At 39.6% G+C, this 72089-nt stretch overlaps 2 protein-coding genes and 1 long non-coding RNA gene across 3 annotated transcripts; 1 reads left to right on the top strand and 2 right to left on the bottom strand.

Moving 5' to 3' along the window:
- Positions 1 to 9403: 9403 nt before the first annotated feature.
- Positions 9404 to 24292, bottom strand: LOC127451775 (5-hydroxytryptamine receptor 3C-like). Its single transcript, XM_051716710.1, has 5 exons — positions 24281 to 24292; positions 14201 to 14352; positions 13810 to 14020; positions 11841 to 11981; positions 9404 to 9984 (listed from the first exon to the last, which is right to left on the bottom strand). Exons 1-5 carry the CDS (start codon positions 24288 to 24290, stop codon positions 9785 to 9787), a joined length of 714 nt encoding a protein of 237 aa, XP_051572670.1. The 5' UTR covers positions 24291 to 24292; the 3' UTR covers positions 9404 to 9784.
- A 9702-nt stretch (positions 24293 to 33994) lies between these two features.
- On the top strand, positions 33995 to 69282 carry LOC127452241 (5-hydroxytryptamine receptor 3A-like). Its single transcript, XM_051717592.1, has 9 exons — positions 33995 to 34085; positions 34723 to 34904; positions 35003 to 35047; positions 35180 to 35289; positions 46462 to 46634; positions 47206 to 47366; positions 54061 to 54271; positions 59982 to 60122; positions 68681 to 69282. The coding sequence occupies exons 1-9, from the start codon at positions 34046 to 34048 to the stop codon at positions 68899 to 68901; spliced, it is 1284 nt and encodes a 427-aa protein (XP_051573552.1). The 5' UTR covers positions 33995 to 34045; the 3' UTR covers positions 68902 to 69282.
- On the bottom strand, positions 61176 to 68090 carry LOC127452243 (uncharacterized). The gene is made up of 2 exons (XR_007899226.1): positions 67627 to 68090; positions 61176 to 62067 (listed from the first exon to the last, which is right to left on the bottom strand). It is a non-coding gene; the product is annotated as an uncharacterized LOC127452243 (long non-coding RNA).
- Positions 69283 to 72089: the final 2807 nt, after the last annotated feature.

The following is a 72089-nucleotide window of genomic DNA, read 5'->3' as shown; positions in this document are numbered from 1 at the left end:
TAGACAATATTTTTTTCAGATTTCTTAACTGATCCTTGACATAATCCTACAGACATTTATTTGTTGCCTCCTACTTGTTACACCTGCGGCGCTTGCTACCTCTCCTGTACGCCAGAGGTCGCCATCCCCTGAGTATTAACATCTCACGAACTACATTTCCCATAATCCTCTGTTTAGACTGATTACTCACACACCTGTTCCACATTTACTCTGGTTATTTAAGTTCCCTGTTTTCTGGCATTCAGTGCGAAGTCTTTTTTTTTTTTTTTTTTTTTTTGTGCCTAGTCAACATTTCTGAGTGTTATTTACCCATCATGGTTTCCCTGTGTTTTGACTCCTGCCTGTTCCTCGTATTTCCCAGCCTGCTTTTGAGTTTTGTGGATGTTTTGCCTGTTTATTGGATTACCCCTCTGCCTATCGGATTTACTTGGTTTGCCTTTCTAGACTGTATGCCTGTGTACCAAACCCTTGCCTGCCTTTTTGTTTACCATTGCCTGCCTTTTTGTTTTCCTTTTATTTTACTACTTTGTTTTACTATTTATACTGTTAATAAAACTGCACATGGATCTGCACACACCTGTCTCGGAGTCTTCGCTACAGAAGACTTTGCCAAACTTGGATCCATGAGCTTTCCAACAGTTACACAAGCTTGTTTCAGCGCAAGCAGCCATGCTTACCAGTCACCATCAGCAGCTGTGCAAGCTCACCTCAATCACGGAAGAACTCTTGAAATCCATGCAGCAAAACCCGCAAGTATCTCTGAAGTGGGTCTCCACTAACAACTCAGCATGCAGCACAATGCAGTTAATCCTCGACTCTTGCTTCCAGAGAAGTTTGACAGATCACCCAGAAAGTGTTGAGGATTTCTATTACAATGTGACCTTTTTCTGTCTCCGCTACCTCTAATGTATCCCAATGATGAAGCTCGTGTTTCCTTCATTGTATCACTGCTGTCAGGAAAAGCACTAGACTGGGCTACGGCAGTTTGGAGTCATGAGAACATATTAAGGGGTTCTTTGTCTCACTTTCTAGCTCGTTTACGGGAGGTTTTTGAGCACTCTGAGGGTGGGAAGGACCCAGGGGAACTTCTATTGAGTTTAAAACAGGGTAAGAAGTCTGCTGCTGAATTCATCTTATCCTCATGCTAGCAGCGCAAACTGTATGGGTGGAGGACACTTTGAAGCTGTTGTTCCATCAAAGGTTAAATCCTGACCTTCAAACTGAACAAGCATTTCGTGATGAGGGGAGATCTCTAAACCAGGACCTTGGTAAATTCCTCTGGGTCTACTGTCAAGTCAACCAGCACAACTGGAGCCGTTTCCTGCCCTGGGCTAAATATGCTCAAAACTCACTGTTCAAACCAACTACCGGAACCATGCCTTTCAAGTGCATTCTAGGTTTTCAACTCCCACTCTTTCCCTGGTCCGGGGAGCTGTCCGATGTACCTGCAGTCGACGACTGGATGCAGCACAACAAGGCTATCTGGGATCAAGCTCACGTCCACTTACAGCATGCCATTCGCCGACAGAGTGAACAGGCCAATCTCCATCGGCGCCCTGGCCCCAACTATGCTCCTGGACAATGGGTTTGTCTATCCACCCAAGATCTTCGTCTGCGACTCCCATGCAAGAAACTAAGTCCCAGGTTTGAGCTTACCTGGAGAAAACCTGTGTGTGATCATGACTGGAAATATTCAGATCCGGAGTCATAATCCATAGCGGTTTTAACCACCACGCAATTGCATGGGGCCCCCACCCCGGTAGGAAAGCTCTGCAAAAAAATGCTTGAGGGGTGACTTGATGTTCTGGGTACATACGCAAATACGCTGTTGTCAGCGCTCTTAGAGCAGCTCGCATTAGAAGCCGCCGGGGTCGGGACCGGTTAGTTTTTTAAGTAGGGTCCAGGTTTGTAATTTATGAAAAAAAAAATAATAAAAAAAAATAGACCATCCGAACTTGTTTTGTGCACGCACTCTCACTCAGATATGCGCAAATGGATGAGTTAAAGGCCGTACAAACTGAAAGGTGTGTTTTTTTTTTTTTTTTTAGCACAGGTGTCACAAAGATTTAACGTTCTGAACATTGTTATTCCAGATTGTTCTACAACAAGCTGTAACATCTGAGGTTGTTACCCCTCCTACCAACCACCAGAGGGAGCCCTCTCCCGAATACACTGTACCGTTTCTTCTTTGATGACTTCCTGTTTAAACTATATAAATACCATGCTGTTCCATTTTGACTTTGAAGTATTGCCAGTTTACCCTGCCTTACCAAGCATTTTTCCATTGCCATTGCTGATTGATCTCTTGTTATGACCATTGCCTGTTTTCCCAGATTTACTGCCTTTGGATACCCCTTTGTTTTGTTTGCCTTGTTGGACTGTCTTTTTGGTTTAATGGATTATACCGCCTGCTTAACAACTACCTCTATTTGCCTGCCGATTTGGATTGTTTGCTTGTGTACTTTAATAAACTTCCTGCACATGAATCCTAACACCGTCTCCATGGCCAGTTCTTTACAGAATATTTCACCAAACATGGATCCAGCGGAAGTTTCACAGCTCCAGTGCGAGGTATTAAGGGGTTACCAAGACCAGCTGAACAACCTACAAGCTGCCAACGAATGTTTGACACAATACACTCACTCACTGCCAGCTCCCCATGCTAAACCGGTAAGCTTTGCTCTACCTGATAAGTTTTGTTCTGCTGAAAAATGCCGGGGTTTATGACAATGCAAGGTATTTTTCTGAAATCAGCCTGAATCATTTGATCAAGACACCAGGAAATGTTGTGTTTTTTTTTCACTGCTTGCCAGCAAAGCTCTCGATTGGGCTGCCGCTGTTTGGGATAAAGATACTCAAATCCAGGTTTCATTTGATTACTTAGTTCAACAAATCCACAAAGTCATCGAGAATCCAGCGAGCGGCCAAGATATCTCTGTTCAGCTACTTCATCTATGCCAGGGTCATCGATCAGCAGCAGATTATGCAGTTCTGTTCAGGACACTAGTGGCTTAGATTGGGTGGAATGATGTCACTCTGAAGACTGTTTTCTGTGAAGGGCTTTACCTGAAACTCAGGACGGAACTGACCTGCATGGGTGAAGGTACAAATCATACGAATACATAACTATGGCCATCAAGATTGATAACCTGCTTCAGAATGCTTCACGGCCTCCGTTTCACTTCACCTCAAATTCTACAGTCTAAGTACAGGCCCAGGCATCCACTGTATCACCCGAACCCATGAAAGTTGTATACAATCGTGTTTCCATGGAGGAACGCCAACATCGACGCAATGAAAACCTTTGCTTTTACTGTGGTTCACCAAGTCATTTCAATGCTGCGTGTCCACAAGAAATCAAGTTCCCCTGAGTCAAGGCAGCACGTGTGTACCATGAACATATCACCCATCTCACAATTTTCTGTTGCCTGTAGAGATCTCCATTGGTGATCATGTAAGATGTGTTACAGCATTTGTGGATTCTGGGGCTGCTGTTAATATCATTAATCAGGAGATTGTTCAATGACTCAACATACCCACCACTGAATGCTTTCCTAAGATTAACATCACCACTGTTGACAATGCACCTATTGGTACTGGCATAACACAACAGACTGTTCCTATAACCATCAAGATTGGACTTTCTCTACATGAAAATGTCATCAACTCACCCAAGCACGATCTTATCCTGGGTCATCCCTGGCTGGCCATCCACGACCCATCGATATCCTGGAACCAAGGTGAGCTCACACATTGGTCAAGTTTCTGTCATAAACATTGTCTCCATGTTGCTGTTTCCAGGCCTTGCCTTTATCACCAGTATTGAGAGTCCTCAATCACAGGAGAAGACCACGATTCCCAAGGAGTATGCAGAGTTCAGTGAAGTGTTTAGTAAGATTAAAGCTACACAACTTCCTCATCGTCCATGGGATTATGCTATTCTGTCCAATACAGCTCCACCGAGAAGCAAGGCCTATGCATTGGCACGCCCCGAAACTCTCACCATGGAGAATTACATTGAGGAAGCCCTTGCCTCCGGTTACATACGTCCCTCCACCTCCCCAGCTGCTGCAGGTTTCTTTTTCGTAGAGAAGAGGGATGGAGGTCTATGTCGCTGTATCGACTATCGAGGCCTGAACTCTGTCACCATAAAATATCGTTACCCATTATCACTTATCCCCTCAGCCCGTGAACAACTCCGTGAAGCCAAGATCTATACCAAACTTGATCTAAGGAGTGCTTATAACCTCGTCAGGATTCGAGAAGGGGATGAGTGGAAGACTGCTTTGATCACCACCAGGGGGCACTATGAATATTTGGTCATGCTGTATGGACTTGCTAATGTCCCCTTAGTTTTCCAGTCCTTTATCAATAAAATATTCAGAGACTTACTGAATCATTGTGTGGTGGCCTACATTGACGACATCTTCATTTACTCAAACATGGAACAACATATCCAGCAGGTCAAGACAGTCTTATCACATCTCCAGGAACACCAACTATTTGTCAAGGCAGAAAAGTGAGTTCCATACCTCTCATACCACTTTCTTGGTTTACAATATCAGCCATCAAGGTGTGGAGATGGATGTCTCAAAGGTAACAGCAGTCACCGAATGGCCTCGACCTTCTAAAATCAAGGAACTACAGCAGTTCCTGGGCTTTGCCAACTTCTATCGCCGTTTCATTAGGAATTACAGTACCACTGAAGCACCACTCACCTTGTTACTCAAGGGAAAGCCAAGCAAGTTGCCATGGAACGATGCCACATACCAAGCCTTCATCTTCCTCAAGTCAAGCTTCAAGACCGCTCTGATACTGAAACATCCTGACTCCAATCTTCCCTTCGTCTTTGAAGTAGACTCTTCAGATTGTGGGATTGGAGCGGTCCTATCACAACGTCACGGAACACCAGGCAAGCTTTACCCTTGTGCCTTTTTCTCCAGGAAGTTGAACTCAGCTGAACATAACTATGATGTGGGAAATAAAGAATTACTTTCCATGAAAGCGGCACTTGAGGAATGGTGTCACTGGTTAGAGGGGGCAGTCCACCCATTTATCACCGATCACAAGAATCTTTAATATATCAAGGCAGCCAAGAGATTGAACCCACGTCAAACACGATGGTAATTGTTTTTCACCAGGTTCAATTTTACAGTCACTTACCGTCCTGGGAGCAAGAACAGCAAGGCATATGCGCTATCACGCAGACATGATCCACCTCACCTCCAACCTCACCCTGGGTCCATCCTGCCACCATCTGTCATCATTGCACTGATTAGCTGGGACATCATGGAGGAGATACAATGAGCACAACAGCATGAACTGTCACCACCTAACTGCCCCCCTACCAAGCACTACGTACCCCAAGCTCCATGTCAGAGGACTATCCAATGAGTCCACACTTCCCTGAGCACAGGACACCCTGGTATCCAAAGAACTGTTACCCTGGTGCGTAATTCTTTCTGGTGGCCATCGTTGATTCATGATGTGATTAAGTATGTGAAGTCTTGTCAGGTGTGTGCCCAATCCAGACCCCCAGAGAACTGTCCACGGGGTTGCTTCAACCACTGCCCATACCAAAAAGACCATGGTCTCACCTTTCCATCGACTTCGTCACAGACCTGCCAAACTCCCATGGATATACTACCATTCTGGTAATAATTGATCTATTTTCTAAGTTGTGTAGACTTGTCCCTCTCAAGGGTTTACCCGCTGCCATGGAAACCGCTAGTGCTTTGTTCTACAAAGTGTTTAGGATCTATGGATTACCAGAGGACATCGTGTCCGATCGAGGTCCACAGTTCATGTCCTGAGTTTGGCAGGCATTCTGCAAACAACTGGACATTAATGTGAGTCTCGCCTCTGGTTACCTCTTCAGGTTTAACCCCCTTCCAATGCGTGCTGGGCTACCAACCCCCAATGTTCCCTTGGTTAGGAGAACCTTCTATGGTGCCAGTAGTGGACGATTGGATTAGGTGAAGCGAGAGGGTGTGGGACCGCACATATCCGGCTACAGCAAGCGGTCCGAGCACACCGCTTCCAGGCTGACCGACGGAGGTGCCCCCATCCCAACTATCGGCCAGGACAGAGGGTCTGGTTGTTCACAAGGGATCTCAAGTTGCAGCTACCCTGCAGAAAGCTCAGTCCAAGGTATGTGGGTCCTTTCAGAATTATCCGTCAAATAAACCCAGTTACTTACCATTTTAGAGCTTCCTGCTAATTACCGCATTTCTCCTTCCTACGATGTGTCCGTGCTGAAACCCGTCCACCAGGTATCTGGCTCTGGAACCACGGATTCTGAGCCTCCACCTCCATTGTAGGTAGATGGAGCCCCAGCGTATATGGTCAGAGATCATGGACTCAAGATGACGAGGGAGCCAGATGCAATACTTGGTTGACTGGGAGGGCTACGGCCAGAGGAGAGATCATGGGTAGCCACCAAGGTCATGTTGGACCGGTCCCTGATCCAATAATTTCATCATGCCCATTCTAATTGTCCAGCACCACGACCAAGGGGACATCCCAGTAGAAGAACACCATCTGAGGTTGTTACCCCTCCTACCAACCACCAGAGGGAGCCCTCTTCCGAATACTAACTCTGTACTGTTTCTTCTTTGGTGACTTCCTGTTTAAACTATATAAATACCATGCTGTTCCATTTTGACTTTGCGAAGTATTGCCAGTTTACCCTGCCTTACCAAGCGTTTTTCCATTGCTGATTGTTCTCTTATGACCATTGCCTGTTTTCCTGGATTTACTGCCTTTTGGATACCCCTTGTTGAACTCTTTGGTTTATTGGATTATAACGCCTGCTTAACAACGACTTCTATTTGCCTGCCAATTTGGATTGTTTGCTTGTGTACTTTAATAAACTTCCTGCACATGGATCCTAACACCGTCTCCATGGCCAGTTCGTTACACAAGCAAAGTTTCAGCGCTTGCTAAATGGCAATGGTTTTTTTTCCCCCTTCTGCTCTAGTGTGCTGAGGGGCCGCTGTGCCTTGTATGTTTATCGTTACAATACGAACGTTGCCAACGATGCGTACATAAAATACAGCCTCAGCGTCAGAATATAAACTCCAGGTGAAAGTAAAGTAAATAAGACGGGAATATATTACTATTGTATACAACAAATCCTCAAAGTATCATGTTACTGTTTCCTACTGACAAACTGGACAGCAATAAATAATTGTTGGGTTATAATATTAATAAATACCAACTGAATTCCAAGATGTTACTGGGTGAAGTAGTAGATTTTGCACACGCACAGAAAAAAGAAAATTGTTTTGTAAAAATGTATGTAGGTGAAATAGTTTATTACAGTATTGTGGAAAAACTGGAAAACACGCATTAATTATATTTAAATAGATTTGTATTTCATTAAACATTTTTAATGTACTTGGCTACAACAGCTTATAGGATGAATTTAAATTTATGATTTAAAATACATTGTCATTTAAGCAAAAATTTTCGAAATGGGGCCCTGGCTTGGTCGGTTGCTTGGGGCCTCAGAAATCGTAAACCCACCCCTGGTCACAATGTGCTATTCATATTGATATGTTATGCAATTAAACATAAAACTAAAGAATTACTTGCTTTTGATGAAGATGAAAACACTCCTATTTACATATTTTGAATGAATGAAAGGACACTCGAATCGCTTTTACATAGAGAACAGGGGACTCAATCTCAATCACCAACAGTATATTTTAATATGATTATTTAAGTTTTTTTTTTATTTTTTTTTTTTTTTTACTATTAATGTTTGTATTGTACTGACCATGGGGAGAACCGGGACTTTTCCCGGTGGGCCGGCCGCGAAACGGGGCCGAACGGGCAGCGATAAGCTGAAACGGGCTGACACGTTATGCCGAATGTGTCGCGACTGGCTGAAGAGGGCCGCAAAACTGCACCGCAATATGCAGAAAAGGACACAGACCCCGCCCCCCCCCCCCCCCCACACACACACACACACACATGATTAATGTTCTATTAACAGTACATAATGATTTACAAATATTTACTGCTCAAATAATTCACTTCAACAGAACAATTCATGTTAATAATTTTATAAAATTATACCTATAAAATAACTGATGTAGTTGATCACATTAACAATGTGTTAGAGTTTCACTAAGTTTGACAAAGTGTTCAAATACTTTTTGTCTTAATTTTGAACAATGTTAATTTATTTTTTTGGAGACTAACAAACATATGTTTGTGAATTGTTTGGCTTGATAAGTGTTTTTGTTCCATATTTCTTAAAATGTTTATATAATCTTATATTTCTTATTCACCTTATTCAGCCCTGCCCAGTTTTCAGTGCTCTGTGCCTCCGTGTTTTTTCTTTTCTTGTATTAAAGCTACTGAAATGAGTCATCAGAATGGATTCTGTTTTAAGAACAGAAAAACATAATGACAAATAAAATTCAGCACCAAGGGTATTAAACAAAAGTTCCAAAATAATTAATATAGGCTACAGATAAAATAGACATAAGAGAAAAGGGATATGGAGGGAGTAATTAACTTATATGAATAATAATAAAAAAAACATTTAATGTAATGTTTTAATGTAAATTCCAAAACATCTCTTTGAAAAAACGAATACAGATAAAGCTGGCTGTTGTGTATGGACAAAGAAGTGTTTCTCAAGCTTTTCATACTATCTAGTTATTATGTACCCATGTAAAAGGGAAAGAAGTGAGCATGATTTCTTTTGGTTGGAAAAATGAGAAAAGTAGCCTACGCAAGCACACAACTGTGTGATTTGAGCAGAGTTTAGTGTAAGGTTTTTGTGTCGTTCGGACATCCACATCACTCAAATTCCTGTATGGAATCGGCTAAAGAGACGTTTTTTTTTTTTAACCTAAACCCAAACATATGCGACAAAGAGTTTTTATTTATTTATTTATTTATTTATTTTTTAAGAATGACACACGTACACAATTTTATCATTAAAAAGCCATTTTTTTAATGCATTTCAACTTTGTCGATAAACGAACAGCACAAAAAGTGGATGGAAACTTGGTTTATGACACACTGCACCTTTTCATGGTAGAAGCGTTTAACTGTTATATGTGTAATTTGGTTTAATTTTGTAGTTTTTAATTTGTTAAAATGTGTAGTTGACATGAAATTTCAAAAAGTGACAGCTCATATTATTTCACATGAAATTACATTTATACTTTTTAAAATACAAATTTCACTCCAATTTTTAAAAAATGATTAATTGTGATTAAAATTGTTGTAAATGGAGTACAAAATAAAACGTACACTTTCACATGTATGTGTATGTGTTTGTGTATGAATATAGTAGCACCCCTGATGGTCAGAAGTGTCATACAGAGATTTTTTTAATGACTGTTTTGTCTCTTGGAGTTTCATGAGCATGGAGCCATTTCAGTCCGTCCACAGTGTAAAGGTAAGATCTTGTGGATTTATGAATGAAGTACTCTTGTTTTAAAATCTTCCTGCTCTGCTTTCAGTTGTTAAGACATCCACTGAACACTTTAAAATACTCATGATAACTTTTGGCAACTCTATAACATGTAAATCCATTTCGCTAGCTGATTACACTTTGACATCAACACCATAGACATCTATATAGAAAATGTTAACCCGGAAGTTCAAAGACAAAAATTTCAAGATGGCTGTGTGCTTGTTTCTCATGGTGAATAAATAAATGCTATTTGGATTGACATTTCGTTGCATAAAGCAAATACAGTCATACGTTTTTTTAATTGTCATTCAAGTGTCCAAACACTTTTTGTGGGCACTGTGAAGATTACTCAATATACCAAACCTTGCCAAGTATGGACAGAAACACAATAATGGTGATTATGTAAAGAACAAAGAAGGTCACTTCTATGATTCTTGCCACTCTAGTCCAGCTCAGGGGTGTCTTCAGAGAGTTGAGGGTATGAGACTGCTCTTCATTTTCATTTCTAACTGTTTCTGGAGGCCTCTGCAAGTCCCTTACACCATCTGTGATAGGAAATGTAATTTTGGTTTCACAGGCATAAATCTCAAGCGTTGCATTTTATTTTTATGAAATCACAGGCTAAATGTAACATGCTCACAGATTTGCACATGTGATTAACATGTTTACGTGAAAAGTTTTTTTCTGCAAGGGCTCACTTGTTTAAAGAGCAAGTTAATCTCAATTGACAGCATTTGTGGTATAATGTTGAGTACCAATATACATATATAGCACTGTGCAAAAGTTTTAGGCACTTGGGAAAAATGTTGCATAGTGAGGATGTCTTCAAAAATAATGCCATAAATAGATTTCATTTATCAATTAATGTCATACAAAGTCTAGTAAACATAAAAAAAGCTAAATCAATATTTGGTGTGACCACCTTTGCCTTCAAAACAGCACCAATTCTCCTAGGTACACCTGGACACAGTTTTTCATGGTTGTTGGCAGATAGGATGTACCAAGCTTCTTGGAGAATTCACCACAGTTCTTCTATCCATTTTGGCTGTCTCAATTGCTTCTGTCACTTCTTGTAATCCCAGACTGACTCAATATTCAGTGGTTGACTCTGTGGAGACCATGACATCTGTTGCAGGGCTCCCTGTTCTTCTATTCTAATCTTTTCTATTTGCAAAAGGAATGTTTGGGAGTCTAACATTTATATTTCCTATTGACACACTGAAGATGAAAATATAAATAACCATCTTAAGACAAATGTTTTTGTGAAGCATCTTATGTGCCTAAGACTTTTGCACAATACTATATATATATATATATATATATATGGAAGCGAATGGGGCAATTTTTGGAGGGTTTAAAGCCAGAAATGTGAAGCTTATAATTTTTTTAAAGGATTTACATTAATTGTTCCGTTAAAACTTGTGAATTAGGCCCGCTCTGCATTTTTATGGCAGCGTTAATGAAGCTCTATTCACATTATATTTGCCTCATCATCCGCAAATTCTGTTGAATTTAACTTTGAATTGAACCCAGAATATTCCTTTAGATTCCTTTTTTTGGCATATCGTTGATTGGTCTACCAAACTGACAAAGCATTAAAAATAATTCTTAAACTTAAAGATGTTGTAAACAATTTTAGCCATTCTGGAAATGGAAACGGAACTGGTAGTTCTAGCAGGAAGACTCTGGATCTTTACGCTTTCATTCAGTCAGGCATGTCATCCAATCACAATCCAGCCTCTGCATTATAAGCTTGCTCAGCTGCCTTTCATTGCTTGAAATGCCTCATTGTTTTCACCACCCACCACCCCATCACCACCAGTTTAGGTACAATCTTGCCGTAGGGGTAACCTTCTGGCAGGATCTGATGGTTAGAGCAAGTATTTGAGCGCTGAACCGTAAGACGGGGCTTAAGCCAAATGATCTAAATATCTCTACATTTGTATTCATTTCAATCATCCCGAGTTGTGCCATTGTATTAGCCAACCCCCCATCTTTCCAAAATCCGGTACTCCAAAGATACTGTTGAGACTGAAGTGGTTGTCAAACACAACAGTAGCACAATATTGCCCTCAACTGACATGCTTTATGTTTCTGAAAATGGCATTAAGCCCCAATGGCCTGATTAAACTACAACACTGAGAACGCGCAAAATGATTGACAGGCAGAAAGTGCCAAAGGCCGTGGCCCTGGGATGCATTTTTGTTTCCTGTTTGCAGAGTTTAGCAGTGTCACAGAGACCAGTAAAATACAGTATATAAGGACACTTATTTTAGAGATATCTTTCAGGGAGTAGGACAATTTTCTGCACACCATTCCATAAATTTATTTATTTATTTATTTATTTTTAAACTTGCAGCACCTTTAATTAACCTAAAAAGCAGGTATGGTAGACACTTACCATCTTGGCAAGTAATGGCAGCTGTGGTTTCCACTGGTGCTGCTAAACTGGTCTCAGCTCCTCTAGTCATCAGAAAACTCACAAGAATGGTCTCCAGAATGCTTACGCCAATGAGAATGAAAATCACAATGCCGTAAACCCCTGTGAAAACACCAAACAGTGACTTCAAAAGCCTTCCTGGGCTAAAACCATTTTGAAAGACCTTTTTAAAAAAATATAACATCCAGAAGTGAACAGTGTATGTATTCCACAGTTTATTTTTAATTATTGAACAGTGACATGCATGAGTAAGATAATTCAATTGGATCCATGTGCCATTTTTATTTAAAGGTGATGTGTGTTCATTTAAAATGTCTCCTATCCCAACTGTATGTGCAGAGACAAATGTAAGTCAGTCAATCATAGTTTGATTCTTTTGAAAGTGTAAACACTGTGACTCTGTGGTGCAATACAAAATTGCTTTTTGTTTGAGCATCCTGACCTGGGAACAACCTCGTATAAGAAAATAATGTTACTAAAGTATACCTACATTTTTACTACAGTGCAAGACTTGTAACGCAGTACATTTTTTACAACAACGTTTCCATTACATAACTAACCACATTTACAAGATTGTTCGAGAGTGATCAAATTGTGTAGTAGCTGAGCTGATAGAACGTTGCACTTGTCATTGAAAGGACCAGGGTACGATTCCTGAAGAGCATGCGAGTCAATGTGTGAATTGAAAGTGTCATAGAAGCACCACAAAATGACGTGGTTGCTTCCGGAATTGTGTTTTTTATCTCACATTTGCTTTCTGTGACCCTACTGGTTAGGTTTTTAGGTTTTTGTGGTGTTTGATAATATATAAATCTATAGAAGTTGCGAAATTATTGATTCATGTTCCATACATTTCATTAATACATGGAGCACAAAAAAAGGAATGAATCACTGTAATTTCTTACATTAAAATAAAACTGTATTCAGTATTTTACTGTAAAATCCACGCAGGCTTGGAAATTTTCTGTTATAACACAACAAATTACTGTAAAGTAAGATATTACAATAGCGCACTGCATTGTAGGATAATAGTGTTTCATCTGAAGTCACCATTATGGTGTTTAGTGTTCCCTTTGGATGGTAACTTTGACTTGTTTACTCTTAATTAATCTTCTTCCAACAAGTATAAATGTGTTAGAACACATTTTATTGCACTGTATTACATGGAGAAAATGTTATAATTGTCGCTCAAGTTTGATTATAATATACTATTAACTCTGAAATGTAATTCTGTATGGTAAAGACATTTATTTAGATATAATACTAAATAAAAAATTATAGATGCTATAATTGTTATCACTCATAATTCTTTAGTTGAATTTTATTTAAAAAGATGTCAACCAGGTATGCACAGACATCAACAGTCAGCATACAAAACTTAACAATGTGACAATAACAAACACTGTAGATTAAAAAAATGCAGATGATTATTGGGATTCTACAACTCAGCACTGCTACATTACAGTCATGACTCCATTCACTCTGAAGTCACAGTATACAGTTGTCTTTTAATTATAATATATTTATTATTATTATTATATATTATTATTATAGTTATTACTTTTTTATGTATTTTATGAGTGTTATTAGAAAATGACTGGACACATTTTCTGAATATTAGCTGGCTAGCTTGAATGATGTTTACACAGTGTTTTATTTTGTTTTTGAAACTATCTATGCATCAGTGGGGTACATTAAATGTGCATACTGTATATTATGCCGTCATACATGGCTGAGCCCCCATAAGACTGAAATGCTAGAATTGTCCCTGGTATTGCCCCAGAACTGCCCCGATACGTAGTATTATTTTCTGAAAATTTGCCACAGTCAAAACATTTTCATGAGATCAGACTGCCATGGGATCAAGGTTTGGCTGGTGGTCTACAATGGTAATGTACTGTATATATAATCATGTCTAGGTTAGACTTACCAATCAGTGGGATTTTATCTCCAGTAGAGGGAAGTGTGTCATTGAGAATCTGCAGAAACACAGAAACTGTCAGGAGTAAAGTCACTTTAAAGCTCAACTTCTCTGCTCCACTTGCATCTATGAAGTAGGAGGCCACATCCAGCAGAAGGAAGCAAAACACTGGTAGTATGAAGTTGATGACATCCAGTAGAGGTCTCCTTTTTATGGTGATCTGCATAAAGTACCAGAAACGGCCTTAACCGTCAGACAGACTGACCAACAGACAGGTAGTAGGAAGATCTTGGATGTTTCACAAATATGGTTCCCTTTGCTCAAACAAAGCTATGTTTTCCCAACAAAGTTAACAGCAGACTTCATAAATAAATAAATGTAAAAATCCTCTACTCTGTACCTGATATATCAGCTGACTGTATGTGTCACCTAGAACAATGTTGGTGGCTGAATATTTATCTACAGAGAGCAGTTCCCACAGACCCTGGGTATTAATTTCATCTACATACCAGATAAGTACGTCAGAGAGTGAATTAATTGTGAGCTCTTCAACTGTGGGAAACAGAAACAAATGATCAACAGAGATTAGAATCATATTATTTTGTATTGATATAAAGTCAAAAAATTCATAAGAGGAACTCTTACTGTTATTAGGGGTTCAAGCACGAAGTGCTGTAACCCTATTGTAATTGTAGGGTTTCACTTTTATTTATTTTTTTACATCATCATCATCATTATTATTAGGGGCCACGTACCAAAGGAGCTGTGGCATCTATTATATCCATTAGTTGTTTTTTTCTTTTTATTCTTCTGGATGGGAGTCTATGGCAGCCCAGACAACCATTCATAGGGAAATGCTGAGATTAGTCCCTATAGCAAATTTGGGATCTCTAGGGCAAACTCTATAGTGCCACCACCAGTTCAAAAATTCACTTTTCTTTTGTGCATATCTTTTGAACCGTTTGTCTTAAAGAAACAATATTTTTTGTCTGATTACTCTCCTCCATATGGTTCAGATGGACCCCTTACATTAAAGCTCTCTTTACCGCTACCTTGGTTTATGATGTTTAGAGTTTAAATGTTTTACGACCTTCAAACTTAGTCTGAATTTGCCCAAACAATGGCTCTCAAAATCTCCAGACAAAGCCACACAGAAATGATAGTATTGAATTTTCATTTTTGCCTTTGTTTAAAAGTTACGGCAATGCAAAGTTAGAGAGTGGTGGTGGTGTAGTGGACTAAAGCACTGAACTGGTAAGCAGAAGGTTGTTGGTTGAATCCCCACAGCCACCACCATTGTGTCCTTGAACAAGGCACTTAACTCCAGGTTGCTCCAGGGGGATTGTCCCTGTAATCAGGGCACTGTAAGTCGCTTTGGATAAAAAGCGTCTGCCAAATGCATAAATGTAAAATGTATTGTATTTCTCACCAGATCTTCAAAGACACCTCTCTGGAGGATCACCATGCAACTCAAATAGTGATTCATAACTCTGCTGAACCACTCTGAATCTTCATTCTGTCATTGATGTTCTTCTGAGACAGCAATGGCTTTTACCACATTTTCTAGACACAAATCCTGCGTTAGATAACCTTCTGGTTATTGATCTTTTCGAAAGAGTCTTGTTTTCTGAGGTCTTGAATTCTGCTGACAGTTTTGTAGCCATTTTTTCCTTTCTCTAAGAACTGTAAATTCAGCAGGTGGTCATCCCTGCATGAAGAGGCTTTGGGCCTTCCAGATCCTTTTTTCTGGCAACAAAACCTGTTGTTTCAACGCCTATTCTCTTAATAGTTGACAGAGAAATAGGGATCTTCTCTGCATTTAGGGTCTTGTAAACTTCAGAATAGCTAGTTGGCCTGACGCAGACCAGCTATGTGGTTTCTGACAGCAACCCTAGCATGATATTTAGGGGTTTTTTTAAGCAGATTTTCTCACTCCTTTATGCAGTGTCTCACAACACTGCATATTGTAGATCTCTCCCTGATCTATCACTCCTGGTTCCATTTATGAGCTTGTTATCAGGCCTTTGATGGGGTGCATCAGGTATGGCAGATCACCAAGTAATGACTAATCTTTTAAGAAAAAATAAATAAAAATCCCAGAAGATATTTTTGGAAAATGGTGTACACCCAGACATGTGTTAGTTTGAATTTGATGTCAAACATTTTAATCATTATCATAACTTTACCTTTGCATACAAGAAGACTATATAAGTTTCCAGCTTTGTCCTGAACAGTTAACTGCAGCAAAAGTTAATGAGCAAATGGTGGCACAGAAGTGCACCATGAGTGCATTTGTTTAATTCTTGCAAATTTTCTGACCAATGATTTGTTGTGGAGCACATTAAAAGCGTAATGCTTTGCCATTTTGGGCTTGGCCCAATTTTTTTAATGTTTTTTATCTTTTGCACAGGAGTGTACATACTGGATAGGGCTGCTCGATTATGGCAAAATCATAATAATCACAATTATTTTGGTCAAAATTGAGATCACAATTATTTAACATGATTACTCATTGACTTTGGAAACATCATGCATTTTGTAACAAAGAGGTAGGCTGAGAGGATTCCATTTGCGGATATTTATTAGAGGATTTGAACAAACATTCCAAACAGTAGTCATAAAACGTAGTCAGGTCACAGGCTTGGGTCAAAACACAGATAAATCGGTCCACAGGCAAATAAATCCAAAACAGTAATCCAGAGACGTGAATCCAGCAAACGTAAGCAATGGTCATTACAGGAGTCAAACAATGGCAGAGACTAAACACTTGGTAAGGCAGATAACTGGCAATACTTCACAAAGTGAGAGTGTGAACGCATGGCTTATATACATGGTGAACAGGAAGTGATATGACAGGATCTGATGTGGCATGAAACAGGAAGTGGCAGAGTTCAGAATTCAGGTGAGGGCTCCCTCTGGCGGACGGGAGACTGCTCAAACGTTACACATTTATTGAACTTGTCAGTACATTTTCTTTTTAACAGTGGATTTCCTCGAACTTGAAATGTAAACTGCACTGGGTAGGGGAGGAGGCTATTGTCATATGATAATTATTTTATGTTACGTATGGTAGTCAAATAAAGGAAAGCCTCCATCGCAATCATTTACAGAAGGGGTGCTCGCACTTCTATAGAATGAGATCTACTTTTTCATCATGTTATTACAGCAAGATCTACCATGTAGGGCTGCAACAGCTAATCGATAAAATCGATAATTACCAATAATGAAAATCATCGACAACGAATCATCATTTCGATTAGTTGGATACATGCGGCGAGCACGGAGAAGCTCCGTCAGTGACGTCACTTTACAGCCCAGTGAAAATGTGTTGCATGAAGAAACTCATTTGAAAAATTACAAAGACAAACTTAAGTGGTAAAAACACGACCCAAGATATCCAGTGCACAAGAGCACTTTATAAACACTTCAAGGAAGATCATAATATGCATAGAGTTTAATGTGGAGCGGTTGCTGCGTCAGGTGCGTTGACAAATTGCTTGTGCTGTTTGATGCGCTTAATGCTGCTTTCCAGACGAAGTCAGAGGTGGGAATATCAGAGTTTAAATTTCCCACATCCAACCTCAGTGTGCTCCAGTCAATCACACGTCAAGGTCACATGAACGCATGCCAAATCTCTGTTAAAGTTCACTGAGCAAACGAGTGCGCGCATCCCCGTCAATCAAACTGATCGCAGTGGAGAAGGGGAGTGCAATCATTTTGATTAAACTCATCCAACATCATACCATGATTTCAGTTTCAATGTAATTAATCGTGCAGCTTTCATGGATATTAAACTGATGTCTCAGTGGTCAAAGTGTGTCAGTTTTTGAAGTGTTTCTCATGTAACCACATGTAATAAATACAGTGAGCACCAAGATTAGACTTTTCAGCACGAGAGTGAATCTAGATTTGCAGATTATTGTACTATGTTAAACTGTATATAATCCTGAATATAATGTAGAATAATGCTAAGGGTCCTGATATTTGATAGTCCTGATAGTGCCAAATGTCATGTCTGATTTCACCAGTAAATGTAATCTATGGCAAACATTATTTTACTGGATAAACATATACTACCGTTAAAAAAATTTATGTTTTTGAAAAGAATACTTTAGAATAGAGGTCTTCGCGGATCCAAAAATTTGTGCCCGAACCCAAAGAGACCCGGAAATGTACTACCCGCACCTGAACCGGACCCGTCTATTATTTGAAAGTTTGGATCCGTCCTCATGCAGAACCAAGAAATGCCGGACCCGAACTGGACCCATCTGTTATTTGAAAGCTGGGACCTGGACCAGGCCAGGAGACACAGACCTGATCGACACCGATTTCACAGCTGATTGCTATTAACAAGTTAATTTACAAGCTGTGAAAACAAAACTTTGTGTCTTACCTAATGTAACGTTAGTAGCCTTCTCCCCATGCCTGGTCGTGATGCGTATTATCCATCCTCCTTGCCAAAAAAGTTGGTAAAATATATCCAGGTTTTCAGTAATTCCTCTCTTGTTGATTGAAACAGCATAGCTAATCCACTCATTATTTCAGCTTCAAAAGTCATCTTGCTGTCACGGTGACGGATGACAAATGCGACTTGTTTATAATCAGCTTTGCAGTTTTTTTGTATCTCGCATAAGATAACTTTGCCTGTTTGCCCTTTTGAACTATCTAAAAACGATTGCTCGTTCATTGCCACGGTTGCTAACTTTAGCATTGCTAATTTGCCCGCAGCAATAGAATGGGACCCGGCCTGGACCTAGCTGACCGTAGAAAGTGTGGATCCGAACCTGTACGGGTCCCAGGTCAGGTCTTGGGTCCTCGGGTTAGGGTGGACCCGTGAAGACCTCTACTTTAGAAACATGTAATAGTGATGTCCAGTTCGTGAACGAATCGTTCTTTTGAACCGGTTCTTTTTAGTGAAAGAGTTGAACTAGTTCACCAAATCAGACTGAATCTTTTGAAATAGTTCATGTCATGAGTTAACACTGATCCACAAGTTACTCTATCTTAACCTGTCTCTCGGATGTGCCTGACACTCTGAATCGAAAATGAGCCGATATCCGGGAGTAATATGATCCTAGAACTGGTGATATCTGCTTTTGCCAACTCTTCTTTGCAATGAAACGCTCCAACCAGTTCACAAATCGAACGCTCAGGTCGCAACAGCTCTCGAGTCAATAGTACAATGAGTTGCTCAGAACAGTTCTCGAGTCATCAGTACACTCACTGAACTGATAATCGCCTCTTTCAGAGGTGTCCGACATATTGAGAACCGATGAGCTGCTGACATTGAGCACGTGTGTGATTAAGGGGCGAAATGTATGTTTCAGGCGTATTTTGATGAACAACAGTGTAATGAATAAAACATACTGGAAATATGTTTATGACTTGATTGTATTACCATTTTATTAATGTATGAAGATGATCCAGTCTACAGCTCTCGAGTCAACGGTACATTGAGTCATTCACAGCAGTTCTCGAGTCAACAGTACACTGATCCGAGGACAGCAGCTCTCGTGTCAACAGTACATTGAGTCGTTCGCAGCAGTTCTCGAGTCAGCAGTACACTGATCCGAGGACAGCAGCTCTTGAGTCAACAGTACATTGAGTTGATCACAGCAGTTCTCGAGTCAACAATACACTGATCCGAGGACAGCAGCTTGAGTCAACAGTACATTGAGTCGATCACAGCAGTTTGCGAGTCACCAGTACACTGAACTGAGAATTGCCTCTTTCGGACATAATACTGAGAACTGCTGATCAGTGAGCAGCTGATGAGCATGCGTGAATCGAGGACTTGAATGAGGGAGCGAAACGTTTCAGTCAAGAGGTGTAAATTTGACTATTGAGTATTGTGCATGCAGATTACATCTGAAGTTGTGATGAGCTGGATCATGGTTTCTGTGAAAAAGGGTGAGTTGATTAAGACTAGTTTAATCACTTTTAATGCTTTAAACGTGTAGAACATCCACGTTTGTATATCAGTGTCAGTATTGGGTGCTTTAGGTGCAAAACCTTAATGTAGGATGTATTGAAAGGTCACTGAATGAAACACTGATGACAATAAACACCCTTTTTATTATAACTTAATTAAATAAAATGTTATAATCAGCAATATGCCCTTACATATGGCTTTACTGAATGTGTTTGTGCGTGTATTCTACGACGCCAGTGTATTAGCATTATATATAGTGACGTCATTACATGATGACTTAAATGAACTGGTGAATCCGTATTTTTAACCAGTTCATTGAAACGAACCATCTGAAAGAACTGGTTCGCAGAAAAGAGTTTTATAATTGCAACATAAAACTACTACTGGTCTTCACTGTATGATTATAATACATTACTACTTTTTAAAGCTACTAACTCAGTCAAGAGCAGTGAGCATTTTCTTGTTCTGGTTACAAGTCTGACATTTTAATACAAATCCACCTTTTTCTCCACTGTTTACGTTCACTTTAGACATCACTATCTGTGTTTACGTGAATACCTCACCAAGCATTTTGGTGGAATTTTGAAATGTATTTGACCGTTCAGGTGCACATTAGCGCAAGCATTTTTGGAAAACACGTGCATGTTCAGCAGTCAGCACACACACATACGCTGCCTGTCAATCAAACAGGGCGCAGCTGTTACTAGATCACTAGCGAATTATAAAATTACGTGTTCTTCATTACTTTCAACAGCAGAATAAGAATATTAACTTTCTAATAAGTGACACAGGCCTAGGCTATCACAAATATAGCTGATTATTTCTTTGTTATTGACATTTTAATCAGTCTGCTTGTCCGGTCAAGCAAGTAAAATTCTCTTTCACCTTCCCCTTCAAAAATCCACTTGTCCCGGACAAGCGTTAATGTTGAGCCCTGATTAAATATTGTATTCAACATTCTCCGATAACAATTTTTTCTTCTGCAGTATAGCTCCTAAAGAATGTGCATTGTTTTAAAGGAGTTTTAGATATTATTTTGGAAAACAAGCCAAAACAGACTAATCAAAAACGTATTTTGTTGCAGTGTATAATGAGCTAAGACTACACTCTCTCACCTTTATGTTCACTTCGATCCATCTTTAACTCACAACAAACAAATTTTCTCTTCTTATTAGAGCTGTGTATCACAAATTTTCTTCATGATAAGATACACAGTGAACATGACATATATTCTACTTCACTACGTCGTGAGTCATCCCGTTATAATCTAGCTGCAGCAAACACGTGCGAGTGTATCTGCGCCAGAGTGCACATCAGCCGGGAGAAAATTCAATCTCTTCCCCGGTCACTTCACGTAATTCATAAACGCGGCGCTGCCCACACAGAGAAATGGCAGTTTCGGAGTTTATTTTCATAACCCGCTTCCTTATTATTTGAACTTTAATAAAGGATGCTTTAAAGATATATAACGCTAGGGTGTTTCATTGCGAAACGGAAAGCGGCACAATAATAGTTTTTTCTCGATTATCTTGTTTTCATAATCGTTGGAAGCCAAAATTGTAATTTAAAATAAAATTTAATTAATTGCCCAACCCTAATACTGGATCAGTAAGGCTTTTCAAGTGGCAATGTTATATTTCGGTGCGCGCCAACCTACTTGTATGGTTTGACAAAGTGTGTGAGTTTTTCCTGCATGGCGGCCATGTCACGTGGGTGATCCTCTTCACATTGCTCATATGTTTACAACAATGTTTGCAGGCCTGATTAAACTCCTGCATTGGGGAATCAGTTTCAATATTTATGCACATTAATTATGCATAGTACTTCTGTCTATGTGGTCTGATTATCTCCATAAAATTACGATGATGCTTTATGGAGCTAAATTCATGACTAAAGTCTTTGAAGCATTAAAAACATGGTATTAGCAGTGCTAGCATTTAAATATGTTGAATTTACAGTGCTTGCATTTTGGGAGGCTGAACTTTAACATGGTTATATTTATAAACATTGAATATTTCATTTGGAAACATTTCACAACTAATTTCCTTGTTAAAAATTCCACAATAAATATTCACCTTCCAAAGTTTGTTTCCAAATTATTCAGTTCATTTGAAAATACCATCTAGATTTTTCAACGGGTAAATTTCAGTCCATTCTATTTTGCTTAACAAAATATGCTTCCTCAAATTCAGTGGTTCAAATTCGTTTGGAAATTTAACCTTCCTCATCCGGGAACTGCAGGAAAAGCAGCAGAGTACCGATGCATAATCTCAATCTGGTGCAATTCGTTCTCACCAGTAGGTGGTGCAATGCAATCGGGTGTTGACTGCAGAAGACCAAAGCTACAGGTAGAGAGAACAGCGATATATGTTTTTTGTCAGCAGTGTTGCATCATGAGATAGTCTCTGAGTGTGATCCAAATATATTTTCTACAAATTTTGAAAGGTTTTCTAAAAATGTATACCATGCAATTGACCCTCTTTGTTAATTAAAGAGTTATAAGCTCTTAGTTTTGGGTACGCCATTTAAGCATTAAATCCTTAAAAATGCCTTCAGGGTGTAAGGTGTTGACTTCATTTGACAGACTTTGAGGGTTCAATATAAGGACACAATGAGGTTTCATTGGCTCTATACCAATGACAAACATAAAAATAGCTCTAATTATGGGACCTTTGGTGCAATCGACTTGAAATTTTGCATGGTTTTTTCTTTTTTTTTTTTTTTTTTTTTTTTTTTTTTTTTGTTTGTTTGTTCAAGATGCAGTCAAGATCTATGAGGACAGTTGTATATCTTGAAAAACATGGCCACCATTGACCAATCAACTTTCAGAAGCCATTAGACAGGGTTAACAAAGGCCATTCGGAATGAAACGTGGTATTTGACTTGGTCAAATACAGCATGTCATGTCTATTATTCATGTCATTTGATAAATTTACTATTTCTGAATATCTTTGCCTCAAGAACCATTGGTGTCAATCAGATTGTTCGTTAAATATTTAAGATTATTTATTAAAAACGTATTTATTGCAAACTACTCTTAGTCAATATAACAATTAAATGTACATTTTAATTTATGCATTTGGCAGACATAAATAAATAAATAAGCTGAACTTTGTATTTGGCATGACCAAAACAAGGTGATTAAAAAAATATCGACATGGCCTAATTTACCCAAAAGTCCATAACTCCTAAACTACATATCAGATTTTAAAATGTAATAGCCATATGTGACGTGTGATTTGAAGCATGCTAAATTTGGTTGAGATCACACAATAGGTGGCACTATAACAGTCAGAAAAAGACTATATCTCAATAGTAATTTACCTGATGTTGCTGAAAATTACAGTGCTTAATCTCTATTTTAGGTTCTAACCACTGATATATATAGAGAACTGGATCGCTAATGCAACGATAAACTGCCAGCAGGAGGTGGAGCCACCAGAAGTGTTCAAGCAGCCATCATGGTATGAGTCTCTGATCTCTGGATACAACAGTCACATTTTGTCCTCTAGTGACAATCATGTTTAATGCTTAATTTGCTCGTTATGGATAATATACGTTATGAGGGAGATGTATGCAGAATGCGATGTCAGAGCATTCACCTGCTCTGATCACTGAAAGAAGCGGCAAAACTGTCCACAAGTTGTAATGTAAGTAGGAAAAGCTGTAATATATGCTTGTTTAGGGTGACAATACATCCTTACCCTCAAACAGGGCTTTAAAAAAGTCAGACCGGGATTTCTAAATTGCCTTAAATGCCCAGGATTTGCTTGTTTTCATATTGAAGTGCTCTCTGTAGTCATATATGGATACATGTCATAAATATGTGTTTGTTTGCCATTTAAACCTGGTGTATCAGTTTAATTTGAACCACCATTGTTTTGCTTAGCACCCGCTGTGCATGTGATAGAGTGAGAGAAAGAGCGTGCTCTTATTCAAGTGACCGTGAGAAAAAGGCACTTTTTGATGAAAACATACAGTAAAACAAGTAACTCTGAACAAACACTTCGATGTTCACAATAAATAAGTCTGAAAATGTCTTTTTGTATCTTACCTCGGTTTCAGTGAACTTGTTTACATTCAGCTGATCTGTTCGCTGATGAAGTTTGTTAGTGGTGGATACTGTTTGATACAGATATACATAACTCGCTCTGGCTTTCAAGAAACAGGAAAAATTCCTGACTTTAAATAAATAAACAATTACCTGTGTAGGACGTTTGCATTGTAGGGATGTACATGCAGATTTCAGTTATAAAACTGGTGTTTGAATGATTAATGTTTATTTCCTATTAAGTCAATAAGGACACTGGAATATTTGGGCATAGCAATATGGCGGTGCAGTGGCTTCACTGTTATGATGTCATCAGCAATCCAATCCTATATTATATATCAGTGGTTCTAACAGGCTCTTTAAATAATGCTTAATATATTGCGTGCAATATATTAAAGGACCTATGTCGCTTGAACCCCCATAATTGCTGCTTGCAGCTACATAATATTATATAATTTGTGTTTGATTGCTGACATTGATTTCTGGGTTTCACGTACTTGGATGCATTGAAGATTGAAGTGTTAGATTGCAGCTTTGGATGTCGAAGGGAAACCTGTACAGGTCCATCATACAGGCAGTGGTCAGCGCTAAAACATCCGATGACACTGATAAACCGAAATAGTGCAACTTCACAAATGGAGACTCCTTTATAGCCAACGCTGTACTGATGCTAAATATACAAAAAATAATAATGATGCTTGAACGTTATAGGTAATCTTTAATAAGTAACCTGTGCAGATTACTGAAAATAAGTTACAGTAATGAAAAGTTTCCCCATACCTTTCTTTGATGCCAATGTCTGGAATCCAAATCCTGTCTTTTGGAAATGTACTTTGGGAAATTCCACAAAATTTGTCAGTGTCCCAGAACATTAACGCATTCAACCAACCCTGCAAAGTTATGAGAATAAAATATATAAGAAATTCACAGTGATTATAACTGTGAGATTCCAAATAAAACTAAAAAAACATTGTTTTGTAAAATGAGCAAAATTGTGTGTAGAGCGAAAGTGTTGAAAATACTTACAACTACAAAAGTGACCTGTATCGACAAGCTCTGAGCTTTTTCATTCTGTAGACAAAAAAGAAGTGTTGAGTAACTACAACTGCTTGGCATCCTATAATGATTCATATGAGAATAAAGCTGGACTCATACCACATCTGTGATGGAGGTCACAAATAGCTGAGCAAAAACAGAGGTAGTAGTACTCCACTCATTCATTGGTCGTAGGGACATGGTCTCAGTGTCATAGCTGCCAAATGTTTTATAAAGTTCCTTATAAGCTGCAATGCTAGCTGTGTTATTGCACTGTCCTTGTGCAGAAACCCACCCTGCACAGATGAAACTTTCTGTAATACAGCTGAGCACATACTCCAAGAACACAGTGAGTACATTTTTTTCTCTCTCTCTCTTTGTTAAAACATTTGTACTTCCAAATTTCATGCTCTTGGCAGTTTTTGGGTAGCCACAAAGGACAAGCAGACACACTTCACTTAGACAGTTTAATAAACATGTCTGTGTAGACTCTACCAAAGACTTCTATTGTTCTTAAATATAATCACTACATCCTCACCCCTTACAGATTGTCATTTTTATATTTTAACTAAAGGAATACTCTGTGTTTAATCTCAATTGACAGCATTTGTGGCATAATGTTGATTAGCACAAACATTAATTTTGACTTGTCCCTCTTTTTCTTAAACAAAAATATAAAGCAAAAATCTGGGGTACAGTGAGACATTTACAATGGAAGTGAATGGGTCTAATGCTTAAACGTTAAAATGTTCAAATGTATAGCCACAAGTTGTAAACAATATGCGTGTAAACATAATTTCAGTGTAGCAAGTAAGGGATAATGTACAGTCAGCTGGTTGTTATCACAAAATAAACCCAGACAGGGTGATCAGGACCAGACGTAAAGTGTATGAAATCTAATCATTCAGTGAAAACAACTGAATAGTATTCATGAATGTCACTTTTACCTGTAATATTTTTTACCTGTCTATGTTGTCATTATTACCATAAGTGACTTGCACAAACCTTAAAGTGGGAAATGACCTGTGTTGCTCTTTGACAGTTGTCACTAAGATCCAGTTTCAGCAAAAAATAGCAAATTTTCGAGTATGCTACTACTGAAAGAGACATTTTTATGTTTGATGTCTTGTTTAAAGGGACAAAAAAAAGGTCATTAGAACTTGATTTTGTTATTTTTTTTATTATTATTATTATGGAAGTATTTGAATTAAATGTTCAATGCCTGCACACTACATCTACAACAATATACTTAAAACTTTGTATTTATCTTAGCTTTGAATTTACAAAATAAAAAAATAAAAATGGCATAAAAAAATTAAAAACACAAAGCAGATGTTAAAATTTGAACAATATTTAAAAAGAGACTCACCAAATGAGGAAAGGGAAAACATCAGCCAGTGTAGGTACATGATCAACTGTCAAAAAAATCAAACGTCAGAGAAACCTTTGCTACAGGATGAGGATTCACTCTTAAACAGATAAGTTTCATTTGCTCATATTTATACTTTGTGAGTGAGAAACATGCCCCACCTCCTCTTGTGATCCTAGTTTAACCACAATTAAAAAAAAATAGATCAACAGCTGACATCATGACATCTTATGTCTGTAATGTGCATACTGTGTCTAATACATGATGTCTGGTTTTTGAGGTTTGTGACCCAAACCCCTTTTTTACCCCCTAAAAATTGTGATCTAATTTTTAGGCTGGTTCATAACGCCCAAACAAATGGCAATTAATGCCACCTTCCAATGGTTGTTGGCGTTTGAATCAATGTGCTTAACCCTGTTCTTGTTGTGTTAAAGTGTTAAAATGACAGAACTAGTTTTTAAGATTGTGTTTTCGAAAATATCAGTATAAATTAAGAGGTACAGTATAGGCACCAAGAAACTACAGTATGAAAATAAAAAGTATGTGAACCCTTTGGAATTAGCTGGTTTTCTGCATTAATTGCTCATACGTAAAATGTGATCTCAAACTCATAAGTGTTGACAAACATGACTGTGCTCAAGCTAACAAGGGTACACAGCAGAATGCTCAATGAGGTAAAAAAAGAACACAAGAGTGACAGCGTAAGACTTCATTATTGGAACTGGTTAACATCTCTGTTCCTGAATCTACTATACGGACAACATTAAACAGCCACGGAGTCCATGGCAGGACACCACGAAGGAAGCAGCTGCTTTCCAACAGAAACATTTCTGCATGCCTGTAGTTTGCCAAAGACCACCTTGAAAAAGGGGAAAAATAAAAATGATAAATAAAAAAATTCTGAAGTACTGTATTTATTAAATTATTGTAGTATTAAAAACAAGTTAATCAAAGTATGTTTAGGTACATATTATTTATTGTACATGTTATCTGCTATGCAAAGAGAAAATAAATCAGATATATACAGTACTGTACGCTTGCTCTTGAGTATTCTGGCATACTTTGATGCTCCGTGCTGAAAGAAAATTAAATTAAATTAAAGTATTACTAAATTTTGACAAAAACAAAATGGGTTTTTAAAGCTTAGAAGCTGGACTTTACAATGCATATAGACAATATAACTAACTCTTAGGAACATTTTTAAAATTTGAATCCCACAAACTCACCACATGCTCACTTATTCCCTAATGATTCATCTTATTCCTTAACATGACATGGTTTCAATCATACCACCCTGTAGCCATGACTGGACTTTAAATTTGGTGATGATATCTCATTCTGTTCAAGAGTTTTAACCATTTAAGAAAAAGTGGCCACCTCCACTTTGTACGTTTTGGCATACTGTTGCAACGGTGCATCAAAAATGCAAACTTTTTTTTATAATTAATTAGATTGGGACTCCAAAGAACCTTTCCGCACTGATTTGGTTCCAATCAGGTGAACGGCTTAGGACTAGTTCAAATAGATGCTATAAGTTGACTGGTCAATGGAGTATATGTTTTTCAAGATATGTCGTAGATTTTGATGGCACCATGGCCAACGACACTGCATGCAAAATTTCAAGTCGATCGGACCAACGGTTCCATAGTTATAGCCATTTTTATTATAGTGCCACCAAGAGGCAGAGATATGCAATTTTATAATATAACCATTTAAGTAAAAGTTGCCACACCCACTATGTACATTTGGCATACCATTTGAAGATAAATCAAAAGTTCAGAATTCATTTGATGACTTTTTATATTGGGATTCTGCTGAATCTTTCTGAACTGGTTTGGTTTCGATCGGGGTGAACGGCCTAGGACGAGTTCGTTTTGAATTTTTTTTTCAAACAATCCAAAATAGTGGGAAAACGAGGTGGCGGAGCCAAAATTGTCCACAGCTTAAAAGATTCGCCATGACCACTGATATAATATAGAACTGGATTGCTCATGACGTTATATCAGTGAAGCCACTGTGGCACATTCCAGTGTCCCTATTGACTTCTCTATTGAAATCATCTCAGTTCAGCAAGTAAACATTAATCATTCAAACACCAGTTTTATAACTGAAATCTGCATGTACATCCCTACAGCAAAAATATCCTACACAGGTAATTATTTATTTAAAGTCAGGAATTTTTCCTGTTTCTTGAAAGCCAGAGCAAGTTATGTATATCTGTATCAAACAGTATCCACCACTAACAAACTTCATCAGCGAACAGATCAGCTGAATGTAAACAAGTTCTGAAACTGAGTTCTGTAAACAGCTGAAAACAAGTTCACTGAAACTGAGGTAAGATACAAAAAGGCATTTTCAGATGTATTTATTGTGAACACTGAAGTGTTTGTTCAGAGTTACTTGTTTTACTGTATGTTTTCATCAAAAAGTGCCTTTTTCTCGCAGACACTTGAATAAGAACGTGCGCGCTCTCTCCTTCACACACAGTGATTGAGGGAGACACACAAAGCAAATTTGGTTCAAATTAAACTCATATGCTAGGTTTAAATGGCAAACGAACACGTGTATCCATGTATGAAAACAGCGAGTGCTTCAATATGAAAAATTTTCAGCTTTTCATACTTTCATTACAACTTGTGGACAGTATTGCCGCCTCCTTTGGTGATCGTTGTGCTGCACTGATAGTTTGAACACCAGGGCAGATGAATGCTCTGACATCACGATCCGTGTATATCTTCTCCCTCATAACGAATATTATCCATAACGAGCAAATTAAACATTAAACATGATTGTCACTAGAGGTCAAAATGCAACTGTCGTATCCGCAGGTTGAAGACGATGAATTTGGGGTGTTTTTGCCTGTCAGTCATTGATGCCCAATGGCAGTTTGGGCATACCAAGATGGCTGCTTTAACACTTCCGGTGGCTTCACCTCCTGCTGACAGTTTAACATTGCATGAGCGATCCAGCTTTATATATATATAAAGTGGCCATGACGCAAGGAATCACTGGAAAATTGTATTTTGTTTCTAGCAATTACGGTTTAAGGGTTATGGACCAAAATGTTATTTTTTACTTTATATTTTGTTCACTATAGCGCCACCTATTGGCCAGTCGGGCCGGTTCCATGCATATAGTTAGCCAACCAGAGTACTACCATCCCTGAAAGTTTAAAGTCTCTAGACCTTATGGTTTGGTCTGCATGGTTTTAAGGCAGAAAAATAATCATTATAATAAAAATCCTGACAAGAACAACAGGGTTTCTAGCCCTTCAGGCTTGAACCTCTGATCATAGCATAGCCTAAGCATTGCGATATGCTGGTATATTGCACTAGGACAGTGACTTTGTACTTGTTGTCAAGTATGTCACAAGCAGGCTTTGATGATTTAAAAAAATCAATAGGCTAGAAGAGTGACACAAAGTTTTAACTTAATATAACTTCAGGACAGTGATATCATAGTTAATTGTGTTAAAGCCTTGAAACTGCATTAGTACTGACAGGGTAAAAAAAAAATGTTATTATTATTATTATTATTATTATTATAGCGCATTTGTCAACAGATCTCAAGCAAGATATCTGACAAATATTTTATTAATGACAGAGTTTGAAGCAATACGGTTGACACGTAACACCCAGGGACACACATGACAGGAAGTTGATTATATGGTCTTAGAACATTCAAATATTTATATTGTTTTGTGTAAATATACAACTAAACTTAAACGTAATCCTTGTAGGATAAATTTTTAATCCGATTGTAATATGAGATGATTTTACTAAGGGACAGAAAAGGTGTTGCATACAGAGAATGACCTACAGTAAATTATCATATGAAAGCCCTGCAAGTACAATATAAAACAAACATTCCTAAAACACATAAAATATGTCCTTGCGTGATGTAATATAATGCCAAAGTCTAGGGGGCTGAATTGCTCCCTTTGTCCCGGCGGACCAGCTCAGGCATCTATATTTAATGGTTGTTGAAAAAAAAAACAAGGATGAAGACATTGATATTCACATTACAGGCACTCATATAAACAATCAAATCACCTCTGAAAGATAGTTCCTTTAACCCCCAAAGACCCACTGTTAAACTGTTGCATTTTGATTAAATTATACCTATTTATCACTAATTAACTATGTAGAAGAGCAGCTCACATTCTGAAATATACCATAAGAGACAGCAAGTTTGGCAGGAATATTTTTATAATGTGAATCTCACAAACTCATACCGAATGTTCACTGCCTATTGACACCATTGACTGCTTTGGATCAAATTTAGCAATCATTTAAGTATTTGATCTGTAATATTTTTTTTTCCACAATTCTCAAAATGTTTAGTGAAAGAAAAATGGCAACATTAATAAATAAATAAACATATACATACATTTAAATAGACATGTAGACTTTAAAGCCTGTATTACCTATTGGCATCATACCAATATAAAAATGGGGGCTGTGCTTAAAGGGTTAGTTCACCCAAAACTGAAAATTATCTCATTATATGTAGTTTTACAGCTGTGTTCAAAAGTTTGCATACCCTTGGAGAATTGGTAATATATGTACCATTTTTAAAGAAAACAAGAGTGAGCAGGCAAAACACATTTCTTTTATTTCTTATGGGATTCATATTCAACTGTAGGTTATAACAGAATGGCACAATCATAAAACAAAACATGGCAACAAAAATGAAAAGTCTGCATACCCTTAGTTCTTAATACTGTGTATTGCCCCCTTTAGCATCAATGACAGCGTGCAGTCTTTTGTAATAGTTGTCTATGAGGCCCCAAATTCTTGCAGGTGGTATAGCTGCCCATTCGTCTTGGCCAAATGCCTTCAGGTCATGTTAAAGTCTTTGGTTGTCTTGCATGAACCGCATGATTGAAATCTCCCCAGAGTGGCTCGATGATATAAAGGTCAGGAGACTGTGATGGCCACTCCAGAACCTTCACCTTTTTCTGCTGTAACCACTGGAGGGTCAACTTGGCCTTGTGCTTAGGGTCATTGTCGTGCTGGAAAGTCCAAGAGCGTCCCATGCGCAGCTTTCGTGTAGAAGAATGCAAATTGTCTGCCAGTATTTTCTGATAACATGCTGCATTCATCTTGCCATCAATTTTCACAAGATTCCTCATGCCTTTAGAGCTCACATACCCCCAAAACATCAGTGAGCCACCACCATGCTTCACAGTGGGGATGGTATTCTTTTAGGCCTTGTTGACCCTCTCCAAACATAGCGCTTATGGTTGTGACCATAAAGCTCTATTTTGGTCTCGTCACTCCAAATTACAGTGTGCCAGAAGCTGTGAGGCGTGTCAAGGTGTTGTCGGGCATATTGTAACCAGGCTTTTTTGTGGCATTGGCCCAGTAAAGACAGCTAATTTTTGTTCAAGTATCGTTGTATTGTGCTCCTTGAAACAACCACACTGTCTTTTTCCAGAGCAGCCTGTATTTCTCCTGAGGTTACCTGTGGGTTTTTCTTTGTATCCCGAACAATTCTTCTGGCAGTTGTGGCTGAAATCTTTCTTGGTCTACCTGACCTTGACTTGGTATCAAGAGATCCCCGAATTTTCCACTTCTTAATAAGTGATTGAACAGTACTGATTGGCATTTTCAAGGCTTTGGATATCTTTTTATATCCTTTTCCATCTTAATAAAGTTCCATTACCTTGTTACGCAGGTCTTTTGACAGTTCTTTTCTGCTCCCCATGGCTCAGTATCTAGACTGCTCAGTGCATCCACGTGAAAGCTAACAAACTCATTGGCTATTTATATACAGACACTTATTGCAATTTAAAAAGCCACAGGTGTGGGAAATTAACCTTTAATTGTCATTTAAACCTGTGCGTGTCACCTTGTGTGTCTGTAACAAGGCCAAACATTCAAGGGTATGTAAACTTTTGATCAGGGCCATTTGGGTGATTTCTGTTATCATTATGATTTAAAAAGGAGCCAAACAACTATGTGATAATAAATGGCTTCATATGATCACTATCCTTAAAAGACAGTTTTTTTTGCATGATCCGTCATATTTTCAAAATCAATGCCAAAATTTCACAATTTCTGCCAGGGTATGCAAACTTTTGAGCACAACTGTATTAACAAGGTTCGGGAGGAGCAAGTTCATTTAATCCGACCAATCACACAGTCAGAGTAAGAGTATATAAACAGCTACTTACCTCTACGTAGTTCTGAGAGTTTCTTGCATCCCACCACCTCCCCATCTCCTCCTATCTATTTCATCAATACTAATCCAGTCTCAAGCCTTGAGCCCTTCACCCCGGACAGCGAGCCACACATGTTTACACTATCCTTAATACAGGATTACATTAACTGCGAACTACTGAATCACTTACCCTGATAGCATCCCAGATGTATATGACTGTCTCTCTTCAGCAGAACACAAATGAAGATTTTTAGAAGATAGAGCTCTGTCAGCTCCTTAAAATGAAAGAACTTTGACGGTCCAAAAGTCATATATAGGCAGCAATAAAGTAATCCATGTGACTCCAATCGATCAATGAATGTCTTCTGGAAGCTAATCGATAGGTTTATGTAAGAAAGTTGATAATTCAAAAGTTTTTAACTTTAAATCTGCGCTTCCATCCAGAGTTCTGATACAGTTTGAAATGGCCAAACTCTTGCGTGACGTTCGTTCTTCTGTTGTAAATAAGCGCAGCTTCCGAATTCTCACATGAACTCACCGACACGCTTATGGCACGCTTCACGTCAGCTGCTGGCAGGAAGCGCTTTTTAAAAGTTAATAATGTTTTAATTATTGATATTTTTTTTTACACAAACATATCGATTTGCCTCAGAAGACAATTATTGATCGTCTGGAGTCGCAAGGATTACTTTTATGCTGTCTAAATGTGACTTTTGGACCGTCAAAGTGCTTTCATTATGAAGACCTGACAGAGCTCTATATTCTTCTAAAAATCTTCATTTGTGTTCAGCAGAAGAAAGAAAGTGGGATGGCATCAGGGTGAGTAAATAATAAGAGAATTTTCATTTTTGGGTGAACTATCCCTTTTAAGTCTTGTGGTGCATGAAGCTACACCCAAAAATAATTTTTGCTGGCATTAACTGAAACTGTGCAGTGGATTTCTATTTCCCAGCATGCTCAGCATGGGACTGGATTGGGAGAGTAAATGTTGAAATTAAGTGTTAATTTATGTGTTTTTGGGAGAAGGGAAAGACTTGTTAGTGTTTAATGTTTAAGTTAAAACTGCTATACATTAATTTGACCTAACCCTACTAAATAATGTTAGCTCAATGAATCTTAGACTTATTCTGAATGAAAGACATTAAATTGTGTGTAAAAACTTTAAGTTAAGGTAATGAGTTCATTTGGGGGGTGGGGGGTGGGGTGTATATTAAAATTGTAATAAAAAATAAAATATGGAAAAATAGCCTGTATACATTACTTTGTGTGATGAGTATTGGTAAAGGCTCAGAGAAGTTAAACAGAAGTTTTCCCTTGAGCGTAACATTTAACCCCAGTTTGCTCCAGGGAGACGGCATAATAAGTTCATTGTGCTGTTCTATGGTGGCATTGCGTGCAAGATATGCAAACAAATTCCACTACCCCGGGATGTGTGGTGCTAAATAAATATCCTAAATAAATAAAGATTGATCTGGCCTCTGTAAAAATTCAGAAGGGAGTCATTCAGAAGTGCCCATTTTTTTGTTTTGTTTTTTGCCTAGGGCCCCAGAGTCCCCAGGATCACCTCTGAAGAGGAGGCGGGCATGTTTCTCACTCACAATGTATAAATATGAGCAAATGACTAATCTTATCATGAGTGAATCCTCATCCTACAGCACAAATTTCTCTGATACAATAGATTTAATTTTTGGTCATGTACCAACACTGGCTAATGTTTTCTCTTGCCTCAGTCGGTAAGTCTCTTTCTTACATATTTCTTATATATCTTTCTTATGTAAGTTCTCACGTCTGGTGGGGCGGGGGTTGTCCTACTTTATATTAGGTGTCTTTAACTACTATGTAAGCATTACATAGCATTTAATACAATGTATTTATTATGTACATGCATGCTGTTGCATTGCACTTACATTTAAAGTACCTGCATTTAATTACATCTGTAGTTACACTGTTAACCTTACCGCCAACCCTAAACCTAACCCTACCCTTACCCTAATACCTAACGCTAACCCCAACTCTACTCTAACTCTACTCAAACCTCAACCTCAGTATCAGCAAATGTGAATCTTGTGAGAATTTTGAAGTATAACATGTAGTTACACAGTTAATACAATGTATTGTATGTATTTTAATGTTAGTACATACTGTAGTAGTTAAAGACACCTAATATAAAGTGTGATTGTATTTTTTAATTTTTTATTATTATCATTTTCAAGAATCTCCTTAAAGTTACACAAGTAAAACACATTTACAGAAAGTATTCTGCATTAAATGCAGAAGGATTCATTTTTAACAAGAAATTCTGAAATTGGATATTCACTGTGTGCTTGGAGAATATGTTCGATTGTCTTACAGAAATTCTCATCTGTGCAGGGTGGTTGTCAGCTGATGGAGAATGCGATGTTTCAGATTACGCTACAGCCTATAAGGATCTTTACAAATCCCTCGACCTGGATAAGAATTACATACAGATGGTAAACCTGCGGCCCGTGCCTAGCTCACACACTTATACCAGTGTTTATGTGGGCCTGTATGTGTCCTCCATCACAAATGTGGTATGAGTCCAGCTTGATTTACCTTCTATTAATCATGCAGGTCATTATCAGATGTCAAGAAGATGTAGAGTCATCTTAACATTTCTTTTTATCTACAGAATGAAAAGGAACAAAGCTTCTCAACACAGGTCAGAATTTATACTGTAAGTAGATTCAAAACCTCTCTCACTCTGCAAACAGGTTTTCCCAACTTACAAAGTTTATGTTGAATAGAATAGAAGTTGTATTTGAAATATCTCAAGAATCATTATCACTAATAACTTAATACATTGCAGGTTTGGACTGATGATTCCTTTTCCTGGAGCTATGACGACTATTGTGGAATGCGTACATTGTCTGCTCGAAAAGATCAGATTTGGACTCCATATCTTGGCATCACTGAAAGGTTGGCAAATTATTTTTGTCAGTTTTTTTTTATTTTGTATATTTATTTATTTATTTATTTATTATTTTTGTGCCATTTTCATTGATAGGAATGATTATGGGAAGATTGTGGTTTTTAACACAACACATCATTGCATCGGTGTTCAAACTGTAAAAGTTGCACAGTTTTCTTGATCTGAGATGAACAAAATCATGAAATCTATCATGTGGGTGATCTAAATAGGTTTCTAAATAGAGAGCTCTGTATAAAGCTGTGTCATTTTTGGTCTGTGAGCAAATTAAATGTAGATTGTACCTGAAAACTAGAAAAAATGTTGAAAGAACAGATTCTGTGTTCCTGTCTCAACCTTTTAGACACCTCTATGACAGCTGTCAATAACCCCTTAAGTCACATATGCATATTACGCATGCATACAATAAGTTCACTGGTTCAGCTCATAGTCTTGGAGCATATTATGTTTAATAGATTTGGCGGACTGTCCACATCGGAGGACACTACTATGCCCTTACTCATAATTACTTCAATACTTATCAGCATGGCTTGCGTATCTAAAGACAATTTAGGGTGACAGTAACTGCATTAATTAACTAATCTAGCGATGGTTTAATTCTAAAAATTAGGTGTACCAACAATCATACATCAAAGAAGAATATCTTACCAAGTGAAAATGAGGATCCTCTCTGCCAGCGTCACTCAGTCATAGTCTGTGAATTCCTTAAGAAAACAGTGCGTGGCACACTTGGGTGTGTTTAGAATTTTAGAGACTGAAAAAATCTCTGTCACGTAACTAGAGTTATGTTGTGGGAAGGCCTCCTCTGAATTTGCATGGCTGATCACCCAACTCAATTCAGAACACTGAGCCCATGGTGTATATTAAACATGAAAGCTCATAAAGGTCCAAATGAGGGAGTTCAATGAAAAGGATGCCCGAACAGACTAATCCCCACAGCCACCCAAGAGCCCGCACGACAGGTGCTCTCATGAAGACACACCCCTGACTGAAATATGAGCTTGGAGGTTAATTTGCTTTGAGACGGGTTCATTACTATTCAAGATTAGCATGGAAAGGGAGACTGGTATAAAGATTAACTTGTATATGGAAACTGAGATGGATAAATTTGGATGTTCGTAGTCAATGATGTGGACTAATATTGCTCACAAAGGTGGGTTGTTACATCTAGAGACATATTGTTGCCTATCTTTGTGTGTGTGTATGTGTCTATCTCTCTCTCTTGTATCTCTCTCTTGTGCTTGTTATTTCTCTCTCTCTCTCTCTCTCTCATAAGTGACTCCGCCGTAATTGGACATGCTCCATGGCGCATGCACGGATTGGTCATTCCCAAGAAAAGCGTCATTTGAAATGTCCAATGGACAATTGAGTCAGTGTGGCATTGTAGTTGGGGAGTACAGTGTGTCAGAGAGGATATATATGTGTTGAGCTGTTTTTAGCTTTGTGATATTGACAGATTACATTTATTTTATTTACCTGTTCCCTCTTCTGTTTGAACCTTGTTTATGTGGCAAGTGAACGGCCATAATTGTAAATAGTGTATATAGAGTATATATCCATTTCTTCACCATGGAAGCCTTAGGGGTCGAGTGCCATTTATTTTTTCTGTACATACATTTTGTCCTGTTTATTGGTTTAGTCAGGTAGTAAGGTAAGACCTCTGCTTCCTTTTGTGTTGTGGTGTTTTCTAAATAAAAAAATAAAAAAAAATAAAAAAAAAGAGTTGAAAGAAACGGAAAACTTGTGTTCAGAAATTTTTATTTATGTTACACCTCGACCCTAGACTGGGAAACCATACACCTGTTAAAAACCCTTCTTGTGGGTCCTGGGTAGCTCAGCAAGTATTGACGCTGACTGCCACCCCTGGAGTCATGAGTTTGAATCCAGGGTGTGTTGAGTGACTCCAGCCAGGTCTCCTAAGCAACCAAATTGGCTCGGTTGCTAGGGAGGGTAGTCACATGGGGTAACCTCCTCGTGGTCGCAATTAGTGGTTCTCGCTCTCAATGGAGCACATGGTAAGTTGTGCGTGGATCGCGGAGAGTAGCATGAGCCTCCACATGTGGAGTCTTCACGGTGTCATGCACGACGAGCCACGTGATAAATGTGCGGATTGATGATCTCAGAAGCAGAGACAACTGAGACTTGTCCTCCAACACCTGGATTTTTGCATTAGTAGGATTGGGTCAAGTGCTCGATTTGTCTTTAAATGATTCTTGAAGGTGGCAAAATGCTAGAGAATCAGCTGCGCGGGTTTAGAAGATTATTCCACCAGCAAGGAACAGATGAAGTGAAGGTCCGGGAAAGTGATTTTGTGCTTCTGTAAGATGGTACCTTGAGGTGCCACTCACCCGCTGATCTTAGGCTTCTGGAGGGCATATAGACTTGAAGTAGCGAGTGTAGATAGGGGGTGCGGAGCCAGTGGTTGTTCTGTAGGCAAGCATCAATGCCTTGAATTTGATATGAGCAGCCATTGGCAACCACTACAGTTTGATGCAAAGAGGTGTGACATGATTTCTCTTGGGCTTGTTAAAGACCAATCATGCCGCTGCATTCTGGAACAGTTGCAGGGATTTGACTGTATATGCAGGAAGTCCTGCCAGTAAAACATTACAGTAGGCCAGTCTAGATATAACAAGAGCCTGGACAAGGAGTTGTGTAGCATGCTCTGATAGGAAGGGTTTGATCCTCCTAATGTTATACAGTGAAAATCTGCATGATCGGGCTGTTCTTGCAATGTGGTCTGTGAAGTTCAACTGATTGTAAAACATAACCCTGAGATTTATGGCTGTCCTGGATGGTGTAATTGTTGATGAGTCTAGTTGAATGGAAAATTTTATGATGTACTGCTGGAAAAATTAGAAATTCGGTCTTTGCTGGCTTGAGTTGGAGGTGGTGTTATTTCATCCTACATGAAATGTCCACCAGGGAAGCTGATATCCGTGCAGTAGCTGTAGGATCATCAGGCTGGAATCAGAGTTGTGTGTCATTGGCACAGCGTTGACAGGAAAAGCCATGAGCCTTAATGACAGATCCTAGTGATGTCATGTAAATGGAGAAGAGGAGGGGCCCAAGCATTGAACCCTGAGGTACCCCAGTGGCTAGTTGGTGAGACTTTGACATCGCTTCCCTACAAGAAACCTTGAAGGACCTACCTGTGAGGTAAGAGTCAAACCAGCAGAGCGTGTTTCCTGTAATGCCCATTGCTGTGATATTTGAAAGGAGGATCTGGTGGTTGACAGTGTCATAAGCAGCAGAGAGGTCCAGTAGAATGAGGATAGAGCCCCTTCAGGTCCTTATGACTGGGGATAATTACAGACACATAATAAACAATATCATGTTCATGGAATACTGAATCACATAGGTCATGTAGAGTATGGCGACTAAATTATTTTAATAACATTTATGTAGACATACTAGTGAATATTAAACATTATTTGTGTGAATGTTTGGGGGAAAAAATGTTATGCCACAATAGGCTATTTTACCTGAGCGTCAATCTGCATGACTCAAGTGTCTAAGTGTATTCCAAATGATCAGATTTGTCAGAAATCGAAATTGCACAACCATGTCCTTCTCAGTGTGTAGGGGGCATGGAGCAGTAAACACTTATAGGGAGCCTGTGATTCTGAACGCGGCTACAATTGGTGTTTAACAGGACAAACCTTGGCCCAGTTTACATGCACTTAAGAAAATAGCATATTCCAGAATTGCAGAAGGATGCTAGAACCATTTAAGTGATGAGAAGAAAGCTGTTTGACACACCCTCATTTCTGCTGAGAATTCAGCTTAAAAACATGTAAATGAATGGCGTACTTACAGGTTAAGTGTGTGCATGTGCATATCTCTCAAGGGTGCTGGGGAAATCCCTGGGAATGATTTAAGAGGGGAAACCCCTACAACTGCAGCATGAAGCCACAGCAAATTGCGAGGGAATTAAACACAGCAACAATTGTAAAACATCTGGGAATGCGACGAAGCAACGGAACATTTATCCAGTGGAGGAATAATAGCTACGACATTCTTTTGATTGTAAGAAATGTTTCTGTGAATGAAACGCAAGCTCAAGGCTGAGCCGTTCAGAGGTAGATATTAGAGTGTAACTAGAGAGAACTGATTAGATACTGATTAGAGATGTCCTGATTAGATATCACTTACAACAGCAATGAGTCTTTTAGCTCCACTAATTCGAAATATCATCTGGGGAGCGCGTCCTCCTCAGGCTGTACAGTATGCGATAGGCCAATATTATTTAGCTATATTCAAGTACAGGAAGAATTGTTGCAAGCAGAATTTAAATGGATTCACCTGTGTGTGCTTGAAGGGTTTGTCCAGAGATGCGACGTGAGAGGTAAATCCATATCGTTAGAGTAAATTATGTAGTTGGGTGGAAGAGTGCCCGGTGCATGGTTGAATGAGCAACCATGCGTAGTGAGATTTCAGTGGCATTTGAGCGGGACCGGATCAGACTCAGGAATGTAAGGTTTTAGAATGATAAGAAATCTGAATTAGAATTCCACAGTTATTGATGTCCTTGTGTTTCGATAAGGTTGGTGTGGAGTCTCAATGCTTAAGTTTGCTCCGGGAAAAGTTATGAGGACAAGAGCCGAACAGAGAAAGGTAATTGTAACACAGGTAGAAAGCCCAGGGCAGCTTGCACGTAAGGCAGCCTCAAGCTATAGACTGCTCTGGGAAAAGGAAGATAGAAATGTAAAAAACAGTGGTGGCTAAAATGGAAAGCTGCTGTAGCAACATTACTTGAGATGAGGAACAACTTGTCGGATGATGAACAGCTTGTTTAGAGAGCCATGGAAGCATTCTGCGGGTGAGTGGGCAGGTCAAATTGTGGAAAAATTGTCACCGGAGCAAGGAAAGCCGGCATTTATCCTTGGGATATGATTGGCAGGCCTCACAGCAAGAAAGTCTCCGGTTCGAGTCCCAGCTGTTGAGCCCTAGAAATGGCGACTCCCTTGTCAGTGCCATTCTGAACTAGGCAGCTAATTGTAATTTGCCAATGGTGTTGCAAGGCCCTAATCAGTCCAACACTTCAATGATGCCATTGTTCGATTGCCAACATAGACATCTTCTAGCAACCAAATTGTGGAGGATAAAAACTTTTACAAAATCGAGAGTTCTGTCAAGCTTGCTGCAAATTCACCACCACTCATTATTTTCACATGCAAATTACCTTTTCAGCAAAGTTCACCACTACCGGTGAAGAGCTGCAAACTTCTGGCAAACATTTGCAGCGAATCACAAGCTCATTTGCATCTGAAACTAATGAGTGGGGAATTTGTGGCAAGTTTGTCAGAATTCTAGATTTTTTTTAAGGGTAATGCCTTAAAATGCAAGCATTTGCTTTACACATAGCAAAATCCCTAGTCTTCAAGTAACACTCCTCTGTTTACATATGGTCCAGACAACAGGAGCATAAAACTAACACTGCGGCAGTGTTGAATCGACTCTGTGTAGTATTGAATGTTGAATTAGCCAAACAGTTAATTAAATAAAGTAGGTACACTCTCCAAGTGATGACTTGGCATTAGTGATGACACTTGTTGTTAATAAGCAGAGTCTACTGAAGAAAAGGGTGAGGGACAACAAGAACAGGACAACAAGAGAAGAAACTAGCAGAAACCTTAAAGGCGCGGTCACATATGCCTTTTTTTATGGCAAATTTAATCTTAATAGCAATCTGTGCTACCATGAATTTTGTGTGGTGGACTTCCAGTGGCAAAGAATTTCCTCTTCCGGATTTCACGTGAAGTTCAAGTAGGTATACCTTGAAGCCGAAATCGCCGCGTTGACCAATAGAAGTCGCTTGGTTTGGCAGTGACCCCTATGTGGGCATTGCTTCATACACAGCTACACTGAATATACACAATGGACAAGTATATAATTTTATCTGTAAATTTCTTTTTAACTTAAGTCTCAATGAGTATAAAGTGCAGCATTTAAAAAAAGGTTGACAATTATGTTTTTGCTGGTTTCACACGTGCTCAATGTCTGCCCACGCCATCTTCGCCCATGGAATTTCGCTGTGAGAAGGTATGTGTGATCATGCCTTAACAGCCCTAAATGAAAATAAACTGCAAATAAAATATGTTGTCAATGTCTCATGGGCAGATCGCAGAGGTTTGAAATGGCTCTAAAAACAGTGTTGCCATGTTCTATTATTATCAGAAATTTTTTTTTTCTTTTTTTTATTATTTGTGCTCAAAAGTTATGATTGTGAATAAATAAAAGTTTAGATCTCTTTAGTGATTTTGTCTGATTTTCATTTGCATTAACTATTATAATAATTAAGGTTGTATTTGGTCAGGCACTTGAGCTAAATTATTTACATTCATTTACATTTATTCAGTTATCAGATGCTTTTATCCAAAGCACCTTACAAAATTAGTTAGGATACAACTTAAGCGATTCATCTTAAGGAGCTAGTAGTATGAAAAGTGCTGCATTACATAGTTTCAATTACATTAGAAAAGTATTAGCCAAAACAGAGATTAGAGTGCAATTTTTTATTGCATGGTCAAGTGCTCACAAAAAGATTTTAGCAGATTTTTGAAGACAGAAAGGGAGTCTGCTTCACGGATTGAGCTGGGAAGATTGTTCCACCACTGAGGTACAGTGAAGCCGAAAGTCTGGGAAATAGATTTGGTGCCACTTTGTATTGGTACCACAATGCGGCGCTCAAATGCAGACCACAGTCTTCTGGTGGGAACATAGCTTTGCATGAACGATTTTAGGTAAGTTGGTGCAGACACAGTGACTGTTCTGTAGGCTAGCTTTAGAGCCTTGGAACTTGATACCTGCAGCAAATGGCAGCCAGTGAAGAGAGAGGGGTGTAACATGTACTCTCTTGGGTTCACTGAGAACTAGCCATGCTGTTGCATTCTGTATCATTTGCAGAGGACTAGTTGCACATGCTTGAAGGCTGGCTAAAAGAGCATTGCAGTTGTCCAGTCTAGATATGACAAGAGACTGAACAAGGAGTTGTTTGGCATGATCAGAGAGAAAGAATCCTATCTTCCTAATGTGCAAATCTACATGATCGGGCTGTTTTTGAGATATTGTCGGTGAAATTGTTTTTGTTGTCAATGATTTCCCCTGAGTTTTTGACCATTTTGGATTGAGTTATTGTGAATTAAACCAGCTTAACACTGATGTTGTGTTTAACAGCAGAGTTAGCTGGAAAGACGAGGAGCTCGGTCTTCGCCAGTTTGAGATGAAGGTGATGTTCCTTCATCTAGGCCGAGATGAAAGCAGTCAAATATTCAAACAGTCACCATGGGGTCACTGGGCTGGAAAGACAAGGAGAGCTGTGTGTCATCAGCATAGCAGTGGTAAGAGAACCCATGTGGTTGAATGATAGGTCCCAGTGATGATGTATGTATTGAGAAGAGAAGTGGGCTGAGCACTGAGCCCTGAGGTACCTCAGTAAGTAGCTGATGTGACTTGGACTCCCCACCTCTTCAGGTTACCTTGAAAGACCGACCTGAGAGATAGAACCAGTCAAGCACAGTTCCTGTGATGCCCAATAATTAATTAAACATTTTCCAGCCAGTGTAATGTTTTAATAGAACACATTTGCTTGCATTGTAATGGAGATAATCAATTTGGGGTGACATCAGGCCAATACTGTCATGGTCCCATCTCCCTGTAAGTCTGGGTTTTGGTCTGACAGGGCAGTGGCATTATTTGCCCATGTCTGTCTTCGTGTGAGCGTGCGGTCCCTGTTGTATTCCCTGCTGCACGCTCTTCTGTTTGTTATTGACATGGGTGCATTGCGCTTGTGTCATCTTCGCTGCATGCACTCGCGTTGATAACTCTTGTCAGTCTTCATGTCTGTCTGTCACGTCTGTGTTCATGTTTGTGCTGAGGTTCAGTCACTTCGGTAAGGTGTCCGGTGTGCGTGTGGCTGAACTCTCACGCAAATGTCTGTTCTCGTCTTGTTTGTCGATTGGTATGAGTGAATATCGCCTAATTGTCTTGGCGATGTGCGCTCATGCCAATCGGATGTTTTGTCTGCTTGTGAGAACACGCGGCTTTGTTATTGTTTCTGCAGCACCACGTGCTTCTCTGTCTGACGTCACACCCCGCCTCCTTGTTTGCTCGTTATTGTTTCAGTTGAATAACCTGCCCTGAGTTAACCTGTTGATTTCTCTCCCTATTTTAGTCTCCTTGTGTTTGCTGTCCAGAGCCAGTTCACATTGCGATCTTGTTTCCTGTCATACATGTATCCAGTCGGTCTTGTTCTGTCTTGTTTTCTAGTCGGTTGTGTTCCCTTTTGCATTCCTGTTCGGTCCGGTTGGTCCTGGTTTTCTCTGCTCCAGTCCTGGATTACCTTATCCCCTACAGGGTAGTTTGTGTTTGTTTTCTCCCCCTCGTGGGATTTTGTGATTATTTATTTAATAAAGTATTTTAGTTTTATTGAACTCTGCGTTTGGGTCCACACCTCTCTACACACTCTGTGACAGAACGAACTGACCAGCATCGACCCTGTAGAAGTTGGCCATCGAGGTAAATTTGAATGATGTGGCACTTAATGTCGTTTTTCATTTCAGGTTAAATGAGCCTCTTAATTCCTTGATGCCTGGTGGCAAAATTAATTGGACTCTGGCATAGTACATTAACTTCGCCCTTAGACTAAGTGGGTCAGCCTTCAATGTGGGAGCGATGGAGGAGCCTTTGTCCATGCCTGCCACGGTCAACGAGCCAATGCCCACGCCTGCCATGGTCAATGAGCCAACGTCCACGCCTACCATGGTCAATGAGCCAGTGCCCATGCCTGCCACAGTCAACGAGCCTGTTCCTGAAGCCTCGTCCATCCCAGAGCCAGCGCTTGAAGCCTCGTCCGTCCCAGAGCCAGCGCTTGATGCCTCGTCCATCCCAGAGCCAGCGCTTGATGTCTCGTCCATCCCAGAGACAGCGCTTGATGCCTCGTCCATCCCAGAGCCAGCCCTCGAAGCCTCGTCCATCCCAGAGCCAGCGCTTGATGCCTCGTCCATCCCAGAGCCAGCGCTCTAAGCCTCATCCGTCCCAGAGCCAGCGTCTGAAGACTCGACTGTCCCAGTGTCACTGTCCTCAGCCAGGGAGGCCGCTCCCCTGTTGCTGCCAGCACTCATGACCAGAGGTCGTTCCCCTGTTCCTTCATGTTCTCACAGCCACAAAGGCTGTTCCACAGTCACTGCATGAGCTCACAGCCACAAATGCTGCTTCCCATCAATACCAGTGTCCACGACCACAGAGGTCCTTCCCCACTCACTGCCTGAGCTCACAGCCACGAAGGTTGTTCCCCCACCACAGCCAGTGCCCACGACCACAGAGGTCGTCTCCACGTCACTGCCTATACTCACAGCCATGAAGGCTGCTCCCCCATCACTGCCAGTGTCCACGACCATGGAGGTCGTTCCCCTGTCCCTTCCTGTACTCAAAGCCACGAAGGCTGTTCCTCTGTCACTGCCAGTGCCCACAACCACGGAGATCATTCCCCCGTCACTGTCTGAGCTCACTGCCACTGCCTGTGCTCACAGCCACTAACACAGCCAGCACTCAAGCCTTCCACGGCTTCACCCCCTGAGACATCCACGGCTCCGTCCTCTGTGCCGCTCCCTCCTGTGCCCTGTCCAGCAGCATTATATATTATTTTATCAATTACAATAATGACAATTGTGCATGTGCACAATTTAATTTTTTACTCTGTGCTTGTGCATTGTGAGATTTAAATGTATCTAAGTGACTCAAGTGTTATGACTACGTTCACCAAAATTCATTCAAATCCATTTACTGATTCAGTGACCATTTCTGGTGATGCCAGAAGGTGGTGACAAATGAGTGTCTTGTGTGAAATTAGTTAGTCACTGAATCAACGACCAAAAGAAAATCAGCCTCAACAATCACAGAAAATCAATACTCATCATATAAAACTCAACAGTTGTGACAATAAACAAAAAGATAAAAAACTTAATGCTGTAATGCATGATGGGTACCTGCATAGTAAAATGACTTCCAGGATGCATTGCAGCCTGAATAAATTATGCAGTTGTTTTATTACAGTGTATTCTTGTTTTGTCTTTGCTGTTGCTACTGTAGTTTTTGTTGTCGGTATTGGCAATTTGTTTTTCAGTGTTCAGAGTTGATCTATTTATCTGAAAACTTGTTTTTCATCATTGTTGAGTTTTGTATGATAAGTGTTGATGTCTTTGCGATTCTCAAAGACAGTGCGTGCTCACTTTATCGCAACTCTAATGTGTGACATTAATCTTTCTGTCCCAGGAGCTGCATTTGGATGGAAATAGTACATTGTTATATAATTCCTATTTGACTTGAGTATAGCATAATATGCAGTGATTGAATAAAGGTTCAAAAGATGTTTGTCTTTCCATCACAGTGCTAACAAATATGATCTCTTGAATCATTATTGCATTGGGCTGAAAGAAGTGAAATCATATAAGTGAGGTTCAAGTACCTAACCAAAGAGTATACTACTCACCATAATGGAAACAATAAAACATCATCAGTAATAATAAGAGTTAAACCTCTATTAATTCTCAGTAAATAACTTTAGTACACATGAAAAAAAACAAAATAAACCAAAATTATGGAAAAGTATTTCTTAAGAGTTTAGCTAAACAAGTTTTATTATTAATATGTACTATCTGAACTTTCACTTATTTGTGCATATTATTTAATAAAAGTAAATGTCTATCATTAACAGTGTAAATCTCCCAGGGTGTCAACATTTTTGCCTGATTTGTGGATTTCTGCCCGAGTTTACAATTTAAAAGTCCTTCTTCATGTGGCATTCTGTTGCACTTTTCCAAGTTTATTTATTAAATACAATTTATTTTAAACTCTAGTTTTTGAGTTTTAGATTCAGAAATAATATGGAAATAAAAAAAAAATATTATTTCCGCATACCACAGATCGAGAACCACTGCACTAAGCCATTGATCATAAAATAAGCAATATCACAACTTTTTGGAGTAATTCTTTAATAACTCCAGATTAACACTAAAATGATTTGTTACTAAACAAACTTAAAAAAAAAAAAAATTACAAAAAAATTGAAACTCAGTAGTCTGTGTAGGCTTTTTATTTTGATTTGATTTAAATCAGTGTTGTGTTTAATCATCTTAATTATGTTTTTATGATTGTTTTAGCATCAAGACAGAGTATGCAACAATGGAGTCTCAATATGCACTGATGATCTATGACGGGGATGTGCTCTTGTTGGATGCTTTATCTCTGACCACTGCCTGTATAATGGACCTGTACAGGTTTCCCTTTGACATCCAAAGCTGCAATATAACACTTCAATCTTCAGTGCTTTCAAGTACATCTTAAATACAGAAATTATTGTGGGGGGGGGGATTTGTGAGCTGCAGCAGAGGTGAAGATGAGTTCAATTTCAGTATTTTCCTCACCTGCTATAAAACTATCTTCACTACGATCACTAGAAACTGTGTACTTTCTTCACAATTTCTTCCTTTGTGTTCCATGGAAATAAATAACAGCATACAAGTTTGTAACAACATGAGGGCAAGTAGATAATGACTTTTCATAAAAAAATTGTATAAAAAGAATTAGTCTAGATCTGAGGTTCTGCACTCAAAAAAGGAATTCATTACCTTAATTTAATTTAATAACTTTTTACAATAAATTTAATTAAGTTACTTCTATTTATTTAAGTTATTTCAGTTTCATTAAACCAACAAAATGTAGTTGGATTAGGTCCAATCAGTTTACTATAGTTGGTTTAACTCAACTTTAGTTTATTTTAATTAAGTTAAGTGAACAACCTGCAAAAATCCTTTTTTTCAATTTTTAAAATTTTTTTTTTAGTGTGGTTCTAGACTAGTCCTTTAATATTATTCTAATGGTCATTTATTTATAATTTCCCATAGGTCAAGAGCTTCGTATCAAACCACTCTCTGATGAACAGGAATTTACTGATGTCTCCAAGCAGTCCTTTAAAACTCAGGGAGAGTGGGAGCTCCTCAGTGTAAACTATTCTAGAGGCTATTCCTATGTTTTTGGGCATGAGTTTTCTAAACTGATATTTAAGGTACAGAACAGAGTATACTGCCAACATTAAGTTAATCACATTCAGTATGAGACTACTGTTTATACACTACGGAGCTTTTTTCATTGATTGTTCACTAAAGCCTGCTGTTAGCTTCATAGTGCTATATAGGGAAAGGTGCAGGTCTGAAATAGTTTGAAAATCTTAGCCGAAGATTCCCTACTGTAAATTTCCCTAAACCTGTCCTGGTAATTGCCATTCATGTTAGTTATTTTTGAAAACATCTGATAAAATGGACAGGCAACAATAGTTCCCTATCTGTCACTCACTCGACGTTGTGTCGATGTAGTGACACTAGGGGTCGTACTTGGAAGCCCCAAACACCTCAGATATTTGAGAAAAGGCCAATGAGAACTGGCGAGTGGAATTTGCATGCCACTACCCCGGACATACGGGTATAAAAGGAGCCGGTTTGCAACCACTCATTCAGATTTTTTCTTCAGAACCGAGTGGTGTTGAGAAATCCACTGCCGTTCCATTCACCTCTGAAAAAGAGAGCGAAAGCGAGAGTGTTAAGACGGCTGTTGGATGTATGGTGCATCACAGCGGGTTCTCCCTTTCTTGCACAAATAAATGCAGAGAACGCCCCTGGGCGCTTCAGCAGCCACACTTGGGTGAATTAGAAGAGAATATTTTCTCTAAAAGAGTAAGCACTGACGGAGAGCATCTTTTTAAAGATGCCTTTTCGTTTATGTGCATTTTCTGGGTGCGGTCGTTATATCTCCTCCTCTGATGGCCACGATCGCTGTCTCACGTGTATGGGCCGTAGGCACACTGAGACAGCGTTCATGGATGGTTCATGTTCTCACAGTGAGAGCATGACCATGGCAATGTTGTGGTCGCTGCTTTCTTTCTTCAGAGGGACAGACACTCCAGCCGCTCCCTGCCCCGGTCCTTCTGCCTATGGGCACAAGGCCGCAATGGTTAGCGCTGGGGGCAATTTGGGGACCTCAATGGGAGTGGTTCCACCAGCTGAATCCCCACGAACCTCCCATTCCCCAGTACGCTCTTTTGCCCCGGTCGAGTTCATGGATGAGTCAGGCGGCCCACCCCATGGTGAGTTTAATATCTCATTCGGGGCTCGGGAGGAGGATGAGGTGTCAATTGCAGCATCGGAGAGCGGGCTGTTACAGTCGGACATGGAGGACTCGGCTGGGCTCCCACCGTCGGGTTTGGTCGCTCAGTCTGAGGCCAACACGGAGCTGGCGGCCATGCTTTCCCGGGCTGCTGCGAGCGTTGGGCTCGAGTGGAACCCTCCACCCTGCCCTGAGCCCTCACAGCTGGATGACTGGTTCCTGGGCTCAGAGCACCGCTCACAGCCATGCTCTGCCCCAGTTCTGTTCTTCCTGGAGGTGCATGAGGAACTCACGAAGTCGTGGCAGGCACCTTTTACTGCCCGGACCCGGCTTCCGAGTTCCTCCACTCTCACTACCCTCAATGGTGAGGCGGCATGGGGGTACACAGAGGTTCCTCAGGTGGAGCAGGCGATTGCGGTGCACCTGTTCCCGCAAAATGCTGCCACTTGGTGGAACCATCCTAGGCTCCCGTCCAAGGCCTGTAAGTTCATGTCATCCCTGATGGCCAAGGCTTACAGTACCACTGGACAGGCCGCCTCTGCCCTGCATGCCATGGCCCTACTGCAAGTCCACCAGGCCAAGGCACTGAAAGAGCTGCACGAGGGTAGTCCTGACCCAGGAGTGATGCAGGAGCTTCACTCGGCGACCGACCTCACCCTATGGGCGACAAAGGACATGGCGTGGGCTCTCGGGCAGGTGATGTCCACCATGGTGGTCCAGGAGCACCACCTGTGGCTTAACCTTGTCGAGATGAGGGACGGCGACAAGGTTTGCTTTCTTGATGCCTCCATCTCCCACTTTGCCCAGTAAGGGCATCCTCCTGCGGCAGCAACACCGGCTCCGCCTCAGCTCAAGCCAACCATTAGGCCCCGGCGTTGAGCCCCCCACAGGAAGCTGACACCCCCCCATCCCACAGTCTGGTGCCAAGAACCCCAGGAAGGCTTCAAAGTGTCCCTGAGACGGGCGACCCAGGGGCTCCGGCACTTTCATTAAAAAAAAAAAGCGGTTTCCTCATTCTCTGGGTCACACACTCAGTGTTTACAGCCGTCATTGTCACGACAGCCATACATCGAACACTCGCAGCAGGGGCGCTGCAGGTGCAGGTTCTTCGCCTTTGCACACCCAGCTGCGGCACACATACACCCAGTGTGTTGAGATGTGCGGTTGTGATGTGCCAGGAGGACGCTCAGCCTCCTCTCCCATCGCCGACCGGTCCTATGGTGGGTATGCGGAGCAAGGTAAGTGCTCTAACATTTCTCTCAGCACAGCCACGAGTTCGGGATGCAAGGCCTCTCGACATGGCAGCTCCTGCTCCGCCCTGCTGCGAGGCCCCATCCACAGGTACGTCAAAGGCGATTGTCCCCTTGGTGCCCCTTGCTCAGAGATTGAAGGCATGGTTAGCGCTCTCCAACCCGTCATGCTGGCTGGCCAGGATGATTCAACTCGGCTACGTGATTCAGTTCGCCAGGCACCCGCCCAGGTTCAATGGAGTCCGTTTCACCATGGTAGGAGGCGAGGACGCCGCTGTTCTGCATGTGGAAATCACAGTCCTTATACAGGAGGACGCAATAGAGCCTGTCCCTCCAGCCGAGATGAAGAAGGGGTTCTACAGCACCTACTTCATCGTACCAAAGAAAGGCGGTAGGTTGCGGCCAATCTTGGACCTGCGAGCATTGAATCGGGCCCTGCACAGGCTCCCATTCAAAATGCTAACGCAGAAGCGCATTCTGTCATGCGTCCGGCATCAAGACTGGTACACGTACTTTCATGTCTCGATTTTGCCTCGACACAGACCATTCCTTCGGTTTGCCTTCGAGGGCCGGGCATATCAGTACAAGGCCCTACCCTTCGGTCTGTCCCTGTTGCCTCGTGTCTTTACAAAAGTTGCAGAGGCAGCCCTTGCCCCGCTAAGGGAATTGGGTATCCGCATCCTCAATTATCTCGATGACTGGCTGATACTAGCTCATTCTCGAGATCTATTGTGTGCGCACAGGGACCTGGTGCTCAGACACCTCAGTCGATTGGGGCTTCAGGTCAACTGGGAAAAGAGCAAGCTCTCCCCGGTACAGAGCATCACTTTTGACAGCACGCCTCATGAGCGAGCATGCTCAGTTGGTGCTGAATTGCCTGAAGTCATTCAGGGAAGAACAGCGGTCCCACTGAAACAATTTCAAAGGCTCCTGGGGCATATGGCGTCCTCGGGCAGTTACGCCGCTCGGGTTGATGCATATGAGACCGAGATTGGCATGGAGCCGCAGTACACATCGCATGGCTATCAAGCCGATCTGTCGCCACACGTTCAGCCCTTGGATGGACCTTTCATTTCTACGGGCAGGGGTTCCTCTAGAACAAGTGTCCAGGCATGTCGTTGTCACGACAGACATGTCCAAGTCAGGATGGGGCATCGTTTGCAACAGCATGCAGCCTCGGGCTCCTGGACAGGACCTCAACTGCGTTGGCATATCAAGTGCCTTGAGTTGCTGGTGGTATTGCTGGCTCTGCGGAGGTTTCGGCTGTTGATCCAGGGCAAGCATGTGTTAGTCCGGATGGACAACACGGCGACGGTAGCATATATAAAACGGCAAGGTGGTTTACGCTCATGTCACGTCTCAACTCGCCCACCATCTCCTCCTTTGGAGACAGCAGCGCCTAAAGTCATTGCGGGCCACTCACACCCTCCCCCAGGTGGTTCAGCTGATTTGGAGTCAATTCTGAGAAGCGCAGATAGACCTGTTTGTTTACCAGGAATCCTCCGTTGCCTGCTATGGTACTCCCTGGCCGGATGCATTGGCACACAGCTGGCCCCAGGGTCTGCGCAAGTATGCGTTTCCCCCAGTGAGCCTGCTTGCACAGACTTTGTGCAAGGTCAGGGAGGACGAAGAACTAGTCATGTTGTTGGCGCCATACTGGCCCACCCAGACTTGGTTCTCAGAGCTCACGTTCCTCGCGACAGCCCCTTCCTGGCAAATTCCCCTGAGGAAGGACCTCCTTTCTCAGGGACGAGGCACAATTTGGCACCTGTGCCCAGACCTCTGGAACCTCCATGTCTGGCCCCTGGATGGGATGCGGAAGACCAAAGTGGGCTACCACTGGCGGTGGTAGACACTATCACTCAGGCCAGGGCTCCCTCTACAAGGCAGCTGTTTGCCTTGAAGTGGCGTCTGTTTGCGGATTGGTGTTTTTCCCGAGGTGAAGACCCACAGAGATGTGCAGTCATGTTGGTGCTTTCCTTCCTGCAGGAGAGGTTGGAGGGGCGGCTGTCCCCCTCCACCTTGAAGGTGTATGTGGCCGCTATAGCAGCACATCACGATGCGGTGGACGTTAAGTCCTTGGGGAAGCACAACCTGATCATCAGGTTCCTTAGAGGCGCCAGGAGGTTGAATCCTCCTAGGCCACGCCTCGCTCCCTCGTGGGATCTCTCTGTGGTCCTGCTGGGCCTACAGAGAGCCCCTTTGAGCCCCTGGAGTCAGTCAAGCTAAAGGCACTCTCATTGAAGACGGCCCTCCTGACTGCGCTCACTTCATCAAGAGGGTTGGGGACCTGCAGGCGTTCTCTGTCAGCGATATGTGCCTAGAGTTCGGTCCAGCATACTCTCACATGATCTTGAGACCCCTGCCCGGCTATGTGCCCAAGGTTCCCACTACCAAGGATCAGGTGGTGGACCTGCAAGCGCTGCCCCAGGAGGAGGCAGACCCAGCATTGTCATTGCTTGTCATTGCGTGTTTACTTGGACCACACGGAGAACTTTAGACGCTCTGAGCAGATCTTTGTCTGTTTTGGGGGACAGCAGAAGGGGAAGGCTGTCTCTAAACAGAGGATTGCCCACTGGATTGTGGATGCCATCACTTTGGCATACCAGGCCCAGGGCGCGCCGTCCCCCCTGGGAGTTCGAGCACACTCCACTAGCAGTGTGGCATGCTCCTGGGCCCTGGTGAACAGCGCCTCTCTAACAGACATCTGTAGAGCAGTGGGCTGGGCGACACCCAATACCTTTGCAAGATTTTACAATCTCCAGGTTGAGCCAGTTTCGTCCCGTGTGTTAGCAGGTACGCACAGGTAAGTATGCGGGCAGCTGGCCGGGTGTACCGCTTGCACACAGCGCCTTTCCCCTCTCCGAGGGTATAACATGTGCTTTTTTCATCCATGTGAGTTCCCGGGACCGGTGAACCCTGGATGTCTTTCCTCCCCCAGCACCCTGCGGCAGGCGAATTTGGCGGAGGAATTCGATGCCAGGCCCAGTACTCATGTAAGTGTGCCCTGTCAGGCCAGCCACTGTACTGGCATAGGTGCTCCATATGTGGTGGTTCCCTGTCGTTAACCCCATATTACGTATTTCTCCACGGTACGGTTTCCCTGACGGTAAACCCGTGTCTTCCCTTGTGCAGAGCCCTGCTATGCACAAGAGTCACTTGCTCGTAGAGCTCCTCCCTTCCAGGTAGGACCTACTAGCAGCTGGTGCAGCCTGTTCCCATTGTAAGTACGTCTTGTCCCCCCCTTGATGTACGAGGGACTATGTGACTTATGTGGGGCCTTGGGAAGGTTACGATGGGGCCAGTTGCACTTGTTACTAGGCACGCGGTTGCCTGCCTGCACCTGCACCACCGATCCACGTAACACAGTTCAGCTGCTGTGGCGTTTTGAATAGGGACCCCTAGTGTCACTACATCGACACAACATCGAGTGAGTGACAGATAGGGAACATCTTGGTTACTGTTGTAACCATCGTTCCCTGATGGAGGGAACGAGACATTGTGTCCTTCCTGCCACAACACTGCTCTACCCGCTGAAATGGCCGGGACTCTCTCTTGGCTCCTCAGCACAAACCTGAATGAGCGGTTGCAAGCTGGCTTCTTTTATACCTGTATGTCCAGGGGATTGGCATGCAAATTCCACTTGCCAGTTCTCATTATCAGAGGCGTCTGTGGCTCCCAAGTACAACCCCTAGTGTCACTATATCGACACAACGTCTCATTCCCTCCATCAGGGAACGGAGGTTGTTTTTTCTCTCTCTCTCTCTAATATCATTAGGTACCATGTTGTAGATAGTGTAGAGTACATGTATATAGACCATTTTAAAGATGTAAACAAAAACAAAAGGAATTAGAACACTACTGTCCGGAAGCATTATTTTAACCCAGAAAAAAGCTACATTTATTAGCGCATATTCTAGAGTCTATTTAATACAGAACAAATAAGATATTAGCAGAAACTAAAAATAAACAATGAGGTGTCATTAATTAATCATTTGAATTATGACCATATTTTCTCAAAGAACATCAAATGTTTACCTGAAGTGACTTATCTAGACATGTTGTTGATACTGAGCGGCGATGGAAGTGTATCGTAATTTAGATGCTTAATTATTTCCCCAGCGGAAAGGTCAATAATATTGTTACAAAGACGTCACTTACTTAAACCATATGAATAGTTCTTGAAATGGTCTATACTTTAAGTCACTATTAACGCAATTATTTTCTTTCTTGCAAATTATCACTGCATGCTATTTAAAAAAATGTGTTCTAATGAAGACTTACAAGAACTTATTAGGTGATTTGGTTACACAGCTGTATTGTTTTGATAGTTTCTGTTCTTTCATGCAGGTCACCATAAAGAGGAGACCTCTGCTGTATGTCATCAACTTCATGTTGCCAGTGTTTTACTTCCTTGTGCTGGATGTGGCCTCTTTCTTCATGGACGCAAGTGGAGCGGACAAGTTGAGCTTTAAAGTGACTTTGCTCCTGTCTATTTCTGTGTTGCTGCTCATTCTCAATGATACACTGCCCTCTACTGCCAGTGAAATCCCATTGATTGGTAAGGCTAACATGGGCATGATCATCTCTCTCACACACAAACACACACACACACACACACACACACTGTGGAGTGGTAATCTACATTTTAGTAATTTAAGTGGTAATCAGTGGTGGTGGTAGTGGTGGGGAGGTTGTTGTCTGTACTTTAGTGTTACTGTAGACTGCGTAATCTGCGTGTAGAGAGCGGTGAAACTGCAACTCTGTACATATCGTAAATGGGTCATTCCTACAATTCGGCGACATTACGGCTTTTGAAAACTAAAACATACTTTTACAAGTTTCTTCATCTTTCATCATTACAGGGACATATTAAAGATTGTATTAGTCATAATTGTCAAGCTAAATTACAAATAAATTCAGATGTCCATCCAGTTAAATGGGCAGCATCAGGGTGGACATTCAGTGGATAAATGACCCATTACATGGTCTGTGATTGAGATCATATATTTATGTATTTTTATGATTTTATTTCTGCTAACATAAACTTTATATTGACATTTAAATTTATATTAATTTACCAAATACCTTCCCATGGACATGTTATACTTGACCACATATACTAACACCACAAAATATAGGAAAACATAAATAAAACAATAGAGTTATAAACTTCAAATAACTCAACGTAATGGCTGACCTCCAGTGTGTGTGATGTCATTTCCTTACATATATCTTCAATGAAAGGTCATGGTATCATGACATAACAGGGTGCGCAATAAATCAAGGGACACACAAAAACCTCCACTATCAGTGTTAAAATTATACATTTACCACAAATGAATACATGTTAGTGAGAGAATGTAACACTGAACTCTTAACTCTATGTGGGGAAAAAAGTAGAAATCCAATGATTTTGCATTTATTTTTGTCAAAGATGTTTGATGTGCAGTTTTTGGGACATGAGGAAATGACACAGTGCAATAAAATGAGACTATTAATGTAACATTATAAAAAGTCTTATTCTTTTTAACAAGCCTATTAGAATTGTAATCTGGTCAAATTAAACAATATAAATACCACACACACTTGTAATGTAGACTTAAGTGTCACAGAATTGTAGGAATTACCCATATTTCCAAGCGTTTCTGTTCGAGACGGTGCTTAACATTGAAAAACAGTGCAGATGGACGCAAAAACGTGTTCAGTGTGAACGTCCCCTACTAAACTTAAAATGAAAAACACTTTAATACAACGACCAGGAAGAAGAGAGAAAGGGTGAGAAAAGGCTTATCATGAAAAAAGTGTATTTCTCCTTGGATTAGTGTCATTGTTTTGGCAGTAAATAGTGTTCATCATTAGGGAAATGTTAGAAAAACATGTTAAGTGTTTTAACTGAACCTGTATTACTGTACTTTTATTTTGAATTAATGCAGTAATGCAGATTTTCTTACCTCTCTCTCTCTTCCAGAACGAGCTCTGACATATGCAATAAAATGTAATGGCATGTCATGAATAGGTGCGTTTACTGGTGTTTTAAATTCCCAGTGGTGGGAAACAATTGACGCACTCGAATGCTATATGATTTTGACAAAATGATCTTGCTTCTGACAGAAAACATGACAGAAGATGTCCACTGATTGTCACTGATCTTTCCCCCAGCCATTTCTGTGTCAAGTGTAGCATCCATGTAAAGCAACAGCCGATATCTCACACAACTCACACAAAAGGTGTGTGTGTTTCAGTTTCATTTCTCTCGAATTTCTCAGCAGTTTGGGTGTGTGACGCTAAAATACAGGACAAACGGCATTGCATATGGATTTCATACGGAATGTAAATTTTTCCCTTAATTATGGGACGATTACTTATTTTACAGGATGTTTGGCATATTTTGTAAATTAATTTGACCTGATACTGCTTCAGCGTGAGGGTGAATCTCTCTCTGCACTCACTGTCATAAATTCCCTCAGTCGATGATGGCAGTGACAATGGTTGTCAGGGGCGGGGAATGGCAGAATTCAAGTGATAATGCACCAATTACAACAAAGAATCTCCAGTTTCACAAAACAGCATCCAATACAGTTAAAGGGAAACTAACATGACTATGGACTTCTGAAGCAGCAAAACAAGTGGGTATACTGAGGGTATACGCAAATAACAAAAACAGCCCTGGGAAAAATTAAGCATACAGCGTTTATGTGTGTATGGCCCCGACTACACCACTGGTGGTAATCTATAGTTTAAATTGTCAAGAATGTAATCCTATGGTTAAAAAAACTGTAAAAATTTCAAATGAGATCATACAGTAACACATAATAGGAAGTATTCATATATTAATGCTGTATATCTTGTTCTATCGGAATTATCCTACTTCCCACTTCTGAAGTGGTAAATACGAGTATGCCATATTCAAGTTCATTGCTGTCGGAAAGAACATGAAACATGATGCCAGGTTCATTCATACATATTTCTTGAGGAACATTTATTTTGACACCATAATACATATTATTCCGTTAGTAAAATAACGTTAATAAAATTTTGGTCAAATACAAGCTATGTTTACGGTGTAAAAATGTACAACATGCATCAAATGGTTGCTGATATACATAAATGAATATGACCGAAACGACAAGTACTAACAATTAACTGCATTTAGAAAAATTTATAAAACCTGTCATTCACTACAGGAACCGTACACTTCTCTGCCATGTTGAAAGTTTACGATGATCCCCATCTCAGAAATCGGGTATCAAAATTATCTCAGAGTTTCCCAATCGTATCAGAGTTTCCCAGTGTGCAACTTCCGAGTGGGAAACTCGTATTTACGATAATTCCGATAGCACGTGAAGGCAGCATAAAGATTCTCTCAATAAAAAAAGAAAGTTGGCTGGGGTCCATGTACGGCCTGCATACCTTCTGGTCATTTAAGACAGAGAAACTAATAAATGAAAAACAAATGTTTTTTTTATAATTTTTCAAAATTCCAAAATTGAAAAATGGGAAAATGAGTCAGTTTTCTTTTTCTCCTTTGTTGTAAAGAAAACAAAAATCGCAGGAAAACAAAAACAGAAAATTGCATGATTTTTCAATATGTTATTCATATTAGACTGCTATAGGCAAAACACGTATGTGCCTCCCCCACCCACCCTTTTTAATAAAAAACCACATTAATAACATTGCTCTAATAACGTGCTCTTGAGACATCTGTTAATTGTATGCAATGTCATATAAAAGTCCAAATATGTCCTAATGCTCCCGGAGCAGTGAAAAGCACTCCTCAACGGAGCGCTTTGTTAGAATAGCCTACCATATAGTTTTGTTTTGGGTCTATGGTAAGCTTGTGATCAACTTCGTCTTCGTATGGTTGCACCATGCTTTTTAGAGGGAAGCAGGCCTTGTTTTCCAGTTCATCAGCTAATTCTCTAGCACTGGACAGCGCTGTCAAAAATTGGGAATACAAGGAATTCCACAAAGTAAGGCCTCAAAATTTTACCCCCTTTCAGGAATTGATCTGCTGAGTGAGGTCAGACAAGGTTTGCTGTCTGCTGTTCTGGAAATTTCCCGATGTGCAGATAAGCTGGTAGCTTGCAGATGCAGCACAATAAGATAAACATTTTAAATTTTAAATAAATAAAAAATGACAAAATGAATAAATCCCCAATAAAGGGATAGTTACCCCAAAAATGAAAATTCTCTCATAATTTACTCACCCTCATGCCATTCCAGATGTGCATGACTTTCTTTCTTCTGCAGACCACAAAATAAGATTTTTAGAAGAATATCTCAGCTCTGTAGGTCCATACAATGCAAGTGAATGGGTGTCAAAATGTTGATGCTCCAAAAAGTGCATAAAGGCAGCATAGAAGTTATTTATTACTTCAGTTGTTAAATCCATATCTTCTGAAGTGATCTGAAAGGTGTACGTGAGAAACATATCAATATTTAAGTCAAATTTTGCTAGAAATTCTTCTCTCCGCCCAATAGGATGCGTATGCATGAAGAATGTGAATCACCAAAAACACAAGAAGAATGTAAATGTTAAAGTGAAGACTGACTGAGCAGGGAGGAGAATTAATATAAAAAATTACATCCTATCATATCACATATACCATTGATTTAACCACTGGAGTTATATGGATTACTTTTATGCTGGCTTATGTGATTTTTAGAGCTTAAAAATATTGGCACCCATTCACTTGCATTGTATGACCTACAGAGCTGAGATATACAATTATGCATTTGGCAGATGCTTTTATCCAAAGTGACTTACAGTGTACTTATTACAGGGACAATCCCCCTGGAGCAACCTGGAGTTAAATGCCTTGCTCAAGGACACAATGGTGGTGGCTGCGGGGATTGAACTGGCAGTCTTATGATTACCAGTTATGTGCTTTAGCCTACTATGCCACCGCCACTCAGATATTCTTCTAAAAATCTTCATTTGTTTTCTGCAGAAGAAAGAAAGTCATACACATCTGGGATGGCATAAGGGTGAGTAAATGATGAAAGAATTTAAATTTTTTGGGTGAAGTATTCCTTTAAATCATACTGTATTATTAATGTTCAATGTATTTCATAAAAATTTTTTTTAAAAAACAACGCTTTGTTACTGAAACACATTTTTAGATCAAAGAAAGAGAAAGGGGCCGTTCACACTGAATGTTTGAGTTAAAAATCTAAAACAAAAGAAAAACTTAGATGCAGTGCCAGGAAAAGAGCAGAAATCAGACCTTGAGATGTATTAGCAGTTTAAGTTAACTTGACATGGTGTCTAAAAACTCTGCACTTCTGCACGTGTCGCTAAATAAAGCGCACCGGTCAAGTCCGTCTAGCGTGAAAAACCAAGTGAACGGACGTCGCAACGCAAGCCATTGAAAAGCTCAAAAGTGCATTTTTTAATGCTGCAACAGGCTGTATTATTGTCATATACATATTTCCACCCCATTACCTCTAGGGAGCACTAATGTGCGACATGAATGTTTTGAGGCCTTATTTTGTTATTTTATGTAATATAAATGCAGAAGTGATGGTTATTTAGAAAAGTTCAGATTCTAAGCTTTCAAATGAACCTCATATGCCTGACTTATGTATAAGGGGACTTTAATGTTTTAAGCTTAAACTTTTTTCGTGATATAGCGCCCCCCCCCCCCACCTTGGACCTGACTAACCGGTGATGACAGGAATTAAATCAGCTTTGTTTACAGCTGAGTGCCAGTACCAGGGCCCAACAGAATGAAAGAGAACTTTAGGTGAGGAAGTACAGAGAGCGCACAATTTTTTAGGATTGCATCATCTCCTGCATTTAAAGGAGAAACTGTGCCTGTAGTGAACAACAGGCACGTGTTGGAAGACTAAATAGAAAAAAACTAAGAGCCTTGTCGGTGTCCTTGCTTGGTGGACTTGAGCAGGTAGACTTGCATCACGGGTGGACTTGCATCACGGTGCTTCCGCTAACACTTCCATGACAGTGTCGAGGACACCACTGCAGACTCCTATTGACAAATCGCTTTCCCCACTATTCATGTGGCACCACTGAAACCTGCCTCTCCATCCACTCAAATCTTGAGCTCCACTTCCTTCTTGAAACATGCCACTTCGATCCAATTTAATAAAGAACAAGAAACAATGGAAAACATACACTGTTCCTGTGACATGAATTTACCAAAAATTCAAAAGTATTTGGTTTTTTATGTTATTTCAAGTGTTTTTTTTTTGTTTTTTTTCACCTCTCCCAGAAAAGCTGTTCCAGTCATTGTTTGATGTTTTCACAGGGGTATACTGCAGTGTCATTTTCACTTTCATTGGCATAAGCATTCTGGAGACCATGCTTGTGGATTTTCTGATGACTAGAGGAGCTGAGACCAGATCAGCAGGACCAGTGGAAACCACAGCTGCTATTACAGGCCAAGATGGTAAGTGTCTACCTGGCATATGATTATGAGGAGCATTTTCATTCTATCTTTGTTTCACAAAAGAAGGTTTATAAGTCAAATTAAGTTAAAGTTGGTTTACCTAGTCACTTTGGTAGACAAGCACATGCTAAGAAAATGAATTTTGTCTTTGAAAAAAGGATGCATGAATTTTACACCAACATCAGCTGTTAAATTAACACTCCTTGGAGTTCATTTGGGTCCCACTAAGCCGTTTTAAAACTACACTTTGTTGTGTTAAATGTTGAGTTGCTCAAACAGTTAATTAAATAAAGAAGGTACACTCTCCAAGTGAAGATTGGTAATAAGTGTTGACACCTGGTGATAAGAAGAGTCTACTGAAGGAAAGTGGGAAGGACAAGAACAGGAAAACAAGAGAACAAACTAGCAGACACCTCTACAGCCTAAGATGGAAATAAACTGCAAATAAATTAGGTTATTTCAATATATCACGGGAAAATGAAACTGCTCTAAAAACAGTTGCCATGCTATATGTAATTAGCAATTTGGGGTTCTTTTTACTTTTCATATGTGCTCAAAAGGATTTACTCTATTTAGTGATTTTTTTTATTATTATTATTTTCATTTACAGTCACCATTATGGTAATTAGTGTTCTTTTACTTGTCTTAAACTTGTGTTAAACCAACATGTTTTAATTGCATTTAATTGTTTTTTCATTTCATAAATTCATTGAAACTCATTGTTGTGAATTAAGCATTTAAAATGTTTTAAAGGCCTAAACTTTCAGAGGGATCCAACAACTAATCAACGCAATCTAAATATCACTTAAATTATAAAAATCAATTATGAAAATTAATACATTTTTAATCGATAATTTAATTATGATTAAATAGTTGGATATCTTTGCTCTAGCATGATGAACCTCAAGTGACGTCACTTTAAAGTTGTGAAAACATGTTTCTATGGGAGGAAAAAGACATTTGAAAAATGACTGAACTGCATCTGAAAAGAACCAAACCCAAGCACTTTATATAAAACATTTTAAATGTAAATATTATAAACTCAAAGTCATGCAAGTTTCCATTTATATTTGGCAAAACAACAAGTTCAAAACAGCAAGAGAGTCATTATTACTTTAAATAGGCTTACTGCACAGAGCAAGTGCATGCACATGCATGTCAACAAAACGGAGTGTGATGACAGAGAAAGGGTCTGCAAACATTTTGACTAAAATATTGATTTTGATAAATGAATGAATGAATGAACGTTATATTTATATAGCGCTTTTCTGACACTGCACTCAATGCACTTTACACAGTGAGCAGGGAACTCTCCTTATCCCATTAAATATATACATAAAAATACATTAAATATATTAAATACATTAAAACTGTGGACAAACACTTGTTTTTTGTTTTTGTTTTTTATAATGTGAAAAGCATATGCAATTTATATTGCAATATTTTTTGCATACAATGCATAACACACACCTTTACATTTAGATTTTTTTGCAGCCTTCAATTTGCACATTGAGGACAACATTCGACAAGATGTACAATAATGTTTAAAAATACATGACATAGGGAGGCCTGGGTAGCTCATTGAGTACTGACGCTGATTACCACCCCTGGAGTCATGAGTTCGAATCCAGGGTGTGCTGAGTGACTCCAGCTAGGTCTCCTAGGCAACCAAATTGGCCCGGTTGCTAGGGAGCGTTGAGTCACATGGGGTAACCTCCATTGTGGTTGTGATTAGTGGTTCTCGCTCTCAATGGGGCGCGTGGTAAGTTGTGTGTGCATCGTGGAGAGTAGCATGAGCCTCCACATGCTGCAAGTCTCCGCGGTGTCATGCACAGGGAGCCATGTGATAAGATGCGTGGATTGACGGTCTCAGAAGCGGAGGCAACTGAGACTTGTCCTCTGCCACCCAGACTGAGGTGAGTAACCGTACCAACACGAGGACCTACTAAGTAGTGGGAATTGGGCATTCCAAATTGGGGAGAAAAGGGGATAAAAAAATAAAAAAATACATGACATTAAAAAATTTCATTTTTGCTTTTTAATTTGATTAATCAAAGAATTCATTGCCAGAAAGTAACCTATTATCAGAAAATTGTTTTATAATGTGTAGTATTAAATCATGAATGAATGAGTGATGTCATACCCTTGCAGGTTCACTATTGGCTGATTCAGTGTCTGATTTAACTGGTCTGGTTATTTTGTGAAACAGCATTGTAGTCCTTATTTCACAACACTTAAGTGTCACCTCAGTCAGCACATAAGAATCAGGCTTAGACTTTAATGACAGTTGCTTGTAGTACCTTTATAAAAAGCTTCTACTCTTATACAAGTCCTACTTTTTGCTAAAAAAAAAATTTGACACTTAAGTCAAAGCTTAAGACCTGTTCCTAAGAGCATTTCTGAGAAATGTGGGTTTGAGCTCATGACTGTGGCTCTATGAAATTGTCAGTACGCTCTATTGGGGTGTGCTGACCGGGATATAGCAATGCAGCTTCCGATGTTTAAGTCAACTGCCTTTGAGCTCCTGGTCCTAGGTTTAACTGGGTTGTTTGCTAACATCATTGTTGCTTAGATACTCCTTGTCACAACTGCAAGGATTTAAGTGCTTTCTTCATCTGGATTCTGGAACATTTAACCTATGTAAAAGCCTCGGAATTAATCAGCGCCCACTCTACGCTCTCCAAAGCGATCTCATAATGTTCACTGGTCTTCGCCTACCTCCATTCCATCTATCTGGACTAACAGGCATGACTCACATATATCATTGTCACTGCTTACATGCCGTGGAATAAACTTGAACTCCCTGAGACCTATTAACAAGGACAATAATTACTCTGCATCTGTATACAAGCGGATACAGCCACGAATCCATTCTGCTCTACTTAACACTCACACATTAACTGGCAAAGGAACATTTCTCAGAGATCTAATCTCTAATAAAGATTGGACATGCTTCTACTCACAGAAACATGGCAAATCCCTAATGATACTGTGGAACTAAATTTACTTACACCTCCTGGCTACTGTTGCCTGACTAAGCCCTGAAGTAAGAGTAGGGGTGGAGGCCTGGCAGTTGTTTATCATTCCAGTCTTAATATTGGGCAGATTGATTTTCATGAGGTTACATCTTTTGAATATTTGGTATTTAAGCTTGTTGGTCCCTCTCCTCTGCTTGTTGTACTAGTCTATAGGCCTCCAAAATGGTCACACACTTGTCCTGTTATGCTCCACTGGCCTTGATGATGTTGCTGTAAAAGCACTTGACTTAAGCGTATCTGATCATAAACTGTTTGAATTCTCCCATAATGTTTCTGTTTCTGAATAAAACATGAAAGCATCTATTAACTATCATAATTTGAAGTCTGTTGATCGAACCTTTGTTCTACCACTCTGTCAGCTTGTCTATCCTACCCATATGATATTCTTGATGAATATTTTGTGTTTGCTCTGTCTTGAATGAACATGCTCCCTTAAAATCTAGGCTTGTTCCTTCCTCTCACTCTTCACCATGCTTCAAACCTGAGCTCAGGGCAAAGTAAAGAAAGGGTCACCGTTTAGAGCAGCTCTCTAATCCTCATTCACACTGGGCTCTGATCCCGGGGCATTGGCGGGATCAATGCCGGGGAGCCTTCTGTGTGAACGCAAGACGGTGCTGGAATGCCCGAAAATTTTATCCCAGGATCAGACCCTAGTAACATTGTCGGGGTCAATCCCGGGATGTGTCTGTGTGAACAAAAGCAGAGCTGACACCGTGAAGGGTGTGTGTCGTAATGACGACGTATTTATCATGCGAAGTTATAAGTTTGTGTGCAGAATAGAGATTCAATAGAGTTTCACTGTGTACCACGGATTTAAAAACATACGGCTGTCATAAACCGTTGCCATTTTTTTTTTTCATTCACAGCACTGTCAGGATTTTTTTCAGATTTGTTTTTTTTATTATACAAGTAAAAAAAAAAAAACATTTCCATTGTAAATATTAGTTAAATAACAATCGGCTAAATTTACAGCTTCAACCTGATGTGATAAAATAAAATACATTTTTCCATTCAGAGTGCAGCACACCGAATGTCTGAACTTTATTTCCCCCTCATATATGGTGCGGTTGAGGTCCACGATGTAGGAATACTTTGGGTATTTAAAAATTATAATGATGGTTACCCAGTTTGTAAATTGTGACAAAACAAGTGCTGTCTCATGCAGGGAACACTCCAAACCTGAAGTAGGGGAGAGCTGTGGCTTTGTTGTATATTCACTGTCAAGTGTCAAAATGACTGCTATATTATACATGACAAAGTTAATAAATGACTTTTATTGACATAATATTTTAGTTTATCTTCTTTATTTTAATTAGATGAGATACAGTTGTTGGAGGGGGATTTTACGCTGTAATATGGTCATGTTACAACATGTCCCGTTGTCGGTTGTAACCCGTAGGTTGTAACATTTTACTTTCCTTTTTTTCCAGGTAGACAGCTGTATTCATAGAACAAGACCACATATTTGTACCAGACATGTGTAAAATTAATGTGAAAAAGGAAAAATAATTTGAACCCCAAGTGTATTTACACAAACTTAAGAAAACTAAAAAGTGTTAGTTTGTGCTCCGCTCTCCCCTACAACCTCCGTGAACATCATTCCACAGAATTTGTGAACATGATAGGTAGGCAAAAGACCCCCTTACATAAGAAACACAACCTGATACACTTTTACCAGATCTGAAATTACTCCGTATAGCTTTTTAGTTCGCCACAGCACTTGCAATCTTACGACAGTTAAATTCATTTATTGCTATTTTCCAACACATTAAGTTCCAAATGATACATTTCTGGTTTTCTCCAAAAATAGCTTTTATTTTCAAATTTGCATCTTGTAGAAATCATGATCAAAAAGATGATATTTGCCTCAATGCTTCTCAATGCTTAATCGCAGCGCAACAGTTAGCATGCAATGTGTATATTACTAATATGTTTTATTTGTAAAGTTTTAAAAAGTGCTTAAGGCTTACAGAAAAAAATGGCAGCACTAGTCCAAAAACAACAACAACGGAAAACGGATCAGTGACGTGCACAGACCTTATCAGGGACAGGGGAAGAAGGAAGAAAAAAGGCACTGATTTATTTATTTATTTTGAATGAGTAGTAATTATATATACTTCATTTATTTTCTTTTTGAGCATTTTTCTTGTATTATAAACTGTACTTTTTTTTTTTTTTTTTTTTGCTTTATCACAAGTAATAGCCTATTGTTATATTTCTCACAAAAAGCACCATGGTAATACACTTGTTGTTTTTTAATTTATTTTCAGACATGGTCTGTGATAACCCCATGTTTATGACATATGTCATAGTAAAACCATGGTATTTTTTAAAGTACCTTGGAGTACCATGACAGTATCATCAACGAATATAATAATCATTCAGTAGCATGGTATTACCCTGGTAACAGCACATTGTATTTGTTTTTTGTTTTTTTTTATAGGGCTCTAAATGTTTTCTTGTCATCACTCTTTTCACTTTCATTTCTGCTTCCTCACTTCATCCAGTCATCATAACTGACACTTCTTATATTACTTTCTCTTTATTCCTTTTTAAGATTCATATGTTATTTTATTGTATTCTGCCATTAAGATTTATAAATATACAGGACAGCGTTAATATGGCGGAACCATGGTACAATGGTTCAAGATGGTACTACGGTTTTGAATGGTTTCATGGCAGACTACACGTCTAAAAAATGGTCTGAATGAGATTAGTCTAATGGCTGATTAATTTCAACAAAACCAAACTGGCTTTGGCTGAACCTGACAGCTCCTTCAATTTATGTCAATATTCTATAAATGACTAATTTAAATCACTGAAAGCGGAAATGCATTAGCAACTGAGTATTATTCTTTTGATGAACTTACAGCACAATAAATGAAGTGGACTTTTTATCTGACCTGTTACTCGTCTGAGGTAATGGCACTTCGATGCTCCGGGGCGATGCCACTCAAAAGCTTGTTCAAAATGAAAGTGAGAAAATGAATCTTTTCTCAGAGGGCCCTTCCATAAGACTGTTAGCGAAGGGTACATTCAGACAGTAATGCCATGTTTCCTTCAGAGTACCCCCTTAAAGGGCTCTGCAGTTCGGAGTAAGTAGGGAATAGGGAGGATCACTTGCGATTGGTATCCACCCCCGATCTGCTGTAGCGCACACTCTAAAATGCACCTCCACTTACTTTTCATTAACACGCCCGTGATTTACAAAGAAATCTCATAATAACACATTATTAATATTATTGTGAGATTATGAGATTTTGATTTTGTTTTAACTATTTTAATTTAATTGTTAAACTTTCTTCCCTTTTTCTGGACAACCAAAAGGGCACCTTTAGATCTGTGAACAAAAGAGGCAGGGGCTTGTGCCCCTGCTGCCCCCGTTCTGTGCACGTCACAGAAATGAATAATCATTTTTGATTGTAATAAATGCTAATGTCTGAAGAAAAAAAATATAGTTTTACCTTTTCAGCGTAGTTAGTTTTCTTTATTTTTAAGAAGGTAAGCCCATTTAGAATCAAACTAAATCACAAACGCGATTACTGAATCGAACTTAAAGGAATGTTCCGGGTTCAATACAAGTTAAGCTAAATTGACAGCATTTGTGGCATAATATTGAATACCACAAAAATTTATTTCGACTCGTTCCTCCTTTATAAAAAAATAAAAAGGTAAAAATCAAGGTTACAGTGAGACACTTACAATGGAAGTGTATGGGAAAAATAAAAGTGAATGTGGCCAATTTTTGGAGGGTTTAAACACAGAAATGTAAAGCTTATCATTTTATAAAAGCACTTGCATTCATTCTTCTTCTAAAACTTGTGTATTATTTTAGCTGTAAAGTTGTTTAAATTGTCATTTTTACAGTTGTTTTAGGGTTTGTTGACATTACATCGTCATGGTAAAGAAGTTTTATTTACAATTAGCTATAATTTTACACAGAAAAGGTTTATAAGTTATTTTATCACACTAAAATCATGTTAACATGAATATCCTTTATGTCTTGTGGTTATATTTTTGTAAAAGTGAGTATTTTAAAGTACAAAAATCCATCCAAAGTGTCTCACTGGAACCAAGAATTTTGTTTTTTATAAAGAAAAGGAGGAACAAGTTGAAATAATTTTTTGCACTAATCAACACTATGCCACAAATTCTTTTGATTGAGCTTAACTTGTACTGAACATTTCTTTAACTGTTGAAGGGCAGTATCATTAAAAATTATATATATATATATATAAACATTTTCTATTATTTAACATTAAAAGGTGCTATGTAATATTTTTACTGTATTAAATCATAAAATGACCATAATATGTCATTAGAGAATTAGGAAACATGCTAGGTTGAAATACTGGGTTCTCCGATAACAATGCTACAGCCAGTATATTCTAATTTGAAGTTTCCATTCTGGGCCAGAATGTCTGTTTATGTTTTGGCCTCTGTGTTCCCGCCCACTGCCCACTCACCAATAGTATTTTGACACTGCCGGGTTGCCAGATTTGAACAAGTTTGTGGGCAAACAACACTGCGTGCTGCAGCCATGGAAGCCAGCAAACAAACTGGATTAGAGATAACAGATTCCACCTGACCTAAAAAGCCTCGCCATCCATCTAAAAACCACCATTACCACAGGCGTAGTAAAACAAGGATAGATATTGGAGATGCCTTTGGAAGATGGAGACTGTAACGAACTCAGACTAGAGGTCGGGTTAGAATCCATTATGCAGGAGAGTTTAATGACCAAATCCAAATCAGAAGGCTCAAACGTGGTCAGTACAACAGGCAGAAGTAGGTAACAGACAAACAATCCAATAAGGTCAACAAGACAAAAAGGGTAATCCAGAAACGTGAATCCAATAAACAGGCAGAAGATCATAACATGAGGCAGGTGAACTGGCAATACTTCACAATATGGGAGTGTGAATGCATAGCTTATATACGCAAGGCAAACAGGAAGTGACATGGCAGGAACTGATGTGGTAGGAAACAGGAAGTGACAGTTCAGAATTCAGGTGAGGGCTCCCTCTGGTGAACGGGAGACTGCTCAGAGGTTACAGAGACAGCTTAAAGCCCAGAAATCCTTTAAAAAGGATGCTGAGTTGGCTAATTTGCTTGTCAACATTCTGGCAACCCATTTGACCTGGATGGAGACTATATTAAGCTCTCCCTGACCGTTCAAAACCTTGGTATAATTTTTGATTCTGAATTATCATTTAATGCTCATATCACAAAGATTGGAATCTCAATTTAAAAAATATGTAAACTTAAAGAGAAGGAGAGAAATAGAAATTATCCATTCATGAAGTAACCAAAAAAAAAACTTTCAGACCATTTTTTCTTTTTTTGCATTTGGATTAGTATGGTCTGGAAACAAAACTGTAAAGCGTTACATGGAGCATGTTTAGAACACCAACATCACATGCATAATATTACACATGAAACTCACAGTTTTTTCTGTAACAGAGTTTCAGCAAACATTTCCTATCAAAGAATCATATTGTGCTTTATATTTCTTCACAGATGTTCCTATTTTCCTCATAGATGGTGTAAGAGACTCTAGAGTTATAGATGGGAATGTAGAGCAGTCACGTACCCTCAACTCTCTGAAGACACCCCTGTGCTGGACCAGAGTGGCAAAAATCATAGATGTGACCTTCCGTGTTCTTTACATAATCACCATTATTGTGTTTCTGTCCATGCTTGGCAAGGTTTGGTATTCAGATAGATATCCTCCATTGTGATATCATCTTTTATTCTAGGTATGGCACATAATAATATATTTTATTCAGTCTTTATAACAGGATAATTATTAGAATACAGAATGGCTTCCATGGTACATTCATTTTATTTGTATTCATTGTGGGTTCTATTTCAGCATATTTATATTTTTTGCTCTCATATTTACTTTTTACTATTTAGTTTGTGCATATAAGATTATATCCTGAACTCAGTTTATTTAAACTTTAAACAAATATATACAATTTATTCATGTACCTTAATTTGCAGTTGTTTTTTGTTGAATCATTTACTGACCCTGAATATATTTGATGTCAATCTGGAAAATTCAATAGACTCTTGAGAGATGTTGCAGTGAAGCCATGTTGCAAATGGACAAATTAAAAACTTTGCTTTAATCCATATTTGTAAAACAGCATTACATTATTTCTTTTTGCTAAATTAAACTTAATTGTTTTATTAATCAAGATGGTGAATTTTCATTATTCTGCCTACAAATGCATTCTTTTGATGAGACTTCGATGAGGAAAGGAGTGATTACACAAACTGTATATTCTACACAGCACTGGGGCTAATGCCCTCCTAAATGTGTTGTAAAGGGAAGTTTGCAGAATTTGTTTGCAGAACGTTCTGTCTTTATACAATTGTGATGGATGGCAGTCATAGTATGTACATACAACCTAGTATCACAGTGAACATACAGTATTTACTAAGCAAAAAAACAAATTGCTTAACAGCAATATTAACATTGTTAAATGAACACTCAGTGTAAATATGGATAAAAATTGCCAAAATAATGTTGTGATTTTAGGATCTGACTTATGATTGTAAGGTAGTTGTTCAAGCTGTAGAAATGCCAAGGTGACTGAAGAAATATTAACAGCAAGATGGTGTAAAACTGTGCATTTCATGTCTATTGCCACCTGCTACTTAAACCAATGACAAAAATAAACATTGCAGTAAGAATAGCTAAATATGTAGGAGAGCATTATTTAGAACCGTAATATGACCTTATTGTAATGCAGTATGTACTTAAATGTTTAATCTTAATATTAGTTACACAGTGAAATTAAACTTGACATGGATTAAAAAGTAACTGTTTAATGACAGTAAAGTCATAAGATTACAGTAGATGGGTACAATTTAGATATCATCTGAAATATGTCTATAAAAACCAGTATGCATACTACCTGGGTTAAAGAGAATGTAGGATAGAAAGGGCAGAGAGAGAGAGAGTTGCCATTGAAAGCTAGGAGATTGGTATGATGGCCCGTATCTGAGTCGTCAAAGAGCAGAGCCCAGAGAGAAGAGCCGGAGAAAAGACGACATGGTAAAAAGGGTTGAAGAGCCAAGAGCCTAAGTAAAAATCCTCTTTTATTCCTTCCACGATCATGTGACCAGATACATTTAAACCGATCAATCAGCAGACCACCTTTAACCCCGCTTTATTTAAGTTGTGACCATTTGCAGAGCCCCAATACACAAAACCGCAGCCAATAGGCTGATATCACTATCAGCATCACTCTGGAATGCAGAAGGTCTCGTTTCATAAAGGAAATAAGCGGTTGTGACACAGAACTGAATTTCTTTGTTAATTTTAAACTAGAACTAAAATTAAACTCCCTGTTCAGTAGGGGGTCCTGCTCGTCCCACTCTGAGCAGGATCCGCACCCTGGGTCTTCAGCATGGGAGGCGTGCACGCTAATGAGGAGGCTAAAGCCTTTAGTGTCAGTCACTAGTGCACCACTCGTAGCTACCTTCCAGCTGGCTACAATTACATATGCATGAAGAATGTAAATCACCAAAAACACAAGAAGACTGTGAAAGTTAAAGTGGAGACTGACTGAGCAGGGAGGAGAATTTATAGTAAAAATGGACTTAAATTTTGATCTATTTCTTACCAACATATATCATCTCGCTTCTGAAGACATTGATTTAACCACTGGAGTCATATGGATTACTATTAAGCTGCCTTTGTGCTTTTTGGAGCTTTACATTTTTGGAACCCATTCACTTGCATTGTATGGACCTACAGAGCTGAAATATTCTAAAAAGTTCAGCAGAAGACAGACATACACATCTGGGATGGCATGCGGGTGAGTAAATGAGAGAATTTTCATTTTTGGGTGAACTATACCTTTAAATAAAGTCTTATATGTTTGGTTGTACAGGTGGATAAATCAGGGGTCAAACTCATTTAAGGTGAGTGGCTGAATTGGATAAAACCATCACTTTTCTCAGGACAGCTTTATTTTTTTTCCCCTCTTTTTTGTTAAACCCATGGTGAAACCATGTAGAACACATTATCTTTTGGGTAATACAAAGTAGCCTACAGGTTCACTTTATGCTGCTTTAATATCAGGGTAAAACAAAAAAGGAACATTGAATATATTTCAAATTATTATTCGTATACTAATTATTAACCAGAGGCATTCAGATTGCATGCAGGGCCAACATACGAAATAGGTAATGGAAACTGGTAACATTACTAGCTTTTATAAGCCCTAAAACTGATCACAAATCATGCTTAGAATAGTAATAATTTTAATTTACAGATATGAAGTCTGGTAGCATGGAATCGGTACTGATGTATCATATCAAATAATCAGTCAGTGGAGACAACTGAAGAACAACCAGTGGCGGATCTAAACACTTTTCATGGGGTGGAATGCAGACTATGAGGGGTGGCAACACCAAAGCGCCCATTCGTAGTTCTTATGGATCAAGGTACCAAGCTTCATTGCAACAATTACTAGTTCATTAATTGGTGTCACTAACAAATATCCATGAATTTGCAATACAACTGCATTTCCACAGGAACCACATATACACTGTAGTAACCATTTTGCTACCGATTTGCCAACATTAAAAAAATTTTTAAAAAAAATCTCCAGAGTACTTTAATGACACGACAACTCAGGAGCTTGATGAACCCAGATGCGCAGGTTTTACACTGGACACAGGAAAAGCAGGTAAGCATTCAGGTATAGTAAAGTCTTAGACAGTCTATGATCAAACAGTGAACCAAGGCAGAAGGCACAAATCCATAAATGGTAATTTCCAAATCAACACGTGCCCAAACAGGTAAACAAGAGACAGGGTCACAGGTGAGTCACGTTCATAAACAGAGGAGCAGATTAGTATATCAAAACACGATATACTTGATTTTCAGTGTTCTCAAAGTCATGTCTGC

This window comes from Myxocyprinus asiaticus, chromosome 14 (assembly GCF_019703515.2).
Source record: "Myxocyprinus asiaticus isolate MX2 ecotype Aquarium Trade chromosome 14, UBuf_Myxa_2, whole genome shotgun sequence".
NCBI classification, from domain to species: Eukaryota; Metazoa; Chordata; class Actinopteri; order Cypriniformes; family Catostomidae; genus Myxocyprinus; species Myxocyprinus asiaticus.
The sequence above is the reverse complement of the archived record's forward strand: the minus strand, read 5'-3'. Positions and strand labels throughout refer to the sequence as shown.

Coding starts and splice junctions, on each gene's coding strand:
- LOC127451775 (XM_051716710.1), bottom strand. Junction 14,021..14,200: donor ACAGTCAGCTGATATATCAG/GTACAGAGTAGA, acceptor TACTTTATGCAG/ATCACCATAAAAAGGAGACC. Junction 9,985..11,840: donor TGCCATTACTTGCCAAGATG/GTAAGTGTCTAC, acceptor TTCCTATCACAG/ATGGTGTAAGGGACTTGCAG.
- LOC127452241 (XM_051717592.1), top strand. CDS start 34,046: ATGTACCAACACTGGCTAATGTTTTCTCTTGCCTCAGTCG. Junction 34,905..35,002: donor TGTCCTCCATCACAAATGTG/GTATGAGTCCAG, acceptor TTTTATCTACAG/AATGAAAAGGAACAAAGCTT. Junction 46,635..47,205: donor TCAATCTTCAGTGCTTTCAA/GTACATCTTAAA, acceptor AATTTCCCATAG/GTCAAGAGCTTCGTATCAAA.